Here is a 67,690-nt window from a genome sequence, read left to right on the forward strand (position 1 = left end):
AAAGAAACACTTTTTGTTGCTTATAACGAATAATAAATTACTAATCCTTAAAAATGTTGGGTACTACAACCCTCCATCAAACATTTTATTTAAACATATAGAATCAAATATAAAACATAATTAAGGGCACTTGTCTCTGCCCTTGGGGTTCTTCATGTCACGGTAGCATGGACACTGAGCCTTATCGGCGTAAGGACCTGCCGGCACACAGCCTTTGCATTTTCCGCAACATATCCCACAATACTTCAAGCACCTATTAACAAAATTAATAATAGAGAGAATTAAAATAATATTATTAAATAATATTTATGTGTATTAAATAACTTCTACTTAGTCTTGTAACTTGTGAGTACATAAATATAATAATACAATCACATCTAAAGAATATTCTTTAAAAATGCATAATATTTAAAGATAAAGTCAGAGTGTGTAAGTTGTCGTCCTTGAAAATAAAATACCTGTCTTTCCATCCGGATCTTGAACACCGATACGCGCACTTTCCATCGCATCCAAGTGCATCTACTCATTCATAACATCCACATCAAATCATAATGTAACAAAATAAAATGACAAAGAATATTCATGAATATCGGTTACCGGTGGATGCGGGTGCTGGGGACAGAGCCGGGGATTGAGCGGCGGAGGAGCCAGCTAACGAAAGGAAGAGGACTCCTGCGATCAGCAGTGCTACAAGGCTAAGGTGGTTCATGATGTAGGAATATTATTATATGATGTTTGTGACATTAGGAAAGTGTTTATTTATATAGTGGTGGTGGGTTGCATGTTAAATTAAGATCTGGGTGTCACATGGATGTATTAAAGTAGTTGACGAGGTACGATGCAAACGTCATTTTCCGCGTCAAATGTAGTTCTGGTTTCAAAGACAATTAATTCAAAGACATAAATCACTTTGAATTAGATTTTTCTTAAATTAATTAAGTTATATTTCATTAATTCAAACAAAGTTATCGACAAAATGCATGTTTTTGACGCCCATTTTTTTAGTACCCGTTGATCACTAAATACAAGAAGGCCTATACGAGTAACCTCATACTAGCTGCATGAGCTATACGAGATCATTTGAATTAATTTTCACTTGATTTTCGCTTGTAACAAATGTATGATCCTCATTTTTGCTTAAAATTATCTATGTTTGCAACAACAGGCCAAGGGACTTAATTTTCGAGGGGCACACAAATTTTATATATATATTAATTTTTTTTATAAAACAAGAATAAATCTTAATCTCATTACATATTAGGCCCAATATTTTTTTACCTATGATATAAAACAAGAATAAATCTTAATCTCATTATATATTAGGCCCAATATTTTTTTTACCTATAATCTATTTAAAGTATTGGGCCCAAGAAAAACTTAATGCATTCAGCCATTCAGAATAGAGGTGCACATTTCAGTTAACCGGATAACTGAAAACCGGTTTTTTTCGTAACCGATTTTTTTGTTTTAATATCCTAACCGGTTAGACCGGTTAATCAGTTAGGTTAGTAACCGGTTTTTGACCATCTGCAGAAGCGGTTTTGGCCGGTTAGGCCGGACCGGTTAATAACCGGTTTTTTATTAAATAATAGTTAAAAATATCGGTAACCGGTTTATAACCGGTTTTGAAATCAAATATATAAACCGGTTACTAACCGGCGGTTAGAATCGGTTAGTAACCGGTTAGAGTTGGACCGGTTACTAACCGGTTAGAGAATCGGTTAGAAACCGGTTAACCGGTTAGGATGTGCACCTCTAATTCAGGATAATAGCTATCGAGAAAGAAATCTTATATAATATAATTTGTGAAGATGTGATCAAACAATTTGCTGTAAAAAATGCTAAGAGAGCTTTATGAATAATTAGGTTAGCCGTTAGCTGTTATAATATTTTTTATTACTATATATTTGCTATGTTTATTGTTATAACGTTAATGTCATTTAAAATATAGCTTATATATTTCGTTACTTGTCAGGGCCTACAAGCCCTTTTATTTTGGCTCGGTCGAGGCATACAAATTTTCACAGACGACCCTAAATGATATTGCATTTGATAAAGTTATTGATAAAAACTATTTCACATAGACTATTAGCCTTTATTTTTGTTATAAAAACAATCTCACTCGTATAGTTATCGTAGATTTATAACTAATTTTCACTCGATTATGTATGCAACAAATGTATATGTTTATGTTTTCACATTTTTGTTCATAATTATTTATGTTAGCGAAATCGGAGTATTAGTTATAAATCTATGTTGATTATATGAATAATATTGATTTTGACAAGAAAAGTGAAAACAATGGTAAAAGTGGTTAAATTGTCAGTATAAATTATTATTCGAGAACGAACAATAATTTAAATAACTAAAATCCAATTTATATTTCTTTCTATTTCTAGTAAATATATAGCCTTGAAATTGTTTTTAGGATCTTTTAACATATTTATTGGGACTATTTCTGTGTCCGTCCATCCCTAACACTCCCTTACTCCAGATTGGCACAACTTAAAATTTCTCATTATATCTTTGGAACAGTTTCTAATCATAAAATAATCATATTCTTTGTAACACGTGTGGTCATAACTTTCCATTATTAGGCATTTTGTGATACGTGATATCTCAGTCAATAATAAGACATTTTACAAAATAATGGTATAGTGGTAAAATGTCACATAACTCCATTTCAATGTTACATAATTATTATTTTAATTTTTTAATAAATGTGAAGTCATAAAACCTTGATTGGCCAAACTCACCCCACCTGGCGTTTTATAGGAAACCTACAAGCCAAAACTCGATCAGCCAAAACGCCCCCTTGGGGTGATGTTTCCTGCATCACCAGACATTTTATAGGGTTTTCGGTGATGGACAACACCCACTACGTATGTATGATCTTTTTCCTCTCATTCCTTAACTTTTTAGGAAAAATCTCTAAATGACTCATTTAAAGAGAGAAAATTTAAATAACCCATTAATAATCAATATTACCAAAATGGACTAACAAATTTGGACTGTAGCGACGGGATTTAAAAAGATTTGATGTCACACCCTCAATCTAGGCCTAGGAGTGTGAAACATAGTTGGTACCATATTTGTAAATAAATCAGAGTTACGGGTTTAAGCGGAAGACTTTATAAAAACAAAGGATCGATAATATTAATATTTACATTACAAAATACGAGACGAAAGTCTCGATTTGTTTTACTTGTTTATAAGATTACAAAAACCACCATATTTTAATATTTTACATAAAAGTTATCCGAGCCATCGGATACTTGAGATTCTTCGTTCTTCAAGCTCTACTCATGATTACCTGCAAAATGTAAATAAATACGTCAGCAACGAATGCTGGTGAATATGCTGACGCTTAAAATATTTTCTTTGCTTAATTACCCATCGAGACCACGTAAGTCTCGGCCCATCTTGGCTTAGGAATAATTAAAATAAACAATCATCATAAACTCGAGTGTCTGCACTAGATCACCTCAGCGAAACACTGCAGCGTTTATGACAAAACTTAGGTACTACAATATACACATGGCCATTCCCCACTCGGACGTAACTTAGGTCCGGCCCATCGTGGCTGGAGGTCGTGACCAAGCGTGGTGCGATGGTGCCCACCGCGTTCCACATATGAAAGGATCCAGACAAACGTATACCATAGCCTGAGGGCTGGCTTATAGTCTTATTTATAATGTTTTTAGAGACACATAGCCTCATGTAAAGTTTTGCATAAAATCAAGTAGACTTTGTTTGAAAACAAGTTTGTAAAAGTGGGGCGTATTCACCTTTTCAATGGGATCGGCTTCCAACACCGTCCGTTAATCTTCCTTCGCTATCTCGCACCTATAGTACGAGTATAACATTCATTAGTCGGATACACGATCCGGCTTAAGACCTTTAGTCTTATTTATCTCAATGAACTTTTAGTTCATTATTTTATTTTACTTTAAAACCTTTAGTTAAAAAGTAATCTTTATAAACCTTTAGTTTATTTATAAAGCCCGACGTTTTTTCTTCATTAAGAAATGTATTCTTTTCTTTTATTATTTAAGTATACTCATAATGCTTAAATAATATATTTCATAACAAAGAATAATCTATATATGTATATATATATATATATATATATATTTATATATATTTTTTATCTTTTCTTTTCTTTATTTTCTTTGTTATATCTTTCTTTGATTATCGAGAATAACTTCGACTTAGGGTATTAAGCCCTTTCAATATTTTATTATTATTTTGGTTGGGCATTATGCCTACCTTTGTCGGCTTGATAAACCCTAGTCACTTGGGCAGCACTTCGCCGCCGCTCAATCCACACTCTTTCCTTGCAAAAATCTTTTCACCTTATTTGGCACGCTTTTCGAGACACCAACACTCTTGGCACGCACTTCGAGGAAATCACCGGGTCGTCGGGGCAACACTTCCTTCTTGTTCGAGATGTCGGGGAGTGGCACGGAAATTGAGGTAATGGATACGGAAAACGAATTTTCGGGGCACGTTTATCGAAAGGGATTATTGGCACGTATTTCGAGGTAGTGAGAGAGTCTAGAGAGAGAGTAATGTGTGTGTTTTGGAGTGAGATAGACTGAATTCGCAGCCCTCCTATTTATAGTGATTTTTGGACCCCATCGCGGTACGCGATGGGTTCCCTTCTCCTCTATCGCGTACCGCGATATAGGGTTGGTGAGTCAGGGTATAGACTTGCCACGTGTCAACACGTGGCAAGCACCCGCCACACGTGTCAACACGTGGTGACACGTGGCAGCGGGCGTTGCCACCGTGTGCCACGTGGCACACGTGTCATGCGGTGTCAGACACCCCATCGCGGTATGCGATGGGTGTCTTTCTTAACCCTGTCGCGTAGCGCGATACGTTCAGAAAACATATTTTTCATTTTTAGTCCCTGCAGTTTGGAAATTGGCAGAATTGATCCTTTGACTTTGAAAACTTGACATTTTTGGCCTGAATTTTACGTGATGTTACATCCTCCCCACCTTGAAATAAATCTCGTCCTCGAGATTGCTTACGTGAATAAGTGGGGGTATTTCTTTCTCATTTCGGACTCGAGTTCCCAAGTATACTCGAGTCCTCGTCGGGAGTCCCATTTCACTTTCACGATTTTCAATGTTCGTCTTTTAAGTTTCTTTAGTTTTGAATCTTCAATTTGGATGGGACGTTCTACAAATTTTAAATTCTCATTGATTTCTACGTCTTTTAAGGGCATTGAAAAAGATTCATCGGCTAGACATTTTCGTAGGTTTGAAACATGGAATACGTCGCGTATCCCTTGCATTTCCTCAGGTAGTCGCAATCGGTATGCGACGGTACCAATTCGTTCGAGTACCTCGAAGGGTCCAACGAATCGAGGACTTAGTTTGCCTTTCTTGCCGAATCGGACTACGCCTTTCCACGGCGAGACTTTCAAAAGAACTTTGTCACCGACATTAAACTCTAACGGCTTACGACGGACATCGGTGTAACTCTTTTGACGATCACGTGCCGTCTTAAGTCGTTCATGAATTTGAAGAACCTTGTCGGTAGTTTCTTGGACTATCTCGGGTCCAGATAATTGATTATCTCCTGTTTCAGACCAGCACACGGGCGTCCTACATTTTCGACCATATAATGCCTCGAACGGTGCGGTTTGAATGCTCGTGTGATAACTATTATTATATGAGAATTCCATTAGGGGTAAGTGATCGTCCCAGCTTCCACCTAAGTCTATCACACATGCGCGGAGCATATATTCCAACGTTTGAATCGTCCTTTCGCTTTGCCCGTCAGTTTGCGGATGATAGGCGGTGCTAAGGTTTAATTTCGTACCAAGAGCTTGTTGGAAGCTTTTCCAGAAATGAGACGTAAAACGACTGTCTCGATCAGATATTATAGACAGCGGTACTCCATGCAAAGCAACGATGGTGTTTACATAGATACGCGCTAATCTATCCATGGAGTACGACTCGTTGATGGGTATGAAGTGTGCGCATTTTGGTAAGCGATCCACAATTACCCAAATTGCATTATGTTGACGAGTCGTTTTCGGAAGTTTTGTAATGAAATCCATAGTTATTAACTCCCACTTCCATACGGGAAGTTCGGGTTGTTGTAGCAGTCCCGAAGGCTTTTGGTGTTCAGCCTTGACTTTTAAACAAGTGAGACATTTCGCAACATGCGAAGCAACATCCTTCTTCATTCCGTTCCACCAATAATTTGCTTTAAGATTTTTGTACATTTTGTCGCTTCCGGGATGCATTGTATATTTGGACTTATGGGCTTCGTTTAAGATCTTCTCACGCAATCCTCCAACGATTGGTACCCAAATCCTATTGCCAAGTCTAAGGATACCATCGTCACCTTTGACTAGCGAGTCAATGGTGTCGTTTCGTTTTTCGTCAGAAATTTGATTTTCGTTAATCGCTTGAGTTTGCGCGGATTTGATTTGGTCGATTAGATCAATTTGAAGTTCTAGCCTTAACGCTCGGACTCTTTTTGGCTTTTCATGCTCTTTACGACTTAAGGCGTCGGCCACCACGTTGGCTTTATCTTCATGATAGACAATTTCGTAGTCATAATCGTTTAGAGTTTCCATCCAGCGTCGTTGGCGCATATTAAGTTCTTTTTGATCAAATATGTGTTTTAAACTCTTGTGATCGGTGTACACGACAAATCTTACTCCATAGAGATAGTGCCTCCATATCTTAAGTGCAAAGATTATGGCGCCTAACTCTAGATCATGAGTTGTGTAGTTCTTTTCGTGCACTTTAAGTTGTCGAGAGGCGTAAGCTATAACTTTCTTGCGTTGCATCAACACACATCCCAAGCCAGAATGTGATGCATCACAAAAGACAACGAAGTCTTCGATACCTTCTGGCAAAGCCAATATAGGAGCTTGGGTAAGTTTTTGTTTAAGTATATCAAACGCCTCTTGTTGCTTTGTTCCCCATTCATATTTAATGTTTTTACGAGTTAGAGAGGTTAAGGGAACAACGATTCGGGGAAAATTTTCGATGAACCTTTGATAATAGCCGGCCAATCCCAAGAAACTTCGGATCTCGGTTGGCGACCTTGGAACCTCCCACTTTGAAATGGCTTCAATCTTAGCGGGATCTACTTGAATTCCGTTAACGTTTATTATGTGACCAAGAAATTGCACTTCGTGCAACCAGAACTCGCATTTTGAGAACTTGGCGTACAACTTATCGGTCCTAAGGATTTCAAGTAAGGTTCGAAGGTGAACTTCATGATCATCCTTTGATTTAGAGTAAATAAGTATGTCGTCGATGAAGACGATAACGAATTTATCCAAGTAAGGCTTGCAGATACGGTTCATCATATCCATAAATGCGGCTGGCGCATTAGTGAGTCCGAATGGCATAACGGTGAACTCATAATGGTCATACCTTGTTCGGAAGGCGGTTTTAGGAATGTCTTCGGATTGAACCTTAAGTTGTGATAGTCGGAACGAATATCGATCTTGGAAAAGTAGCTAGCACCTTGCAATTGGTCGAATAGGTCATCGATACGCGGAAGTGGATAACAATTCTTGATTGTAACTTTGTTGAGAGCTTGGTAGTCGATGCACGTCCGCATGGATCCATCTTTCTTCTTGACAAATAATATCGGCGCTCCCAATGGCGATGAACTTGGACTTATGAAACCTTTCTCGAGAAGTTCGTCCAATTGACTTTAAAAACTTGACATTTTGGCCCGAATTTTACGTGATGTTACATTTGAATCTCGTCTGCTCCGTCCAAATTTAAAGTGAATCCGTCTTTCCCGTCCAAATTAATGTGAATTCGTCTTTTCCGTCCAAATTTTAAATATTTTTTTCTTTTCGGTCTAAATTTGTAGAAATTTTTTTTGTCCTTATCCTTAACACTTTTTTCTCTCTCTTTCAACCTCTCCTTTTTTTTTCTTCTTCATCTTCATCATCTTCTTTTTATTCATCATCTCCGGGGATTTTCTAGTTTTCGACTTGTCCGAGGAGAAAGATTTCAATAAACACGGAGTGGCTTCATCATCAATTTCGTCATCTTCATCATTGTTACAGAAATCATAGAAATAATTATCGTGAAACGACGAGAAATCTTGGAACTTGACCGCTTTCCGGTAATTGGTTTTCTTTTTATTGTCGGTGATGAAGAAGAAATGATGATGATGATGATGATGATGATGATGATGATGATGAAGATGAAGAAGAAAAAAAAGAAGAGAGAGGTTGAAGGAGAGAGAAAAAAAGTGTTAGAGAAAAGAACAAAAAAAAATTCAAAAAATTTGGACGGGAAACACGAAATTATTTAAAATTTGGACGTAAAATATGAGATTTACTTTGAATTTGCACGAAGCAGACAGGATTCAAATCTTTTTGAATCTTGTCGCTACAGTTTGTTGGTCCATTTTAAATATATGTATTATTGATGGATCATTTAAATTTTCTTTATTTTTAAATGGGTCATTTAAAAAATTTTCCATAACTTTTTTGGGTTGTACATTAAGTTGGTTTTAACGTACATGGTACATCACACATGGTTCACATAGTATGATTGGCACACTCATCCAGCTCATCCCTCACCATAATTGGTGTTGTATAGGGTAGGATGATGTTCCCTAGCGGTAATAGCTACCCACCTCATCAACCTCATCCCATACCGAGATGACTCCCGGTCTTAAAGCATTCTCAACTCATTCTCTAAAATTGTTAAACTCATATAATTTAGAGTAAATATTAAGAAAACCATCAAAATCACCTTTCCAATCCATTCCCTATTATATGGATGAGTTATATGACAACTAAAGTAAAACCCTAAATATAGGGACTCAATTTTGATCCATACCATATAATATATCACATATCCTTCAATCACCATTTACTATATAACAAGACAAAAGAGAAAAAAATAATAAAGAATTAATTTATGGATATGAATAGGGAATAGAATGTGGAAGAATTTTGAAACATGATAGATAAATTTATGGAATTGTGTTTTTTAGCTAAATTATAGGGAAAAATATATGGAATGGGTTGTAAATGCTCTTACACCGCCCTTAAATTTTCATCCTGTTAAAAATAAACTAGTCAAACTAACCCATTTAACTTTGAGCTTGACCATGAGCCAAAGTTTGCTCGGCTTGCTTGTTAGACAGCCAAACTACATGTTTCCAGTACCAATTATAGACACATGCATGTATGATTAAAAACATTTAACTAAAAAAAAGGTAATAAAAACTGTGAGTTATGCTATATTTAAGGGATATTGGTTTTTAATATCCGTAACTTTTACCCGTTGGTTGATAACACTTCCAACTTTCGATTTGTTACCTACCACTCCCAACTTTCACTTTATTTGTTTTTGTCAATTCACTAACGGACAACTAACGCTGTTAGTGATATCCCGATTTACCGGCGAATCCCCATTTTCGGTAAAGCAGGTGACCGGAAACAGAGAAGTGGGGGGCGGAACGGCTAGGGTTCCATCGTATCCGACGGTGGCCTCCGATTCAGGGTGGTTCGGACATCTACCGAAGGCGGCTGAAACAAGTCCAAGGTCCGATTGATGCAAAGAGAAGACCAATCGATAAGATGCAAGGGCATTTCGATAGTTGTGAAGTGCATTCAGCAATATGGTATGATTTTCGACGGGATTCCACTAACAACGTTAGTCACCCGTTTATGAGAAAATGACAAAAACAAATAGGATGAAGATGAAAGTTAAAAATGATGAATAACAAATTATAATTTAAAAGTATTAACGGCTAACGGGTGAAAGTTACGATTATTAAAAAACCAATATTCCTATATTTAATCGAGCAGGTACATTATTTGAGTTGTGTGAGGTAAAAATAGTTGGATGGCACCTTCCATTGTTTTTCTCACTAATTTAACTTTTATAATTTATGCCCCAACATTACAGCCTGGCTATATCTTCAAACTTGCATATTTAGTATTTACAACCTGTAACGTCGTTATTGCATATTTACAACCTGTAACGCACCTTTTATATGGTACAAATATAAATAACCAACCAATCAAAACTTGTACTATTTCTATGATTAAAAACAATAAATGCTTTGCTAAAAAAGTATTATTTTATTATGTTAAATTTGATTCAGTGCTTGGTATATTTTTATTCTTTTTTGGAAATTTATAACACAACACGTTATAACGACATGAGTAGATGTAAATTCAAACAGCTTGCAATGAACCTGTTTGTTATATTGACGAGTTGACACGTTAATGACATTGTTGAGAACGCGCCTAGATGGGTTCAACACACTTACCCATTTAAGTAATTGTGTTAATCGGGTTAACAATAAGACATTTTAACACAAGTTGATCAAAACGATGTGAATTCGTAGTTTTATAATCAATTAAATAAGCTATTACAAATTTCTAGTCCCATTAGTGTTTACCTACAATTAACATTTGTGTCAATAATAATCATCTTAAACGTGTCATGTCGTGTTGTATAAGTGATATTTATCTGTTAAATTGCGTGTCGTGTCATTAGTATTATTGAACTAGTAAATCCATTCATTTTCTACAAAAGAGAACTCGGTTTGTGGGCTCGTGGGCTAATTTTGGGTAAGCAGTATTTGGGTCAATAATGCCAACTCTTAACATTTCATGGGTTGGACTTTGGAGTTACATTTGGAAGTTTTACATCATACTTAGGTGAAGGCCCACTTGTTACTTGTTAGGTTTGTGTGGGCCAAGCTTCATAGCTGGACCCTTTTACTTATTTAATATTGGAATTTCTTATTTTAGCCTCCGTATGACTTATAACTTCTTCAAAAAGTCATAAAATGTTTGGATGAGTTCAATGTTGTGAGTGCAGTAAGTCATAAGTAACACTTTTGTAACTTATGACTTATAACAATAAGTTATAAGGAGGCTAACATAAGGAATCCCAAACACACCCTTAGAACATCATCAGAGGGCAACACACATGTTCTTGTGTCAAACAACCAACTCAGCATGTCAAATAAGATATTAAACCAACCTATAAAAACTTGTATTTCTCCTCTAGTTGTTATTACCCGTTCTTGTTTCAAATCGCCTTACCCGTCATTGAAACACAAGCTGAAGACGTACCGTCAACTCCAACTGTCTTTATAGGCGAAAGCCACCTCCTTGACAGATTACGGAGCCTCAATGAAGCATGACAATTTGTTGGGTTTTAATGTTTTTATAAGGGAGTTTGTTTGGTTTCTTGTCATGCGTTTCAAAATGGGTCTAATTAGGTGTTTATAAATGTTTGAAGCTATAAACCTAACTCTTGAAATCGAAGCAAGTCGGCTGATTTAACGGTTTACCAGTATATTAGAACTTAGAACCGATCATATAACTTTTCTTTTTTTTTTTCCGGTTTAGATAGAAGATTTTACGGAGGCAAACTCTTATTTGAAGATCGAAGAGTGGATGGAAATAAGGCCGATATGTTAAGTGACTGTTAACGCCCACCCAAACGACTATATATCCGGTCTCATCTCTACTTTTTTTATATTTACTTAAATGCTAAAGAAATTATGAAAATAAACTATTTACCTCCTGCACTGATGACACAGAGCCTCCATGCAAACTGCTTCAATATTACAAGTATGGCTATATTTCATATTTCTCTTTCAAACAACAAATAAACATACAACATTACAATTCTCGACCGTTGAAGTCAAAACATATCCGGCAGAGAATCTACACAAAAAAAGACACGACTAGGGATTAGGGAACCTGACCACGAACCCATCTATAATAAATACACCCCAATAGAAACTATTATATAATAAATACACCCTATCTACTCATTTTGAGACCATGGTGTATGTGAAGTTTATTATATGAACAAAACATGGTGTATGCGATCACGGAGAAAACTCAGCATTATCTGCATTGAAAGTGAAGATATCAACCGGGGTGGTAGTAATATCCTCCTGGAATCTACCGCCCCCGTTTGACCATCTTTGACTCTGATCAAGGTAAACAACCACCACGGTTATATCATCATGAAAATGCCGCCTCACCCCCTTTTCAATTTTCTTTATATCATCATATCTCATCACCCTTTTCCTTGCTGCCTCCTCTATTGCAGCCCGTATTAGTCTCTTTGCTATTCCCTAAAATAAAGTGGTTACCATTAGGCCTATAAATGAGCCGAACGTTCACTGAACTGCCCGTTTATGTTTGTTTATTTAACAAACAAAGAAACATGAACAAAAGATTTTATTCATCTAGTTACACAAATGAGCATGAACACATGCTTCGTTCACTCAATTATGTTCGTAAGCATTCTTTCATTTAAATTCGTTTATGTTTGTCCATTTGCATTCATTTTTGTTCTTTACTTTACGTTTGTTTTTCGTATGTTTATGTTCATTAATATATTCTTGTAAATCTTTTAGGCCCATTACAGTTTAGTCAAGTTTTAACAGCTTTTTAGGCCCAACAAATTGTAGTTCACATTTACTTTTTATTCGTTTTAGCTCACTTATCTTCTTTATCAATATTTAGTTATGTTCGTTTGTTCATACTATTAACGAACGAACATAAAGGAACACAAACACGTTTCTTTCTTAACAAACAAACAAGAACAAAAAGTTCCTGTTCATTTAGTTGTTCGTGTTCAAACATTTGTTCGGTTAAAGTTAAACGAACAAACACGAACATATTATGTTCGCGTTCGTTTGGTTAAAGTTGAGCGAATGAACACGAACATGTGCCGTCTGCATTCGTTCAGTTTGTCTACAAGCATATTTACCAAAATATTATATTAACTTTTGACACACTTAACTGTTTACCAAAATATTAAAATTTTGGACAAAAGTGTTCTCGCACAACCCAATCAGCCCGTTTCAAGTTTCATCCCAAACTAAAAGCTACTAATTTTGAGTCTGACCCATGTCTGTAATGACCTGTTTCTCGACCCGTCCATTTTCCCACCTCTACTTGATACTATCCAAGTCCTTACAAACGAAAAAAAACTTACATTTCTTGGATTTTTATGAACAATTTCAACAATCGCCTCGTCACTGAGTTGTTCCCACAAGCCATCTGAAGCAAAAATTAAAAACAGGTCTTGTGGCCTCAACTCGCGGATTAGTATTGACGGTTCTGCTGACATCACACCTCTTTTTAAAGGTATAGGAGCTGCATATTGTTGGAATAAAGGATTCCTGTTAAACTCGGGTTTCTTCAAGTAAACATCACCAATTGATCTTGAAACCTAATCACAAACACATCATAACAGTTAAAATTAAATGATATAACAGTTGAATTGAATTATATATCTAACTAACATGATAGGAAACCAAGAATTCAAGAAATTAGTGCCTGAATGATGCCTTTTAATCTCCATACACCACGAGTATACACAACAATATGTGGATCATCAGGATGAAGGGCTTTGACTTCTTTTCTGACTTCCTCTTCACCAACATTGTGGTCATTTGTTAACCGTTCTGCCACAACAGTTGAAGAACTTGTTAACCTGCCACCTGATACTTGGCGACCAAGAACCGCCCTCGAGTCACCAACATTTGCCACATAAAGAGTGCCATTTGAGATCACACCAACAAGACAACATGAACCTACTGATACAATTTGGGGTCTATCCAGCCATGATTCTTTCACTAAGTTCAAGAAGTCTGTTTCAGTTGCATCAAATGCCTTTTCTATCACCTCTTTGGACAATCCTCCATGTTCATCAGCAAATTCTGAGATATTAATATGGATAGTCAATAAAACTTCATGTCACAATCAAAACAACTCAAAAATCTTCCAACTGAATCATAAAGATCAAAATCAGAGTGCTGGTCCAAATATTTTTATCATTTAGACCCCATCTTGTTTTCACACAGTGAATTAACTGTTAGTAACCTGTTGAGATATGCTTAATGTTTTAATGACTGTAATTTATGACTCTAGTTTGCTAAACATGACCTTGTATTTCAACCTATGTTGCGGAAGTCACTACTCACTAGGCTATCCCAGGTTGGTCGACTGGGGAAGTGGGGAGTTGCGAGTACTCGGCCTAGGGGGGGGGGGGGGCGGGGAGTACTCAGACATGGTAAATTATAAAGAAATTATTTCTTGGTAAATTACATACATGTCAAATATTTATAACAAAATACGTGAATATCAGTAATTCAGTATAAATCAAAAGGATACGTGTTCAAATACTAAATTATTTCACAAATTGATATTAATTCTTTAATATTATAGACACAGTAATCATTTAATTCTCATCTTCCAAGGTATCTCCATGAAAATCCGAGTTATCCAGGTTATATAGACTAGCTCCGAGTTTGACCGATTCCACATAATGTTGGCACCATACCGAGTACTCGGCCGCCTAGACCGATTTTTACAACACTGATTTCAACTGATATATATCAGGCGTCTAGGTCAAATTCGATCGAAGTTTGCCCTCATTTCATTAGTCAACTTTCCTCTAAAACAACCTAGGTACTCTCCTAGCAATAATTTTAGTACTCCTACTTAAGTCAATCTAGTGGTTACATATAATTTGAAGCAATTAGTTTATTAATCTAGTAAATTAACTGTTACTACTTATTGAAAAATAATAAGGTGTTTGGGATTGCTTATATTGTGAGAGGAAAAGCTCCATAAGTTACACTTAGGCAAAATAAGGAATCCCAAACACCCCATTAGTCAACTTTCCACTAAAACAAATCTAGGTACTCTTCATTTTAGTACTCCTATTTAAGTTATCCTAGTGGTTACAAATAAATTAAATCAATTAGTTTATTAATATAGTAAATTAACTGTTACTAACCTGTAGAGATATGCTTAATGTTTCATTAGTCAACTTTCCACTAAAACAAATCTAGGTACTCTTCTAGCAATAATTAGAACTCCTAATTAGATTAACCTAGTGATTACATATAATTCAAATCCATCAACTTATTAATCTTCAACTGTAGATCCTCTAGAGATTATTCAATCAGATCACAACAAATTGATTACTGTTTCCTACAGCCCAACACTAACAACTGGAGCAAATTAGGTCAAAATTACACAATCAAACTACATATAAGCAAAAATCAGCAAAAGAACATAATAATCATCGTTCAATTAACCAAAACCGGAACAAATTAGGTCAAAATTTCTAACAATCAGACTACATGTATAAGCAGAATTAAGCAAAAACATAACAATCATCAATTCATCATTCAATTAATCAAAACCGGAACAAAATTAGGTCAAAACTTCTAACAATCAGACTACATATAAGCATAATCAAGCAAAAACATACTAATCATCAACTCATCGTTCAATTAACCAAAACCGGAGCAAAATTAGGTCATAATTTCCAACAATCAGACTACATATAAGCAGAATTAACCAAAAACATACTAATCATCAATTCATCACTCAATTAATCAAAACCGGAACAAACTTACTCTGTATATGACCGAATAGATGATTCGTGATGAATCGAGAGGCATCAGGACCGCCATGACCGTCGTAAACACCGACGTACGTAGCGGACGATGACGTAAGCACCTGAGCTTGATCTTCGAGTAAAGAGTTCGCCTGAACGACGGAAATGGAGTACTCGCCGGTGGCGTGTGGCTTCAGGTCTACGGTCCATAGAAGTCCATCGTTAACGCCGCCGGTGAAGCACTTGTAACACGACTCCAGCATGTTGATGGATGATAGTTAGTTACTCTCTCTCTCTCACATACACGGTGGTGTTTTAGAGAGAGAAAGAGAGAAGGTTGTTGAGGTTGTTGGATTTTGATTTGATTTTTGATTATTTTGTTGCAGAGTTATAAGACTGGAAAGAAAAGAATCTGAAAGAAAGTGTGAACTTCTTGGAGACAAAGTGGTTTGTAATTTTACACCCGACAGTCGTGCCACCATAATAACATAACTCTCGGTCATAATACATGGTGGAGCGAAAACCCAGGTGGACTCGTGATCGGGATCCGACAACCTTGCACAAAGCCTAGTTCAAACTCTTTATAGTCATAATCCACCAAAAGTGACACAAAAAAGATCGAACTTGAGTCTCCACTGGAGTCTGGAGAACTCAAACCTCCTGACCAATATGTCACAAGTGATGGATCAGTTGAGTTTGTTATGATTCTGGTGTTGAATGTGTAAATAAAAAAACTTTAAATGTTCAAAACAATATTGGCTCATGTATTTTTATCTTTTGCTTTTTTAAGTTTAGTTGATTAAAGTGACATGAATTTTGTCGGTATTGAATAGGTTCGTTTGCATATGGACACTGAGTCCAAATACTAAGTTGGTAAACGTCCAGAATAGTTGTAGTGCTTATGTAGTTTATGATTAAAAAGTTACTTATTTAAAACGACGTTTATTCGGTCGGTATAATGCAGACATTTGTAAAACCCGAGTGTTGCGATAATTTGGTCGATGAGATTTTTTTTTTTGTATCGGATAGTTTGTGACGCACGGGAACTAAACCCAAATAATAAATTTGTCAATTTAACATTTTTGAAACAAAAAAAATAAGCATATTTAAAATAAATAAAATAATAAAAAATATTGTAGCACCAACTTTCACTAGTAAACTTAAGTATAATAAGTTTATAGATCTTTTAAAGAGAGGAAGTAAAGAAAGAATTATAAAATGTTTAATTTTAACATTTAAAAAATTATAAATCCATTAATATTTATTATATCCTTGTTAGGTTGTTGGTCTTGGTAAATGTAATTTTTGTGTTCCTTGAATGATACACTTAATTTATTTGAAGTATCTTTGAGACTTTGACTACATGTAGAAAAATCTATTTATTCCTTAAAACTTACTATGTGGTTTCTTGTTTGTTTGGGTTTTAAAAATGTGATTGATGATTTGATAGAACAAGAAAATAGAATATAATCTTTTAAACGGAACCCTTTATTGGTATGAAATACCTAATTATGAAGTTATCAACTATTTAAACTCATACTTTTAAACCAAATGTTCTAAAATGACATTAAACTTATCCTCTCAGACCAAATGATTAAAGCAACGACCATGAAATTTATTACCATATCACTTTTCACCAAGTTATAACAAAAGAAAATTTTAGAAATTTATTTAATTGGATAATTTTTAATCAAACTAATATGATGTTAATGAGCAGTTTCACATTAACAAGCTATTATGAAACGAGTAACAAGAACGAAACAATTGTTGTACATGAATTAAAGGCGTGGTCGAGTTGAGCTCAAACTCAATCCATGAATAGTTTTAATTTCAAATTGAAGTTCGCCTCATTTATTATTTATTAAATACTTTATAAAATTATTATACAAATATTTTCTTTAATATGTTAACTAAAATTTATATAGATAATAGGCTTATTTAAACTCGCGAGCCTAAATCAAGCTCGATACATGTAGTCCATGTGCAAGCTTGTTTATTGTACAATCTTATTTTCAGGCTAAGACTCGTGCTAAGCTCGAGCTTGTTTAAGCATGTCTAGATTCGAGCTTTTAGCAAACCAATTTAAAATAGCTTACAAGTTGTTCCACTTGTTTACGCTTCTAACATGAATGATTGGCCATAAATACTTTTAGATTATCTTTAAAAGTAGTTAATTTTTCGTAATATATTAATTTTTTTAAGTAAAAGTCGTATAAGTTGTTAAAAGTAGTGGTGACAAAGTAAATTTTAATAAGAACGGAAAAAATAGTAGCTTTGGCTATTTACATTGAAAATATTTATCCTTATATATTAACCAGAAAATAAATATTTCTAAATTTGTAAGGATTTTTAAAATGCACCTCACATCTCTTTATGACTTATAAAACCTTTTAATGGTTATTTTTAAAAGACATGCTAAATGAGTAAATGATTTAGAAACAATCTCTTAATACCTTTTAACCAGTCACACATTTTATTGATTCAACACTAGAGTATCAAACAACCTGTTAAGAAAAATAACCAAACCTTATCGTTCCATTTAAAATTTAAGAAAATAAGAAACTATACCAATTCCAATGTGAGTGTTCTTATACAGTTATACAATCAGCTTATAAAACACAGTTAAAACAATGTTCACGTAATTTGAAACGTATAATTTATGTATGTCACTTGTATCATAATATATAGCATATAGTAATACATATCAATTTTAATTTGTTATAGTACACTCTAGTGATAAAATAAAAAGTTCTTTGTTCATTTATAGTAGTGAGAAAATTAAACAAAACTTTGAAGTCAAGAAACGAAAGGGAAAATAAAAGGTGGAGTGACAAGTGGGAGCCAAAGCGTGTTTTACGGGACACAAAGAAAGAATGAAGCATCCGTGAATTCAACGCAAGAAGCTGTTCACGAAATGTGGGGCCCTGTTTAGTTTGACATTGACCCAACCGTCCCTTTTGAATCTAACCTAAATATCATACATCATTATTATTATTATTATTATTATTATTATATTTGTGACTTAGTGGTATGACCGTAGTCCGTAGGAGGCTTTGGTTATTTGTGAAAAACAAAGGTCGGTTTTCACTGGTGATAATTCTGGTGGATTATGAATGACATATGATATGAGTTAGGTCTTGTGAGGTTGTCAGTTCAAATTTCAAGCACACTCGAGTTTTCGTCCCACCGTATGTTGTAACATTACGGGAATTTTGGGCCAAAAATGTCAAGTTTTCAAAGTTAAGGGATCAATTCTGCCAATTTCTAAACTCCAAGGGCTAAAATGAAAATTTTGTTTTCTTGTCCTATGGCGCTACGCGACGGGACAAAAGACAAGCCCATCGCGTACCGCGATGGGGCTTGGTCAAAGTTTACAGAAGAGGTCAACAGCGATACGCGATCGCTGTTGAGCCTACGTCATCGCGTACCGCGATGACGTGGCCTGACACGTCTGACACCTTTTCACCACGTGTCCACACGTGGCAGACCTACGGTGTGCGTCACCAAGGCTACGTTGCGGTACGCGACGGGTGCCTTGAAGGTGGTCGCGTACCGTGATGGGATCCCAGATTTTGCCTATAAATATTAAGTCCGGGATCTCCATTTGACACACCAAAATTCACACTCTACTCTCTCTCTCTAAACATCTCACTACACCTCGAAAATCGTACCCTCGATCCACCTCGAAAACCGTGCCCGATTCCTCGATTCCCGTGCCATACCTCGATATTCGTACCACTCCTCGACGACATCCCGAACAAGAAGGCGGTGCTGATTTTATATCCCGACAATCATCTCGAAGTGCGTGCCGTGAAGTGTTGGTGCCTCGAGAAGTTTGCCAAAGAGATGTGGCGATCAAAGCGAGTGTTGAAAAGACTAAGCGGCGTAGAAGTGCTACTCGAGTATCTAGAGAATTATAAGCCGAGTTAAGGTAAATGTAATGCCCAACTAAAATAATAATAAAATATTATAAAGGCTTAATACCCTAAGTCGGAATTATACTCGATGCTTATAAAAAGAAAATATATAACAATGAAAAGAAAAGAAAGAAATATAAAAGTGTATATATATGTGTGTGATTATATATATAATTCTTTGTTATGAATATTATTTAAGTAATAAAAGTATTCTTAAATAATAAAAGAAAAAGAATGCGTTTCTTAGAAAAGAAGAAACGTCGGGTTTTTATAATAAACTAAAGGTTTATAAATATTGCTTTTAAAACTAAAGGTTTTAAAGTAAAAGATTATTGAACTAAAGGTTCATCGAGATAAATAAGACTAAAGGTCTTAAGCCGGATTGTATATCCGACTAATAAAAGTAATACTCGTACTATAGGTGTGAGATAACAAGAAAGAGAACGCAAGGACGGTGTATAATAAAAAAAGAAAACTTGAAAATAGTGCGAACATGAAAATAAGACAAGTTGGATGACTAAATGGGTCAAGTTCCAAAAGTGAAATTGGTGTGGTTATGATTCTTGAAAAATAAAATAAAAATAGAAAGTCATAGATTTGGTCTTAATATCCCATGTTTGGACTGGTCCTAAAGAGGTAAAGGAAGCTAACATTGATATATTTGAGGTGTTCTTTCTAGGTTGTTCATAAGTATTATACACTTTAGAATTATGAAAATGGTTTAATATGTGCTTATTTGGTAACCTAAGTTAATAATAAATGTATTTGGTGAAACATGCATGTAGTTAGGATCAAATGAAGTTTGTAAGGCCACCCGTAGTGGGCGACCTTCTCCGGCATGTTTTGTTGACGTATTTTCTAAACATTTTGCAGGTAATCAAGATTAGGAGCTTGGAATGCTCGATGTGCTTTGATATTCGATGGCTCGGATATTTTGTTTAAACATTAAAATTAAATGGTGGTTTTGTACAAACAAGTAATCATACGTAAACACTAAACGGGAAACTTTTAAAATTCCGTCTTTTGTTAATGTAAATATTATATTTTAACACACGCTAATATTTCCGCATTAAACCCGTAACTCTGATTTATTTACAAATGCGGTACCAACATATGTGTCATACGCCTAGGCCGCGGTTTGGGGTGTGACAAGATGTTTGCGAGTTCGTTCCCGTTCATTTACATGTTGGCATTCATTTCGACGTCGTCGCGCCCTCCGCAATACTGGGGTTAAAATACTAGTTATATATAATACTAAATGGCAAGTTTCGGTTATCACACAAAGGGGCACTATTCACACGAACACCAATTGGTTTCTCACACGTGTTAATAAATTTGTAAAAAACGGTTACACTCGTTGTTGCCTCCTTCATTACTTTACGACTGTACGACGTCGACAAAGCCACCGCCGCTCTCGCCTTTAACGTCGGCGATTTCAAACTCCTTTCCTCTATGACCGATGTCGCTATAATTGACGGCTATAGCTTTGCCGGCTTAGGTTAGCCGTAGAGAAACTTGGATCGTTCACCATTGTCCCAAGAAGGTACGTGTTCGTTTCACGAAATTCGTGGGAATTCAAAGAAATTGAAACTTGGATCGAGTTTTTTTCTTTTTTTTTAACGAAGACAACGAACAAAACATTTAAGTTTTTTTAGATTTTTTGTTTTTAATTTATATTTTGAGTTATGATTTTTTTATTATTATTTTAAATATTTTATGAAGAGTTTATAATCTTAATAGAAAACTCATAAAAAACTCAAAATAAAAATTATAAAAAAATCATAACGAAAAATATAAATAAAAAACAAAAAATCTAAAAAAGCTAAAATATTTTCGCCGTTGTCATTGTTAAATAAAAAAAACTTGATTTTTTTTCATTTGTCAAACGAACACATTAAGAATGTATTTGGATTTCAATTACTCCCAATTTCAATTTCTATTGAAATGTTCATATTCCAAATCCAATTCCTTCAAATTTCAAATCATATGCAAATTCCAATTCCATTCCGTGAAACGAACGCACCCTAAGGGTTTTCGTTAGGTGAATTGCAAGCTGAGAGCTTCCACGCTTTGTGTTAGGTAAATTTAGGGTTTCCGTTCATGCATTGAGACACCAAAATCACTCTAGCAGAACTTCTCAACAAAGGTCGAAGAGACATGACAGTTCCAGGTTAAACAAAACACAAAACACTGATAATTGATTTCTAGACTACTGCAACAATTTTTTTAAAAACACTAACACATTTCAATTGTTGTATTTCGAATAAGTATTAGGATATCGAAACCCACTATCCGAATATATCAGATATCCGAAACTACGGTTATCCAACACTAAGGATATCCAGTTTTGAACATTAATAAATACTCCAATTTCTGACAGTAAAAGTTCCAGTCATGATTAATAACCTGCGACACAATGATCATTTGAGAAAATAATAATTTTGAAAATAAAACAAAGAAAACAATCACATAAAACAAAAGGCGGCATCATTAAAACAGATTTACAACATAGTTTGATTCAGACATATGCTTGTCATTGTGTAAGTTTTTTTTAATCATTTGCCAAAAACTAAATACAAAACAAAAACGAAAACAAAATAAATAATTTATGGGATTCAGTTTATGGGTGGTAATATAACAGAATGGTCCGCAAGGTGACTATTAATCACCATTACAACGAACGAGACCTTATCACATAGAGTCGTCATAATCCCGCTTTATTTAAAAAACAATAAACATAACTTGATATCAGAGTTAGAGGTGGACCAAATCAAACTTCAAATATTTATTTATTCGAATAAAATTAATCAATTTTTGAAATTTTAAAGCTAGATTCAAAATCAAAATTGATTCGACATATTCAATTCAAATTCGAATCATAATAGCAAATTCAAAATTCAAATTCACTTAAAAAATATATTTCTATTATAAATCCACTATAAATTTAAAGTTTTTTAACAACAAACAAGTCTATAAAATAAATATTTTATTTAAAGTTATCAATGTCCAGTTACATTAATTAAATATTAAAGGGGTGTTAGGGATTCTTTATTTTTGCTCCTTATACCTTATAAGTTATAAGATGTTTAGGAAAATTAGGTTTTGTGAGTGTATAAGGCATAAGTTACAACTTTGTAATTCATACCTTATAACTTAAATAATGTTAAATAACGTATAAGGAGGTAAAATAAGAAATCCCAAACACCCCCTAACCAAACTAATGAAATCTCTATACTCAAAAGATTTATTCTCCTCATGAGTATGTTTATATATATATATATACTAGACGGGTGCCAGCGCGATGCAACGGGTGTTTGAACTGGTTAATCACATACAAATATAAGTGTTTATGGTTCGGTTAAAATCTTGAAATCGTTTAAATCGGTCATTAGTTTGACTTCTTTTTTCTTTTTCTTTTTTACTTTCGGTTTGTTGATCGGTTTCAAAATTTTCAAAACATAGTGAACGGTTGGTTCACGGCTTATATCGGCAACCGGCCATACGAAACCAGAAAAGACTATAAATTAACCTAATTGCAATATAATTCTTTTTGTAATCTTTGTTGTTATTATTTCACGTCCCAGATCTTCTATTAATATCTACCATTTATGTGACTAAAATTATCATTTTTTTTATTTATAATCATCTCAAGTATTATGTTGGTTTTTAGTTAAAATTGATGTTACATTTAACTTATTAATTATTTTAAACTAAATTTATTATTAAAGTTTAAACTGTGAGACCAAACTGGAACCAGGTCGTTAGTAACAATTCGGTTTCAACTTTCAATGGTTGAGTTTAGTTTTGGACAACAAAAAAACAGTATTAACGGTACTCACAATTTAACTTAAAAACCATCAAAACCGACTCTAAACACCCCTACGTAACATATTAATTTATTTAAAATGAAAAAAAAATTACAACAATATCATATCCAAATTAAAAAGAATAAAATGCTCGTTTTTATGGTGCAATTTGTTTATAAAAATATCAACGTACGAAACCAAACTTGTAAATTGAATGAATTATGTTTAAAAGACATGTTTACCGCTAACACATGTACCTTATGCATTAAGTGTTTTAAATTACTTAAAATGAGTGTCTTGGTTTGCCCTTGTTTGATATATTATATATTATATAGATAATAAATATAAAATGTATAATGTGAATTCAAATTTCGAAATGTAATTTGCATTCGATTCGATTACTAAAATCGAGTTAAAACCAAAACAAATTCAAATTCGAATGCAAGTCAAATCGAATTTGAGATTATTCATCAGATAAGAGCGAAAGACTAAAAGATTTCTAATCACAGAGATTCATTTGAACTATGCAATTTAATCATCATATGAACTTCTCAAAACTATAACTTAACAATATAAACAAAAAAACCTCAGAAGGAAGGCAGTAGAAATAATGTAATCATGAATAATCATACATTACGCAAATACATATCTAATCATCACTGGTTTGTATATGAAAAGAACAAAAAAACACAAGTGGCCTCATAGAGAAGATTAGAATTAACAACATGGTTAGATTCAGACATATGCTTGTCAATATTTATATTTAATCATCGGCCAAAGTTGAAATAATATAAAAGTTGAGAACATAAAAGGACTCAGTTTATGGGTGGTGATATAACAGGATGGTCGGCAAGGTGATTATTAATCACCGTTACGACGAACGAGACCTTATCACTTAAATCGTCATAGCCCTTTGTTTTAAAATCACAAATAATATAATATAATATAATAATAACTCAATGGAATATGAAGAATACAAAATTTAATCGAATTTAAGAACTCATCGATGGAGAGAAAGATCAAGCCCTGGGAGGATGATGTTTGATGCTGGATTGTGTTGTTTGTCTAATAGAGGGATCCTAGGGTTTACTATCGATTGGGCCCTTGTTACAAGTGGGCTTGGGAATCAATGAACCAGGCTGCTCTAACAACCAGTGTTTTAAAAGCCGGTTGAACCGGATTTCACACCGCATGCTGGTATTTTGAGTCCGGTATTTTTGATCGGTTTGCTAGAACATCGTACCGGTTGTTTTTGTCTAAAATACTGGTTTAGTACGAGAAATTTTTGATACTTACGGCCCATATTTTTTTCAAAATTACTTTGAACCCAGCAATTAACATTCAAACATGTAAGCTTTATGGCTATTTTTTTTTAAATTGAGGGGTTTTAGCATTATTTTTTTAATATGGATTAACTTGTGGATTATTTTTGTTATTGAATCATTTAGTTTTTGAGTTATTTTTGAATTGAAATTACATTTATAGAAAATTATAAGGTAAACTATTCTACCGGTTGAATCTTACGGTATAACCCGGTTCAACCGGTTGTACCATTTTTTAGTTCAATCCGGTACAAGTAAAATATTGGTTTTTAAAACATTGCTAACAACCACTTCTTGGCTTCTTGTAGGTAGAGGTGTACAAAACCAGTTTTAAACACAAACCGAACCAGTCCGAACCGGTTTGGTCAACGGCTGGTCAAAACCGGTTTGACTCAAACCGGTTTGGTTTATAAACCGATTTAGAAGCAAGATAGGCCGGCTTGGTCACGTCGGTTCGGTTTGGTTTATAAACTGGTTTAACCGGTTTTTCACAAACCGGTTCGGTTTTAAAACTGGTTTGGTATATCTTAAGGGGAACCTTTTAAAATTCTGTCTTTTGTTAATGTAAATATTATATTTTAACACACGCTAATATTTCCGCATTAAACCCGTAATTCTGATTTATTTACAAATGCGGTACCAACATATATGTCATACGCCTAGGCCGCGGTTTGGGGTGTGACAAGATGTTTGCGAGTTCATTCCCGTTCGTTTACGTGTTCGCATTCATTTCGACCACGTCGTGCCCTCCGCAACGCTGGGATTAGAAAAATAAGCTAACCTTTTACCTTCACGATGGCGCTCCAATCGCCCAATCACACCACCCTTTTTGGTGTTAAGCGTGTTTTGTGCTTAGGTGGAACCACTACATAGTGGTTGAACACCGAGTGTTAAGCGATTGATGAATGAGTTGCGTTAAGAAGAAAGCATCACAATTGGCGTCTCGAGCTGGTGCTAGTTTAATAGAAATAAGTGATTTATTAAAATTCATATTTAAGTGAAATTATAGTTGTACTGTTTTTAGATGTTAAGTGAAATTCTTAGTAATAATTTATTTTATTGTGTATAATAGAAAAAGAAAACTTGAAAATAGTGCGAACATGAAAATAAGACAAGTTGGATGACTAAATGGGTCAAGTTCCAAAAGTGAAATTGGTGTGGTTATGATTCTTGAAAAATAAAATAAAAATAGAAAGTCATAGATTTGGTCTTAATATCCCATGTTTGGACTGGTCCTAAAGAGGTTAAGGAAGCTAACAGTGATATATTTGAGGTGTTCTTTCTAGGTTGTTCATAAGTATTATACACTTTAGAATTATGAAAATGGTTTAATATGTGCTTATTTGGTAACCTAAGTTAATAATAAATGTATTTGGTGAAACATGCATGTAGTTAGGATCAAATGAAGTTTGTAAGGCCACCCGTAGTGGGCGACCTCCTCCGGCGAAATTTGGGTAATAGGGGTGAGCAACTCCCCCACCCCCCCCCCTGGCGAAATATGGGTCAATAGGGGGGCATCTATTTGTCGCCGGCAATGTAATGAAAACAATAATAATAATAATAATAATTATAAGACCGTTGGAACGGTCAAATTAAAAAAATATTAATTTAAATAATATATATACATATATCATTCTTCTCCAAACCCATATTCATTCCATACATACACATAACCAAATTCTTCAAAATACAATAAAAAAGGAATCCTAGAAACAACTCGAACCAACTGAAACACCGAAGCCGCATTATTGCAACGACGACGAGTTCAAAAAATGCACGAATATTATGGATATTAGTTTTTTTTATTATGTATTTTTTTAAATGTTTCTTTTTTAATTTAAATGTATTCTTATTTAATTATTTAATTTAATGGGTTTTTATTTGTTTAGTTTAATTATTTAAAGAATATAATAAAAAATGGTGACGTGACATCGGAGGTGGCTACAGCACCATTACACCCAAAAAATAAATTCTAACCCTTTGTTGACTGGGCGCCACGTGTCGTAATTCGCCAAATTTGTAGCTCATCCACTACACATAGCCTAAGAAACTTGTTTAAGGTTAAAGATTTGAACAAGTACCAGTTTAGATACTATATGGAGTAAGTTCAGAAAACAATCTTACTCTAGTAATAAACAAAAATAATTATAATGATGTGTCATGAACATATTAAATCATAATTTCTAATCTTTATTCTCTTTAATTTGTGTTAACCATGGGTCATTGGTTGATATCATTTTGGCATTAATTGGGTTATAAAATAGTCAATTTTTCATTCTAATATTTCATCTTATTCATACTAGCTAATAATGAGTCATGGACCAAAACCATTTTAGCAATTGAGTTATAAAATAGTTACGAAATTAAAAGTAAAATATTAAATGAAGATCAAACAAGTAGAAATATGGTAAACACGTAGAAAATAGTAAAGAAGAATCTTTTTATAAGGTTGTTTTGTTCCTTCGATGTCCAGTTTTTTTCTCATAAGCATTATATGTTGCATTGTGCATGGTAACTAGCAAACATGGTCTAAATATGTTTATATTGGATGCCGATTTGAATACTTGTGATAAAACAACAAATGTTGCATATAAAGAGACTTTATCAAATTTATAAATTTGATATTCCAGACTTCTTATTGTTTGTACAATATATTTCATTTCTTTTTTTACCTTTAATTTTGTTCATTTATTTCAAATAACAAATTTTATTTTTTATCACTTAACAAATATCGTATAATACACGGGTTTAAAAGCTAGTATGTGATCTATAAACTTATTATAGACTTAGACACGTCTACACCAAGTAAATGGGCTACCTATAATGCTAGAAAAATATTATAAATTATGTCATCCAACACATTTTAATAACTAGACAAAGTATAACATTAAGTTAAACATCAAAACATGTACCCTCAAACCAAATTCTTACCAACTTATACAATCCCATATATAATAACTATTTAGTCAAAACATATAAATAAATGATACATTAATCTACATGTAACAACCATCCCAAAAATCCAACACAATCAAATGTGGTCAAACCACACGGTCAAACTCAAACAACGGCTTTCGGTTGAGTTTGTTCAAAGTCAAAAACCTCAAACATGAGCCGTCTAACATCGGGCTTGCCATAAACCGTGTATGCAAGACCATGAATGGCTTGTTGGACCGAAGTGGTAGCCGGGTTCCTAAGCCTACGGTTATGCTCATATGAATCTTGAACCTCCTCGCTATAAATAATAAACCGATGAAGATGTTTTTCCCTTAAATACTTGCCGCAAAACTTGTTCATTAGGATTCTTCGGTGTTTTTCTTGTAACCATGTTCCCGGTGCATCTATATGCTTTATAAGCAGCCTCTCAGCCATTACTAGATCCTGCAAAAGTTGACTTTCAACAATAAGATTTTCGAAAGCAGCATGTGCTTATTAACAAAGTTAAAAACAATGTTTTTTGACACGTTTGTCTAACCGTGTCAAACGCTTTGACAGATGATAATCAACCTGTAAACGTGTTAAGCGGATTGGCGGGTTGTAAAAATGAGTCATAAATGGGTTAGCGGGCCGACCTGTTTACCTAAACGGGCTTATAGGTCAACCCGAACACGACCCATTTAACCCATTTATCTAAGCATGTAATGGGTTGGCGAATGGCGAGTAATGATCAAATTGTAAATATGTTACTATGGTTTGTGTGTTAAAAAAATCGGTCATTGACGGGTTAGCGGGTCGACCCGTTTAACTAAACGAGCTAAACATTTAGTTCATTTATCTAAACATGTCAAACGGGTTGACGGGTAATAATCAAGTGGAAAACGTGTTAACCGGGTTGATGGGTTGTAAAAACTGGGTCATACACGGGTTAACAGGTCCACCTGTTTTAACTAAACTGGCTAAACAGGTCAACCTAAACACGAGGTGTTTTTTAAAAATATTAGATATGCCAACCCAAAACCTAGGGGTGCAAACGAGCCGAGCCGAGCCCGAGCTTGACCAGGCTCGAGCTCGGCTCGTTTGACTTACACAGAGCTCGAGCTCGAGCTCGAGCTCGGCTCGTTTCGAGCTCTATTCTCAAAGCTCGAGCTCGGCTCGTGAGTAGATTTTCAAGCTCGAGCTCGGCTCGGGCTCGGCTCGTTTACCATTTATTTGTTATTTTTTAAATAATATAATTTTTTTTATATATTAGTTTCTATTATAAATTTCTATATAAAATAATATATATATATTATTTAGTTATTTTTATTTATTTTTTATAACAATATATATATATATATATATATATATTAATTAATAATTATTAAATATATTTTTTAAAAAATTATATAAATGGCAGGCTCGTTTAGGCTCGCGAGCCGGCTCGAGCTCGATAGGTGAAGCTCGGGCTCGGGCTCGTTTATTAAACGAGCTTACTTTTAGGCTTGAGCTCGGGCTCGGGCTCGGGCTCGATTAAGCTCGGCTCGTTCGAGCTTTTTAATGAGCCGATCCCGAGTAGTTCGCGAGCAGCTCGGCTCGTTTGCACCCCTACCAAAACCTGATTATTTTCATGTCGTGTCGGGGCCTAATATTAACAAGAATAAATATAGATGAAAATCTTACTTGAATCTTTTGGCCTACGTATTCTAGTCGTTCAAAGCAAAACCGAGGGTGCTCAAACTTGTACTTTGAAGGGTGCAAGAAAGCAAGCTGCAATTCAAATAAACATCCCAAATTTATATAAACAAATAAAAACTACACAAACTATTATTCATAAAAAAGTTACTTTACCTGTAATCCAAGGCCAAGTTCTATGTTTCTGGCATTAGTAATTTCTGGTATTCGATCTTTCATTTGTAACGGATATCCTAATGTATTCATAACTTGAGGTCTGGAGTCATAATCCCATATATTTCCTCTAAACCGATGCATTCCCGGTGGTACACAAGCCCTAAAAAGTCTCGGGTGGGCAAAAAGTGCGTCTTCAGGAGGCTGCAGGATGAAAATAAAGAAATGTGAAATGAAAAATACATATTATTTGACTTCTTAGATCAAGATCTCAAACCAAAGCATGCTTTGTTAAGAACGAGTGAAATGACTTCGGGCGTTAATTTTTAGTTAGGTGCATGTGAAATGACTAAATTAGCCTTAAGTATAAGTTCAGTAAAGCTTGCCTTATAAGCAGCAACTTCTTGCCATGTGAGTTTTCTTCCTTCAAATTCCGCAGACACATAGTCAACGTCTTCAAGTTGTCTTCTTAATTTAGGTTGGCACTCTTCATCTTCAAGATCCATTCCAAATACTTCAAAAAGTACACGATATACTTCGGGCATGCCAAAACACAAATATATTGCTCCGAACAAAGCCCAAAACACAGACCTGCAAATAAAAATGTAAACCTTTTAACTTAAAGACAATTTTAAAGCTATTTTGTCACTTAGCAAGACTAAAGCACAAATAATATCTTCAAAATATTCAAAAGTAGATTAAAATGGGTAAGCATGTAAACAAACCAAACGTTGAGTAAACCGTTCGGCGGGAAGATCGTTTATACATGTTCGTCCGTTTAATAATCGAATAAACATACATGAACAAATGTCCCGTTTGTTCATTTACGTTCGTGACCTTCTAAACAACTTCAAACATGAGCAACAAACTAAGAAAACTTACTTAACTTAAACGAAAACAAATAAAAATGCAATCTTTTTAACTTAAAGATAATTTCAGACCTAATTTGTCACTTACCAAGACTTGAATCACAAATAAAAATGTCATCTTTTTAACTTAATCCCAATTTCAAACCTAATTTTATCACTTAGCAAGACTAGAAAGGCTTTAAACTTAACCTTTTAAACAACATTTTCCTATTTAAACATTAAAAACCCAAATGTGATCATTTTAAAAGAACCAATTACTATTCAATCCAATAAAACAACTTCAAACATGAGCAGCAAGCTAAGAAAACTTACTTAACTCAAACAAAGAAAAATAAAAAAGTAATCTTTTTAACTTAAAGATAATTTCAGACCTAATTTGCCACTTATCAAGATTAAAGCACAAATAAAATGTAATCTTTTTAACTTAAACCCAATTTTAAACCTAACGTGCCAGTTAGCATGACTAAAAAGGATTAAAACTTAACCTTTTAAACTATATCGGTTATCGGTCCCCATGTGAAATATTGGTACTGATAATATCGGCGATATCACCGATATTCCCAATATCAGTTCCCAATATCAGTGTTTAATGTTAGTAATTTAAGTCTTAATCAGTTCCTACTTGCTACAATTGCTAGTGTTTTGCAAGTTGCAAAAGGTTAATTTGCTAATGATAGGAGAGTACACTGAATTGTTAGTGTTAGATTGCGATATATATAGTCTTCATGATATTAAAATTATCGATATCCCACCGCAATAACCAATATCTCAAATATCGGTGATATTTTCCGCATTAACTGCATAGCTTTTAAAAAACATTTTCCTATTTAAACACTAAACGCCTAAATGCAAAAACCACAAATACTTACTTAACGGGAGGTTCTCGTTCCTTCCTAACAAGTTTATCCATATCATCAAACTGAAAAACCAAGTTATGCAAGCTAGCCGCCTTAACCCATTTCGGCAAAAACCTCTTCCCAATCAACGCATACACCCGTTCCCTCATCGGTCCAGGCGACTCCCTCGGATACCTCTGCAACAAAAACTCCGCCAACGCCAATTCCAGCACATACTGCCCCAAAAACCCCAACCTCGAGTGCCCCGACCGCACATGCCTAGCCCGCGTCCGCTCACAATGCGGGTGCCCAAACGCCAAATACAACAATGCATCAAACTGTTTCGCGGGATTATCATCCGGGTAGTTTTCGGATGGCTCCAACGGGTACCCGAGGGCCTGTTTGGCCTCGAGAAGGTACTCGTCAATCCAGGTTTTGTCGGGTGTGGTGAATCTTGAAGAGGGTAAGCAAGAACTGAGTAAAGGGAACTGCTTTAGTGATAATTGTGGTGAGTTCAAGAATCTTTGGGCTAATTTGGCATCATCTAAAGGTGGTTTGAGGATGAACCTTTTAGGGGGTGTTTTTTTGTTAGGTGTGATGAGTTTTTGGCGTTTGGATAGTTCTTTAAGGAGTCTTTGTGGGCTGTTTTGTGGGAGTTGATCTTGATTGATGATTTGGGAAGTGGGTATTGAGAATTGAGGGATTTGGGAAGTGGGTTTTGAATATTTTTGGGTTTTGAAGATGGGTTTGAATGGAAATGGTGAGAGTGAGTATTGGAATGAGAGGTCATGAGTGGTGGTGGTGGATGAAGGTTTGAATAATAAAGAAGATGATGATGTTAACTCCATGGGATGGGGTTTGAATAAGGGTTTAAGATTGTTGAGTGATTGAATGGTGGAATTGATAATGGAGGTTTTGGTGAGGTTTTGGGGTGGATAAGGTTTCAAGTTTTAACCTGTGTGTGTGTTCTTGTGGAAGATGATGATGAAATGGCTGGGAAAAGTTACATGTATGGGCTAGGATGGGGTGGGCTGGGCTGGGCTGGGCTGGTTTTAAGTTACTGACTTCTTGGGCTTACTTCAACTATGAAGCCCACCAAATAGGGTGGGTGGGTTGGACTTGTGAGTAGACTATAGAGGTGCACAAATCATGTATTTTCAGAAATCGGAACTGAGTAGTAGGTCCGGCTCCGAAAAGACAGAAATTTTTTTGGCCAAAGGCGAACTTTTTTTTGGGCCTTAAGTAAAAGAAACATTTTGTTGGGTTTAAAAAAATAATTATAAATGAGTTTATTTGATTATGATTTAAGTTGTGTAAAAAGCTTTTGTATAAAAATAAACTTAAAATTGTCTCAAACAAGTCTAAAACTCACAACCTTTTGGTTAGATGTCATACCCCTTTACCATTAGACCAAGCTAGTGGTTATGTAATTGTGTTGAAACATTGATTATACACATTTTTTGATAAAAATACATATAATTTTTTTTGAAAAAAAAAAATTTCGGGCCTAGCGGGGTGTCGGGTCTGTGGCCGTCGACTACCCTGCCATGCCTCAAAGACGACTCTGCTGATTAGGAATAGGTTTCGGTATAGTAAAAAAAGTCAAAACTAGGCCAGGTAGAAATTGGTTCCGGGTGCAGTCGGGTATTTGACCGGGTTTCCCTTGTTTTTTCGGGTTTCGGGTACAGCCGGGTATTTGACCGGGTATTTCCGGTTTCAGTTCCTATGGTTATGGGTATGGTTCCGAATATTTTGTGCACCTCTAGACTCTATTTGTGTTTTGTGTTAGAGGTGTACAAAGTACAAACCAGGTTTTTTTTTTCAAACCGAACCGGTTTGGTCAAACCATGGTCCGAATCGGTGTGACTGAAACCAGTTTAGGAGCAACAAAGGTCAAACTAGTCCAACTCGATTCATGTTATAACCGGTTTAAACCGGTTCGATTTAAAACCGGTTTGGTAGTTCAGAAGGAGAACCGGTCCCAAAATTGACGCGTTTGGTCGGCTTGGGACCCAATTTGGTGAAACCAATTTTCTTGTCAAACCGGTTCGGGTCAATTGCAAACTAATTTAGGGCCGATAACATCCAACCCTATTCAATGAATAGGGTTGGATGTTTTAAAGATTTTATGAAAAACACAAACTAAACAAAAATAACTTAAGCTCCCTTTTATATAATATTTTAAAATTAAATAACACCATAAATTGTAATACATTGAGAAAAAATTTCAAACTTTTTAAAAATTTTCGTAGGAATGGTTTGAATCACCATCTCGATGGCCCGCTTGAAGAGGATTCACAACCCATGGAAGATTGCAAACTAGATGAAGTCATATGAGAAGTTTTTTTTTGAGCTTTTAGAAGAACGTCCATTCAAACACGTTTCGAGTCAAGTTTTTAACAAGTCAATCTCAAGTCATTCACGAATGAGTCTTTTAACGTTTTAGAATAATGTGGAGATGTCTTTTAAAAAATTTATTTAGATATAAAGATTTTTTTTAAATAGGATTTGATTCATCTGATACGTACACGTCATGAGCATTGTCTTGCGTTACCACAAATTACATATTGTATATTTGTATATATCAACAAAAAAAATAGTATGAATACATACAAAACAAATTTTCAAATGTGTTCATTTGTAATTTTGTCAATAAAGAATATTTGTGAATCATCATATATCATTTTGGTAATGTAAATATAATTATTAATTTGGAATAAAATCATGTAGAATTGCCATTACCACTACTACCCGGGACCAATATCCCCAATCACCTTTACACTACATTCCAATTCTCAACTCACCATTCTTGACTCATTAGTGTGGCCAAGAATCATCATCAATAACAATTATCACCCACATTTCTCCGTATGCGTGTTTTCTCGACGTTATTAGACCATGTATAGTAGTTTAACTAAAAAGTGAAAAAAATGAGTATCACGTCACTGACACAGTGGCACGTTGTCAAACGACTCTCTCACTGACTTTTAGGTGTAATAGTTTAACTTTAATTGGTAAATTAAATAAAATATAAGACAGAATTACAAATATTGTCTTTTAAATATATGCGATTTATGGATCAGGTCATTTAAAAAGTTTATTTGCGGGTGGTGTCCTTTATATGACAAAATACATTCGCTTTTTGTCCTTTACACTAACTGTCATCCAAAAACTCAGTCAAATCCAAACATATCAAGACTTATCGGGGTTTTTGTTTAACATATTTTATTTAGTTTCTTTGTCTAATAATATATTTAATTTGTTTTTTAATTATAGATACTTAAATAGTATGCGTAAAAGACTTAAATGCCCTCACATGCCAAGACTTAACGAGGTTTTTGGATGCCAATTAGTCAAAATGATGGAAATCAAACAAACATGTCATGCAAAGGACACCGCCGGTCACCAACATAACGAAGAAGGCACCACCATACTACACAGGCATGTAAAAGACCAAACGTTCATGAATTGTTCAGTGAGAAGTTCGTTTAAATTTTAGTAAATGCATAAGTAGGTATATTTATATAAATATAAACATAAAAGAGGCTCGTTTAAATTATACATACATATACGTGTGTGTGTCTATTTACTTGGTTGTATTTTATATTTAAAAAATAAACACGCCCCTGTTTGTGTTCGTTCGTTCGTTCGTTTACAGGCCTAAGTCTAGACACGGTCGTAACCAATCAGGCTCACAATCCGTGATCGTGCGCGTGTTTAATTCACTGTATAAAAAGATGCCTGTTATGTGGTTGCTAGTTGATAAAATGGCTGAATGAAAACTGCCAAGTTGGCATGTTCCAATCTTTGTCAAACTGTCCAAAACCATTCACACCACCACCACACACACATACCATAATCCTAACCTTACAACTTCATGATAAGCTACATAATGCTTCATTTTTGGCCTATTATTAATCCCATTTATGGCTATTATATCATTTATGAAGTGCACACTACACATGTTTTCATTCAAAAACATCAATAACTTGCATTAATATTATGCATTCTATATGTGCATGAGCTTGTGTAAGGTGCCAAATAATAATAATATTCACCATGGTGGATGTTCATCAAGAAGGAGTTGGCCTACCAATAACACTTCACATGGCTGCCACAAAAAAAGAGCTTAATTCTGATGCCATGAAGAGAATTAGTGACTGGTTTGCTTTCAATTTTCTTCATTTTATTTATAGTTGTTTTCTATAGGGGTGTGAAGAAACCGAAAAAACCGACGGTTTGGTTTTAGGTTTTTGAAAAAACCGCACTAACGGTTTGGTTTTGGTTTTGCATGTAAAAAAACCGATACGAACCGAATTCCTAAAGTTTGTTCTCTTATATTTTATATTAAGTAATTTATAAGAATTTAATAAATATGTAACTCCAATATTTTTGATAAAATAATTCTATTATTTTACAATTAACAAAATTATTTATACCTAAATTCATTATTTTTTGTCAACTATTTTTTCGGCTTAAAATTTTCAAGCTCAAAAAGCAAAAACCGAAAACAAAACGAAAACCGAAAAACCAACACATAACGGTTTCAAAAACTCCAAAAACCGAAGTTTTGGTTTTCGGTTTGGTTTTAGCCAAAACCGCACTCAACCGCACCACGCACACCCCTGGTTTTATAATTAATATTTATCTACTTTTTAAATATAGTAAGAATCCAAGTATGGAGGACAAAGTAGAATATTTAGTGACTCTTAATTATAGATATTGTTAGTTTAATATTAGGTTTTATATGTATTTAGCCCAATAGGCCCAAAACAGGGCATATTGGTGTGTGTTCGTTTGTTTAACTTTAACTGAACCAATGATCGGACACGAACATGGTTTTCTTGTTCGTGTTTGTTCGTTAAGAAAATTAGCGCACTTGTGTTTGTTTATGTTCGTTTGCTAATAGTATAAAAGAGCAGTTCACGAAAGTAGACGAACATCAATTTGTTGAGCCTAAAAAATACTAAATTTTAATAGACCTAAATATTTTTAAAAAATATATAAATGAACGTATTAATCAAACATAAACAAACCAGCATAAATGAACAAACATAAAATCAGTTAAAATGTAGCCAGTTTTGCAAAACCTTTAACAGCTATTCCTATATTTGCAGGATTTCATCTCAGGACATCCCGAGTGATACTATTATATCTGTAGGAAGTGTTTCTTTTCCAATACACCGGGTACTCTTTTTTTGTATTCTCTTGTTGTAACCAGACGTGTAAACGAACCAAACGTGTTGTTCGTTTCACTTTAACAGAAAAACGATCAAACACGAACAATTTAATGAGCATAAATAAACGAATGAAACATGCGTTCATGCGTTTTTTTATTAAATAGACGAACACAAACAGACTTCCCACCGATCAGTTCGTTGAACGTTTAGCTCGTTTACAGGCCTAGTTATGCCTTATAACTCACACTTTTTAATATAATTTCACATATGCATTATTTCACTGCAGTTTGCTTTAGTCTCAAAGTGTGGTTATATAAAGAAACTCTTATCAGACACCAAAAATACTGATATTTCTATAATCAAAATCCCCGATATCCCAGGCGGGCCCGAAGGATTTGAACTTGCTGCAAAGTTCTGTTACGAATCACATTTAGAATTATCAACCGAAAACGTTGCAGCTGCACGATGTGTGGCAGAATATCTTGAAATGACAGAGGAATATGCAGCTGGAAATTTAGTTAAAATAACCGAAGCGTATTTAAATGAAACCGGGCTTAATAGTTTGTCTGCTGCAGCTTCCATTTTACAGTCATCAGGTAATCTGTTACCGATATCTGAAAAGGTAAATTTGATTGATAGATGTGTAGACACGATCGCGTGTATGGTGACTGAAGAAAGTCAAGTTTCTGTTGTTGACTGGTGGGCTGAAGATTTGATCGGGCTTAGAATCGATATCTTTAAACGGGTTCTTATTGCTTTAGTTTCAAGGGGATTTAAACAGTTTGCACTCGGCCCGATCCTAATGCTTTATGCCCAAAAATGCCTTAGAGGTTTGGTAAGATCCCTTGCTTGTATGTAGATTGGTTTCAATGGATTTGAGACTTTTGACCCGTTTACTAAAAGTGACATGTTTCAGCCTAAACATGTTTTGACCCGTTTTTCAACCTAAGGCTATAAACGAGTTAAGACAAGCCAAGTTGAGCCAGGTTGGACTTGGGCTCAGCTCATTTACAAACCGAGCTGAGCCTGATTGGCTTGTTTCTTTTTAATGAGCTGAAAACTGTGATGCTCAAGCCAGATCGCTTATTTTACAAAAAAAAAAACAATAATAATTTTGTTTTTTACATATATTGATATATATATATATATATGAAGAAAAAAAGTAATATTTTTAACATATGATAATGCAACTACAAAATTTATATTTTTATATATATAAATTCCACTTACAATTTATATATTAACATTTGAGCTTTAATTTATACGAGCTAGCTTACCTCGGCTTGGACTAGGTTTACCTGGCTCGGCTCAGGTCGTTTGCTAACAAGCTGAGCTCGAGGTAGCCACAAACTTTTTGAACAACCCTTTTTAATCTTGTGTAGTTACCGCCAAATCTTGAACAAACTTCCATTAATCAAACAGGAAATCCATGGAAAGTCAAAGAAAAATCTTGACCCGAAACAAGAACACGAGAAGAGAATTGTTCTAGAGACAATAGTCGGCTTGTTACCGCGGGAAAAGAATGCAATATCAATAAGCTTTCTTTCAATGCTGCTTCGGGCCGCCAAATATCTAAACACAACGGTTGTATGCAGACTAGATTTAGAGAAAAGAATGGGCTTGCAGCTCGGGCAGGCGGTTTTAGAAGATATATTAATTCCTACATATTGCTTTGATGGTGACACATTGTTTGATGTTGATACAGTTCAACAAATCATGATGAATTATTTTGAATATTATTCTAAGGATTCGGGTGATAACGAGAATGTTGGGATATTACTGGAGGACTTTCTTGAGAAAATAGCTTCGGATCGGAACTTGTTGGTTTCAAAGTTTATAACTTTTGCAGAATGTATACCGGTGGAGGTTCGGGTGACAGAGGATGGAATGTATAGAGCTATTGATATTTACTTGAAGGTATGATTTCTATATTTATAATGTGTGTGATATTTTACAGAAATTGTATTATTTCAGTGATGATATTATTATTCAGGAGGTCCTATGCATTAAAAGTACAGTGTGTGTCTTACTGTCTTTCAGCCCGTTCGACCCGTTTGACTTGTTTTCTATTTAGCAAACTTTTAATTTGACCCGTTAGAGGTAAAACATGAATCAACCATAATATATAAATGGGAAAAATTATTGGGCCGTATTTAGGCCCTGTTTGTTTTTGCCTCTTTTCTCTGAATAGAGAAAAACGTCTGATTCGGTCAGACGTAATCAGACGTGGGGTTGTTTGTTTTTTTTCTGGCATTAAGAGGTTCAGCGTCTTAATAGCATCTGAACCAGTATGAGCTTTTAGTGGTTCTGAAAACCTCTTAACCCAGAAAAAACATACGTTTGTCTCCGGCCTCCATTAACTTCTAACCCGGAGACTAGGCTCCATCTCCGACGACTAGAGGTTCGTCTCTAGCCTCCACCTCTTAATGATTCAGATTTCAGACATTTGAACCACCTCTTAACATTCAGATGTGGTATTCAGATTCAGACTTAAATCTCTAAAAAAAACAAACGGGGCCTATGGCTTTAAACAAGCCGAGCTGAGCCCATCTCAAAAGCTCTTTTATGTTAACGAGATGAAATGTTTCGGTTAAGCCCGTTTATGTTAACGAGATGAAATGATGAGCTAGGGCTCAGGCTTGACAAAAGCTCGAGCCAGCCCATGGCTCATCGTAGCTCATTTATTTTCAAAATATAAAATTTTTAAATTTTTTTATTTTTTTTACACATACTGATATATACAAAGTCTAAAAAATATTATTTGTAACATACATATAATATATTACATTTGTGGCTTTACTTCTAAAGAAGCCAAACAAGAATATAAGAAAAGTAGAGAATTTCAATACTTTTTTTCTCATTAAAAATGCCATACGGTTTTAACTTATAGGCTTGACACAGGCTAACAAGCGAGCCACAAACCGAGCTGACCTTGGCTCGGGCTCGGTCTGTTTACAAAAAAGCCGATTTAAGGCGAGCTGTGAGCTTTTTGACCAACCCGTGATAATAAGAAAAGAATGTATATTAATGGTCCGGTTAATATTCAAATCTTTCAGGCTCATCCGGCTATAACCGACATGGACCGAAAGAAAGTTTGCAGTATGATGGACTGTCAAAAGCTATCCCGTGAAGCCCGGGCCCACGCATCCCAAAACGAAAGGCTCCCAGTTCAAACCGTGGTTCAAGTCCTTTACTATGAACAACAACGGCTACGTGAACTAGACAACAACCCGATATCTAATCATGTAACCACACAACCAACCCTCGACACTCAAAAGTCAATATCCGATGAAATCTCGAGCTTAAGAAAAGAAAACCAAGAACTAAAGTTTGAACTTTTGAAGCTGAAAACACGATTACAAGAGATCGAAAAGTCAACCGCCAATAAACCGAAAGTCAACAGTCCAAAAGTGCCCACTTCCGGTAAGCCCCCATTGCCTAAGAAGTCAATAATAAGTTCGGTGACGAAAAAACTTGGAAAGATTACACCTTTTCTTCACGCTGACGGGTTTTTGCCTTCGAGTACGCGAGGCAAGAATAAACCGGATAAAGATCGAAGGCATTCGGTAGCTTGATAATTGATTTTTCGTTGTTTATACTATTTCTATGTGATAAAGATAAAGAAGTAAGGAGGTTTGTTAAAGACCCCAGTTGTTATTTGTATACATGGTTCATTGGTATGGTTCAAGTTGTATGTATGGTTGTTGATTATCAGTTGATAAATAAAATACAGAGTGGATGATTGTTATAAACATGGTCTTAGAAATAGTATCAAAGTATAAATGGTGATGAATAGTTATTTAACTTTTTAACAAAAAAAAGAAAAACGAAATAAAAAAACATATATAATTAATTAATCAAAAACTCTATACATTCAAAATCATCATTTTGACTATAGTCAATATACACACTATGTAGTAATATAAAACTGCAACCGGCCCTATAATTAATATGGTTTTAACCCTTATAGTGCAGGTTAAACACAACTCGGTTATTTAGCTAATATATTATCATAAGAGTACTTTTCGCGAGCTATCAAATAGCAATAAGCTAACAAATAGTTTTAATAAACAGCCCCTTAAAAGGGTCACTGATTATGGTTTAATCTGAAAAATACTAGATGCATTCTCTCTTCTGCTTCATAGGATCAATAAACATAATAAATATGGTTTATATGTCTAAACATGCAAAATCACAGGCTCATTTATGATCATTGTCAAAATTACCACCTAGAGCATAAAGATTTGTCCAACATGCCTGAAAAATTTGCAACCAGTGCTTTAAATAATACGCCATAACTACTTTCTTCCTCGGTTCAACCTCTGCAAGTGGTAATTAAGGGTTGCCCATGGTTTTCTTTTTTTGCCCGACTGCAAAACGATAATCACAAGAAAATCAAATACAAAATAAAAGAATGTTGCTTTTGTTGTTTAGAGTTTAAGGAATCAAAGCTTTATCTTGTAAGAAACCAAACAATAAAATGACCAAAAACGGCATTCCTGAGTCAAAAGAAAGGGTAAATAGGTAATTTGTACCTGAGTATCCATGCACGCAGCGAGTAGTTGGCGCTGACGGATGCATTTGTCATCACTGTTGTGATTAAGAGATAAACAGCCAAGATAACCCATCATATCCTTCATACAAGGTTTTGCTAGACCACCAAACTTCTTTGCATTTATATGCAACTCACCAGCTTTTTTGCCCATTTTATTTTAAGTATAATCTACAAAATGATCAAATAACAAGACTTTTATTTGAATATCAATAAAAAGGGTAAAAGACAATTAGAAATTGTGACAGATGAACATTTAAAGTTCAATAGGTTCTAAAAAAACAAACTGCATAGTTATATATGAATATTTCCAAACATGAATACATTATGGAACCCTATATTCTACAGTTAGTTCATCAAAACCTATGTTGTCAAAAGCCCTTTAAGCGTGCGCCTACGCCCTCGGGAAAGGCGCGGCGCAGGAAAAGCACCTCAATGCCATTTAGGCGATTCATCGACCTTTAGGCAAGAATCCGGCCAAATTTTGGTGAAATTATGTGAATTGCGGGCAAACTGGTCTGAAACATCCAAATATAACCTGACACCAGAATATACTAGCCTCTAAAACAATCATAAAACCCGTCACCCCCCCCTCTTTAAAAAAAAGGCATGTTTGTGCTACACGCCTTGCTTATCTCAGGCCCTCACTTAAAAATCGCCTTGCACCTTTGACAACGATGATCAAAACTACACAAACATTGCCAATTAAAAAAAGTAAAAAAAAAAACCTTAAAGCTTGTATATTTACAGTATATACATTTTAGCAACTCCAGTATCAAATGTTCATTAACCAAGGTTGGAGCTTTTCGAAAATCTAGAAATTATTGAGTTTATGTTGGATGAACTCGTCTGGTGATCAAAACTGAAACATTATTCTCATGATTATGATTTATGAATATATTAACTTAAAATATTCAACTATCTGAAGTCTCTTTCAACATTCAAGGTAATATAACTCAAAACACATCCGTGTATATTAGATCACCGAACCCCTATTTCCGTCAAAATAATATTAATCCACATGAACAGCGGATTACGCATAAATTCAATACACATATACTACAACGCACAATCGTAACAATAACATATGTGATTACATCTAAACTACACAAACATAAGTCACATTTATAACTAAAACCACGACACTTATACATTTCCAGTACAGACATTTTAGCCTTGAAAGCGTAACATCCCGTAATTTAGTAGACAGTAAACTTCAAAACTGAACATAATTCGCATGATTGATGAAAGTGTTTTAACTTAATAACAATATTTTCAACTGTCTGAAATCATTTTCAAGTTAATACAATTATTAAACCTTAATAATTATGTTTACAACTAAACTAATTTGAAAATGAATACAAGTAAGTAATAAAATCATAATGAAGTGCAAGTAAATCTCAAGCTAACATAATTCAAACACGTTCGTATCGATACCGAAACCCTAATTCAAAATCAGCATCAATTCAATAACGTATGTGATTACATCTAAACTAATTTGAATCAAAACATTTTAAACTGAATAATAATAATAATAATAAAGTAGTAAGTGCTTACGGAGGCGTGCGGTGGAGATCGGCGGCGGCGAATGGTGGATATGAGATGAGAAGAAGCCGAGGGGTATTTTTGGTAGAGAGAATTTATGAATCCAGAATGTTCATATTGGACCTTCAGTTTATCATTAACTACAATAATGGTATTTTCTTTCTCCTTCGGTTCTTTAGTGAAGATCCAAGTTTAATCTCAACTTGTGACACTTTCAGTAGATTAAGGCAATTAGGGCTGTCACTTTTTCCCGAAACCAGAAAAAACCTGTACCCAAACCGAAAAACCCGAACCCGAACCGAAAAACCCGAACCCGACCGAAGTAATTCGGGTTGGTTTTCGGGTTTGATTTATAAGTTTCATGTCAACCCGAATAAACTTTTTATTTTTGAAGTTAAATATATTTTTATGTATAATAGGCTTAGTGTTAGCCACTAAAGTTATCGGTTGCTGACCATAATCGATTGTTGTCATTCCAACTATTATGGATCGGTTGTTTATTGTTAATTTATGTTTTCCGTTTGTTACTAATAGAAATCGTAATCGAATAACCAAATCATGTCCGATTGAAGAAGATTATGGTTCGAGTTAGTTACTTAGTTTTATTCTTCTTTTGAATTGTTTTATCAAGTTATGTTGGTTTATTATTTGAGTATTTGCGTTACGAGCAAAGAAGAATATGATGTTTTAATTTTAGCATTGAAGTTTTTGTATTTTTTTTTGTTTTGTTTTCTAGGATACTCGAAATCTGATTAACCCAACCCGAAAAAACCCGAACCCGAATTACCCAAAGACGAAAAAGCCATGAGAAATTTGGGTTGGGTTTTGGGTTAAGATTTAAAACTTTAAGACCTGAAAAACCCGAAACCCGAAAAATGAACCCGAAGAACACCCCTAGGCCATGAAGAATTTGAGCTAGACTCCGTGCAAGGTTGTCAGTTCGAATCCCGAGCTAACCCGGGTTTTCGTCCTACTGTGTGTATATATTAGTCTAACTTTTACTTATGTTGTCAAAAGCAATTTCGGTAATATAATTATCATATATTGTATACTCAATTTACATTTGATTTATACTCAACTTCGCTAGTACGTTTCTTCATTTCCTAAACAATTATTTTGAAAGAATTCGAGTGAAGGTGAAGTATAACAATGCTATAAGATAATAACATGAATTTATATTTTATCCTCTTGTTTAGTTTTGTAATCTTTCACGATAATTGTTTAGCCCACACGCTATAACAAATGAGACCATTGTTCTGTCTCCTCCACATTTGAATTTTTGTGGACATCTATTTTTCGTCCAATTATAAAGGTAGTTTCCACCATCTTTATTCTTCGGTTCCTGTAAGTTGTTATGTCCTCACTCATCTCTCTTTCGTACCGATTCAAGAATTAACATTGGCATTCCTTCATATGAAATATATTACAAGTTGTATGTATGTTCATGCGTCCAAGTAAAGAACATGTTGCCCGCTCAATGTGGAGATTGCGAATATATAATTATTTTAGTTTTTTTTATATATAATTATTTTAATAGATGTAACATAATTAATATTATATATATATATATATATATATATATATTAAAAAGTAAAAGTTTCACACAGTAAATGAAATTAGCCATTTAGTTATTTCCACGTGTACATAAACATTTCACTTTTCATTTGACAGTTATAAACTTACAATATTTCATTTCTAACTTTTGATACTAATAATAATCATAAGTTTATACTTTACTTCATTTCAACATACAATTCAATTTCAAGTTTGATTTTAACTATTTCTTTTATTTCTATAATTATTCTTTTGACATGTATTTTCTTCTCTTACAAATTCTAGAATACTATAGTTTTTTGTTTTTATTTTGAACGTATCATCGTGACGCGCTTATATATATGTTTTGTTCATAAGCGATCTACGTCAAATATTATGTATTAACTTTTTTTTCCCAAAATGTAACGTTACTCTAAATTTAAATACAAACTACAATGTTTCTACATACGCCTCGATATAAATTTACTTCAATACCGAGTTCATACAATGCGCAACCAAAACACGTCTCAGTTATAATATATGTTATATCTTTGTTTTCTTCACGAAGACCTAAAGACAAATTTTTTTTTCTGCCTCGGTTTCGATATAAATTCAAATTTTATTAAAACAATGGCTCGTAACACACGAAAATTTTTTATTAACTTTATGTCTAATCAACGTCCCCACCGCGACACATGGGCTAATGTGTATCAACGTTACCGTCGCAACGCGTGATGACGTTTACTAGTTTGTATATAATATATTTGACTAAATATCATAGATATAACATAATATGCCTCTCAAACTAGACATTCGAAACAATATATTCGACTAAACCATCTTTTATAAAACGAACTATTTATAAATTATAACAAAGGCCAACCAGTTATAAAAATCTAAAAACTAAAACATAAATTCAACTTTTAGCCACAACCTACCGACATATCTACACGCCTAATATATGTTGGATTTAGTCCTCCACAACCCCATCATATCACATTATCACGTAACACATATACAAATAAATAAATAATTAAATAAATATTATTTATTATATTTAAATAACTTCAAATATTTCTTCTCAATGCTCAAGAAACTTAGTGCTAGCCCACAACTTTAATAATCAAATTTTAGTATAAAACACCCTAAAAAACAATTTAACAAATGCATATCCTTCACAAAAGTCAAAACACAATATATATATATATATATAACATAAAAAACTGGTTTGCCTTCTTTATATAATAAAGCTTCCTATACACCATCATCTTGCAAACACATACACTTTCAAAATGGGTCGGGTTACTATTATTCAAGTATTAGTTCTCTTTTCACTTCTCATTATTTTCCCAAACTTAGCTTTTGCTCAACTTAAACAAAACTACTATGCAAACATTTGCCCGAATGTGGAAACGATCGTTCGCAATGCGGTTAAAGCTAAGGTTCAACAAACATTTGTCACCATCCCGGGAACTCTTCGTTTATTCTTCCACGATTGCTTCGTGAAGGGGTGTGATGCTTCGGTTATGGTAGCATCTAGCGGGTCCAACACTGCAGAGAAAGACCATCCGGATAACTTGTCATTGGCTGGAGACGGGTTTGACACGGTTATCAAAGCTAAAGCTGCAGTTGATGCGGTCGCAAGCTGCAGAAACAAGGTTTCGTGTGCGGATATACTCGCATTGGCTACACGGGAAGTGGTGGTGATGGTACTAACTGATTTTGTTTCATGCGGGCTTGTTATGGGTGTAAACGAGTCAAGCCGCTCGTGAACTACTTGAATCAAGACGAGCTTAAATGAGCTCTAGGAGCTCGAGCCTAACAATAAGTTGTTTAATAAACGAGCCCGAGCCAGATGTTCACTTATCGAGCTGGAGCGGGCTCGAGATCTTAAATAGGACTATTATTTATATCAAATATATTTTTTAAAGTAAACTATTATAGATAAAATTATGCTAAAAGTAACTAAATAATATATATTATGCCACAAATAAAAATTTATGTGTGCGCAAAATAATTATAAATGTATATAAATAAACCGAGCTCAAGCTATAGAAATGGAGCTCAACACAAGCCGAGCTTGAGCTCTCGTAAGTAAATGAGCCGAACTTGAGCCTAGACAAGCTCGGGCTCAAGTCAGCCTACTCAGCTCGTTTACACCACGAGGGTTTACAAACATTAAGTAGTTTGGATACTGACCATATAGGATTCATGATGGTTGCAGGCAGGCGGACCGTCATATGCAGTAGAGCTGGGGAGACTAGACGGGTTGAGTTCCACAGCTGCTAGTGTTGGTGGGAAGCTGCCCAAACCAAGCATGAATTTGGATCAACTTAATACCATGTTTGCTGCTAACGGGTTGACCCAAGCCGACATGATTGCTCTCTCAGGTAACAAGTTAAAACCATAAGATGGGTCAAATGGGTTAAAATTTAACACAACAAATGATCGGACACGAAGAATTAGACGAATGAGGCTTTCTTGTTTGTGTTCGCTTGCTAAGAAAATGAACGTGCTCATTCATGCTCGTTCATTAATAGTGTAAACAAACGGTTCACGGTAGCAAGTGAACGTACATAACTAAACATAGATGGGCGTATATAACTAAGCTAAAGCCAATTACAAGTAAATGTGAACAACAATGTTTTGAGCCTAAAAAGTTATTAAAATTATACTAAATTGTAATCAGCCATAAAATATTAAATTGTTATCAACAAAAACATAAACTAACGAGACATGTTAGCGTTTGTTGGTTTAACTAAATGAACAAATATCATTGTTCATGTTCGTTCGTTTATTAAATAAAAGAAGTTCCTGCCAAACGGTTTAGCGAAAGTTCAGTTCGTTTACATGTCATAAAATTATATAATTTGCAATCGTAACTGACACGCTAACTATTTATTACAAAACCTTTTTTAAACAAAAATGTTTTCGGGTCAACTCAACCCGATCTAAACTATATTAATTACCATATCTAGGTGCGCACACGCTTGGATTCTCGCACTGCAACCAATTCTCAAACAGAATATACAACTTCAGCAAGCAAAGCCCCGTGGACCCGACTCTAAACTCAACTTATGCAGCCCAACTGCAGCAACAGTGTCCAAAGAACGTTGACCCAAGGATAGCAATAAACATGGATCCAAATACACCAAGAACATTTGACAACATGTACTTCAAGAATCTGCAGCAGGGAAAAGGACTGTTTACCTCTGACCAGGTCCTGTTTGTTGACTCGAGGTCAAAGCAGACGGTCAACTCATGGGCCTCAAGCTCACAAGCTTTCAATAATGCATTTATTGCAGCCATGACTAAACTAGGCCGGGTCGGTGTCAAAACAGGCCAGAATGGGAATATCAGGCGAGATTGTTCTGCATTTAATTGATATTAATACTCAAATATTATTGAGCTAATTACATAAGTAAACACTGTATTTACTTATTATATGGGAAATGGGAATACTTACATAATTATTATATATAACAATTTGCAAATTATGAATAGTAACTTGACAAATCATAAATTGTCACTTTTTTAGAGTTTTGGTTTCATCCCTTATACTGTAACCCATTAGGTTTTCTTTTCTTTTTTTTTTTTACTTTATTTAAGTTTCAGTTTCATCCCTGATAGGCTTATAATATAAATAATATTCATCTTTTACCCCTTAAAATATTTTAATAAGATTTCATTTATCACTTAATTTTATTGCTCTCTAATAACTTTTTAAAATCTCTAAGTAGTAAGTACACAACTACTTTTAATTTTTTTCCTCAACATTCCGATATAAATTTAATAAAAACGGAGTTATATTCAAAATAAAGTATTTTCTGGTATATAAGTCAGATTATAGATATACGTGTACAAAATTCCCGCAGCATAGCAAGGAGCAACTCCAACTAATTATAATTTAAAACACCATTTTAAGAGTCAATGGCATATAATAATCAAGCATACTCACATGTGAATTCGAAAAGCATGTTAGGAAACAAAGGTAACCAAAGAAATGGTTGACTAACAAAAGTCAAAACATATTAAATAATATGTAGTTATGCACCTATGCCAGGTTAACCATGTTGCAAAACTATGAAGAGCATTTATATCTTCATGTTGTTAATCTATGCAACAAATTAATGTGTAAACACATTTGTCAAAACAAGAATTGAAGATAAAAACACTTATAGTAATGTATATCAACTATGCAAAACAAAAACTAAAAGATAGTCCGATAAGGAAAAGATTTAAAGACTAGCAAATCTTGCCTGTTCATATGTTGTCCCTTGAATCTGTAAATCTTTGCAAGATTGAACATTTATCATTATTGTCTATAGCTAACTCAATAAAATCCATAATAATGTGAAGCGAGGAGAAAGATAGCGGTTGGTTTGAAATTAATATTCAGGATCTTTGTACCATAGTCCATATATGATTATATTCATAGCCTGTTCAACACAAGAATAAAAGATTTACCAACAGTTAGTATAGAAAGTTAAGTAAACTACAGATGATAATTAAAAACAACCAGAATATTTGAAGTGGTCAAGAATCTTACAAACTAGTTATAGCTTACGCTTCAATGGATATGTATATACAACCTAATTGTTATCATCCAAAATGTTTGCAGCTTCCTATTTTCCTCCGCGCATGATTTACACTTTTGCTTCTAGAATCTTCTCAAGCTGTATAGACCAATCGTCTCCGAGCATCTTGGGGTCGGTCAATGCTGTCATTTGGAAATCTAACAAAGAGGCAGTGAACTGTTTTTTGTGCTCGTGTAACGACCTCGAGCTAGCTAAATCCAAACTCGGTTTTATAACCCGTTTCAAATAAGAATCCAACCCACTATTCAATATGTTAACAGAATCCATAGAGATGTCCAAACCATCCAATTTCAACTTTTGCTTCAATCGGTTCTCAATTGAAGTTTTACTTAATAACCGGCCACTGTAATGACACGTCTCTGTGTAATAATCATAACCAGAACCAGAATCATTAAACAACATTTTCCGCGTTTCATTCGAGTGTTTATTAACTCCAAATGGAGCTATAATAGGGATTCTTCTATAATTAACTTCAACCATACGATTCTTGTCATCTTTAAACTTTCTTTCACAAACATCTGGATTTTGCCCTTTTCTAGGAGATTGAAGACCACTGTTCGTGTCTTTGAAAGTCAGTGGGTGGATATGTTTGACCTTTTTTGGCGGAGGTGTGTTGCAGACGGCCACGTTTACAATAATGGCCTTGATAAGTTCATTATGAAGGTGGATATTATCTCTACCTATCAAACGAATGCATAGTTTATCAAATTCCGATTTTCCAAGCTTTAAACTCAGATACCGCGTAAGAAGATTAAAGTACTTCTCAGATTTTTGTACACCGAGATTTCCTTCCATTTGAAGTTTAAGCTCAAACGTATCAATTCTAGAACAATGCCTAACTGCTGGCATTTGTAGTTTATTCAATGTCTCACAATCATCAAAACATCTTCTCTTATGAAAGAAAATAGATATCTCTATCTCTGTGACACATGGCACAATTCCAAGCCTCCTCAATGGTGTTTTCCGCCCTCTCTCTCACCTATAAAATGATGATATTAAATAACAATGAAATTAAAACAATATATTTTCTAATATTTAATGTAAATCTAATTATGGATACTTATTAAACCATGCAACCACATTACATAATTCTTCTTTATGATTTAATGTGGTTGGATGGTTGGATGGTAAAAAATACAATACATCAAGTAATATAGAAACAAAAACAAAAAAAGGTGCTATTACAAAAGTCTAAGTTTTAATTCTTAATATTTTATATTTACGTGTGCATTTATATATTTATAATTGCAGTTTAAGTTAACTGTGATACTTAAACGACTAACTACACTTTAGATGAGTTAAGATTTATCAATTACTTAATAAAATTTATACTTTTAACATAATTTATAACTGACACGTCAAAGTGCATTTTTTTCAACCGGTGCAGTACGGGTTTTTTAACGGCATCACTCTTTAGCACTACATTAACTCAACCCGTATAATATACATAATTCTAACCTAGTATAGATATATAGTTATATACTTATATACCTACTGAGTTCTGACTGTTGTTTGACTACAGTAAGCAAAAGTCAACTGTACTCGCTGATTTAAACCACACCTACAAAATTTATACATAAACAAAGCTTACTAACACTTCATTAGATTAAATTCACCATCAATTTCATTAACTGAGCCCTAATTGAGCTAAAACTCAATTCATACAAATTCAGTAAGCTAGATTCAATTAAGTTAAAATTAACAACAATACAAGCAAACAATTTACGATTCAAAGTGAAATACATACACCTAGTGATCAAATTACGTCACGGAAACTCGAATTAATAAGAATTGAATGGAATTGAAGTTGATGAAAACGAAATTGGATGAAACAGTGGATTAACCTGATTGATTGAATGCTGAATTTGAGTTTTGGAGTATGAATTGAATGAATTTGTGAGTGAATTGAAGTTAGGGTTCGAAAGTGAATTTGGGATTTTTTGGAAGCTTGTTTTGGAAGAGAAGACACGTGTTTCGTCAACTACATAAACAGTGTTTTTTACTTTTTAGCTGTGTTTCGGTTATAGATTTATAGTCGTGTTTGAATTGACATGTTTGATAAAATAAGTACGGACTAGTTGAAGAAATACTAGTTCAATCTAGAATGTGTTAACTTAAGATCTCCGTCTAGAGTTATATGTAATATAATCTTACGAGAATGAGAAATAGAGGGTTTTCTCATAACCACCATCATACGAGTATATATATATATATATATATATATATATATATATATATATATATAGAGAGAGAGAGAGAGAGAGAGAGAGAGAGAGATCTAAACTGTTGGTTTAAGTATGATATTTATAGTTGAAGAGAAAGAGAAGAATTGGTCGAACTGTTATTATCAGTGGAATATTCAATTTTCGTGGAAAAGCATATTTAAGGTTTTTTTATTGGACGTGAGAGCTGGCGAGGAGTTAACTGTCATCTGGAGGTACTATGTTGGCGTCTGCTGATAGGCTCGAAATGCACTTGTGGTCCTTTACATACTAGTTGCCGCATAAAAGAGTCTTGCACTATGAGTCTGTGATTGGCTTAAGGACTAGCCATTATGTACTGTTTGTCTCCTTCACAGAAAACGCATGTGGGCTTCCCGTGATGTGTTGGTTTTGCAAACGGTAGGGAAAGGTCCACGGGTGACTGAGGTTGTCTTGCGGACCTTATCCATAGTTATGTCGTACTTCCCTTAATGGTGCGGACAGGCCTAGGACCCTACACTAATTTATTGTTAGGAATTAAGTGATAGTCTATGTAAGTAAACTATACACATAAATATATATCATACGTAACCAAACATAAATGAACACAGTAAGATAACGTGGTTATAGTAACTTGAGACGGTCAAATAGGTCGTTGGTATCAACCTCAAAGTTTTCAGATTACGTATTTCTTCACATCAAAATTTCCAAAAGAAAACATGTTTATAATTTTATATCATTATTAACATAGAATGAAAAGTCACTAGTGTGAGTGTGTGACTGTGGTCAATTGGTAATGCCGTAATGGTATTTGGTCATCAATAAATTTCCCAAGGCAGCCCATTTGAAAAATCAATGGGCCAGACAATTTAGCTCTAATTTCAATGGTACGATATTGGCCCAAATCACAATTTAGCTCTAAACTTATAATATGTAATTTATGTGTGTTAATTTAGAAGCCATATTTCAAAATGATACTCGATTAAAAAAATTTAATATAATAACTAACAATATACATCTCGACTACTTAGAGTATTTAATTATTTAATAATACGTGAATTATGAAACATTGTATGATAAATAGTCTTACCAATTAATGTAAAGCGAGGTTATCAGTAAGTATTACTTTTCTTTTTTGTCGTACAAATATTGCTTTCTAAAATAGGACTAGTTTTGAGGCCCGTGTATTATACGGGTAATTGTTGAAAGTTTTAAACTTTGACCATTAAGTGAAATACAGTCAACATATTAATCATATATTGTTAATACAATTACAATTAAATTAAAAATACATAAATTACATAACTAAGCTTATACAAATATGTTACAAATAGGTAAAAACTTCCTTATTTGTGACTGTATTAGCAGGTATACATTGTTTATCAAAAATCAAAATCTTTAGTCTATGTCTGCTTGTAACTCTTAATAAAGTAACATATAGGCTTGCTTATAACTCTTGATATAGCCATATATAGTTGTCCGTGTGACAACGAAGGTTCTTTAAGTACATACCAACTCTAGATAAATGATAATATATATCCATGATACTAAAAAATATATTAATACACATAAAACATCATAGCTTTTAATAAATTAATATGATGTCATTTGAGAATATCTGCTCATGTTTATCCAAAAAACACATGATTATCCCAAAAACCATATACCTGAACTTTGATGCTATAATCTTTACAATTTGAAATTGATTGATTATGATAAATTTGTTGTCATTAATATTCTGAGTATGATAAATTTTTAATTAACTTTATATTTTACAATTGAAAATTGTATAATCAAGCAACATAAAAACTGAAACTTTAAATATAACAAAATGATTTGTTTATTTCATATGAATGTAATTGCCAATAAAATGAAAAATATATACCAAAATTAAAACCATGTTCAAATAATAGTGATTATTCTGAATTAGAAGAATATTAGAAGATTTAAAGTTGCATAAAGTGAACGTAGTGATTCTTATTTAATCGTTGAAAGTAGGGCTGTCACTTTTACCCATAACATGAAACCCAAACCAAGAATACCTGTACCTAAACCCAAACTAACCCGACCTGAGAAACTCGAACCCAAGAAAATACTAACCCGAACCTGAACTGAAGTAATTCGGGTTGGTTCTTGGGTCCGAATTCTAGGTTTTGGGTCAACCCGAAAACTTTTAGTGTTAAAATCATATGTATTTTTAGGTATTAAAGGCTAAGCCTTTGCCACTGATGTTATCTGGATTTTGTCTAAGTCGTTTGTTCTCATTCCGTATATTATGAATCGAATGTTTATTGTTTATTATTTTGAATATAAACCATAATAAACACTTTAATTAACACTTCAAAATTCACTAATTGTCTCTTGTCAATCCATATGGAGAATACTTATTATATGTAGTAATGGATTTAGTTGGAATAAATATATAATTTTAATATCATATATTAAAATGACATAAAAGATAAGGACCTTATATGAAAATTTGTTGAAAAAAAAGATGAGGAGGGCTATAGTATTGACAAGTGGCAAAAATGATAGGCTTTTATTAGAATAGATAGATAGATTATGTATGTAGATACAGCCTATAGGTAGGTGTGATATCAGTAAGAAAATATTATGTGCTACATCTATATGACATTCAAGTGACATTATATATTTTCGGATAATAACACAATACACTAAGCCCAGAATAGAGTTGGGAAATTTTGAAGTTGCTTTAGACTTTTACTATGCATTTTTTTAAAACATGAATAGTAATTGACATTGTGAGATTAAGTCATTGTCACGTTATTCGCTATTCTCGTCTTTATCGTATATTACGGGCATTAGCATTACAACATTTATACTTCAATTCTAATCATTTTTCCTAACCTAGGCGTTTGTCTTAAGGTTTAATTCCTGTTACATCATGATTATATTTGTAACTCAACGACGCCGAAGAACAATAACTTTATTTTCAGTAGAATCGGTTTTGTTATTCTAAAGGGGGTGACAGCACAGCTTGTTGCCCGCTTACCTGTCTCTCTATTTTAATTGAGTTCCTTTATTTGAAATATTAATAAAATGCATATATTTTAATATAAATAATTTTAAAAAATAGATGCACCAAGAAGCTTGGAAGCTGTCGTAATTGGCTTTATCTAAATAAAGATTAAATAATGTTTAAATAAAAAAATAAAAATGAATGGTGGTGTATTACACTATTCCTCGTCACTCCTTTAGCTTTATTCCTCTATTATTATCATCATCATTGAATATTTTTATTTTTTTATTAAAATTAATAAGTGTGTGGGTCACTGCAGAGATTAGCCTTAAGAGTCCACATCATACCCATGTGTCCATGTATTTTTATCCATTGAAAAATATTCTGTCGTTATGTTAGGATGTGTTTGATATAGGGTAATAGAATAAATGAGTTGATGAAATAGAGGGGAAAATGAAATAGATAAAGGAATAAAATAGATTATTACTATTCTATTGTTGTATTTGGTTACCATATACAATAACTAAGAATAGAATGAATTATTACTTTATGTTATTAGATAGGTAAGAAAGACGAAGAACCAAAATAAAATTGGTGGTGGGCGGCGATGGTGGTGGTGGCCTGATGAGTGGGGCTAATGATGGTGGTGGTAGGAGGTGGTTGGAGGCGATCGGTGGTGGTGTGCCTTAGCCCTCCCTTTGGGACGCCCCTTTGGTGGTTGATGATAGTTGGCGGTGGTGGGTGGTGGTGGGTGATAGTCGGGGGAAGCCCGTTAGATAGCGTGTTTCACACTACTATCTAAATATAAGCACATGCTCGTGCCATTTCAAAACTACACTTCAATCGGATGGCATTTTCAAGTCGTACAACTGTGCGAGAGTATTACATGGATGTGTCCTTGAAATCGGAAGTCTCAAAATTGTTGAACATTACACAACTATGCAATAGAAATCATACATTCGTGAGGTTTCAACCAGTCCAGAATTTCACAAAAAGTTCACATAATTCGATTTAGCCGTTAGGGCTAAACCGTCTATGCATTCATTTAGATTTGATAACATGTTGTGATGTTTTTCTTTCAAGTAAAGAAACAAATTAAAAGGAGCAATCACTCTCTCTTCATGATAAATCAAACAATTTTGACACTAATTAATTATTGTATAGTTACATCATCTTTTTCCTTTTTTTTAACAACTTGTAATCCACTATGGCTTGGTTGTAAACTAACATCCTCAATTCTTTAAAAGGTCTTAGGCTTAAGCTATGTATTGTTTTGAAAACCATAAAACTATATGTAGGAAATTATTTAATTAACTTTTTCACCATTTTATTTTTTATAATATATACTAGTCTATATGCCCGTGTGATACACTGGTTGAAATGTGGATTATTATCGGCAAATACACAAAAGGTTGGAACGTTGTCATGCATTTCTAAAGGTACGACTATTATCAGTCAATACACAAAAGGTTGGAACGTTGTCATGGATTTCTAAATGTTTGATTATTTCTAAAGGTATGATTATTATCAGCCAATACACAAATGATTATTATCGACCAATACTAACGGTGGGATTATTTATTCCAATTTGCCTCAAAATGAAAGAAGACCAAAAATTTGGGGCCGAAGTGGTCAAAATAACTATTGATAAGTAGTTATAAAAATACAACCTATTGATAAATGTTACAAGCTATTACTAATTAAAAGGTATTAAAAATTATAAATGTACACACATATGAGTTTAAATACAATTCTTAAACTTTGCCAATCTAACAAATTCAACCATACCAAAGTAACCAAACTGATAGAACTAAAAAGAGTGTCAATCTAACAAATTTAAGCAATTAACAGTAAGAAAACCTCAAAAGTTTAATACATTATTTAAAACACATACTTCTGGGTTGTCTAGGCCAAGGCTGGCCAGTGTGGAAGAAGAAGCTTTAAAAAACCATGTTTGATTCAGCTTCAATTAAATATGTTCAAACACAGATAAGACAAACTTATTAGTGACCTTTCACACACACATATATATTTGTTCAAAAGAAGCCAAAACTTCTTATAAAATCTTAGTGCAAAAGAGAAAATAACCGGCAAATACGAATGTCATGTTCGGTACATGTGTATGATATCCAAGTGACACAAATCGTTTTTAATAAGGTTTCGGGTAAAATTTTTGGGTTCGTGTTAGCTGGACCTACCAACCCACGGACACGAGTACACAAACCGTTAAACAACATTTTTTATAAAGTAGAAAAAAAAAAAAGAAATCCATGTGATACCTTGGTGCCGGCTGTGCTTTAGGAACCGTAATACCTCTTACGCAGCTATTGAACACCTCGAATCGCCTGAAATAAATTGGTCCTGAAACTGGGCCTGTGGTGAAAGTAATACTCTTTTAACACTTATCAAACTTGAATATATATTATACAAACAAAGCAGCTTGTCAAAGTATACACATATGTTAACATGTCTGCCAGAAAAATGTGTAATTTGACTTTTGGGGTCAAACAATATATTTTCCATCTTCAAAATTGACATGAAGATATAAAAAATTCTAAGAAAAAATGTCACATTCATAAAAAAATGTCAAATTCTAAGTTTTTGGTATGAAACTTTTAAAACGATAAAAAAGTTTCATTAATATTGACCGTGCGCGAATACATTTTCTAAAAGAAATAAAGGGTTAAACAATAAAGATGTTTATCCGGTCCGTTTCAAGTTTAAAAATATTGACCGGATTGTTAAACTGTCAAGAATGCAAAACTAGAGTGTTGACTGAACCTTTAAAGTTTAAACATTCAAACTTACTAAACTGCCCAAATTTACATTTGTTATATGGTTCTATTGTTTTACTTTTAACGATTTACAAACACAAATAATAAGTAGTCAAGGATGTAGTTACCAAATTGAAACACTCCTTGATAGGGAAACGTATTATCTGTGTGAGAAAAGCTAAGTGCACTGTTTATAAACCTTCATTAGAGTATGGTGATATTTGATATAAAAATAGCGAGACCCACAAAGGAATCTATTATTATTTTAATATTAAACTTAGTTTTAAAAAAATGAAAAGGCGAGATAAAGCTCACGTCAGGGAGTTCTGCTCTTGTTGCGACACAACGACTGTCAAGTATCAGTTGGTGGTATGGTTTTCCGAGGGAATGCCCAAGTCAAACTCTGAAGCTAGCTTAGGCCCGGTTAAGACAACATAGTATAACTAGAGTGAGACAACGCCGCAACGAGGCTCTCCAGCTTTGAGAAATACGATAGCTTAAATACAAGAAGTCATTGTTCTTAGAAAATATTTAGAAATCTAATGCTTTCATGATATAACAATTATTTTGATCAAATATGTAAATCTTTAAATAATAAAAAGAAAAAAAATGGCTAGTAAGCAACCAATAACTTATTTGGGGTCTTTTTGAGTGCTAAATATAATAATTTGTAATTTTGTATTAACATGGCTCTTCCAACCTACCAATAGCCGTCTTCTACATGTCCCTGTACCCTTAAATATATGTACAAAGTTTGGCCCCTAACCTTCTTAACCTACCTTAGGAAATTAAGCCTTGAATATTAACAACATATTCTTTGTTTATAATATAAAAAAATTATACCATGCATACTCACATAATTACTTATATATTTCAAGATAAGCTACAATCACATCATCTTTATCTAGATTATTGTAAATATTTGACATGACAAATGATATTTATATGATAATGATAAAGATAATTTACAATCACATCATCTTTATCTAACTTATGCATATGGTTGAGTGTTTTGAAAACTGTAAAGCTAAGGTTATTTGATTTAGTTTTGAATTAAGACCATTACTAATAACATTTTAAATGTATGCTTGGACCATAATGGAATAGGAAGTGTTTGGATACTTAAACGCATAAAGTAGACCAATTGAACATAAAAACTCGTATGATCAAGAGGCCTTTGATCAAGCGGTATCAAGACATTGGATAATGTTATGTCTTCTAAATGATTAGTGTTCAAGTCTTGTGGCAATCACAAAGTGGGTAATTTAGGAAATAGACTTAAAGAGTGTGAGTTGTCGTTCAAAAAGTATAATATAAAAACTCGTATGATAACTGGTGCGGCTACTAATAAGCTTGCTACTCAAACCGAGGTCATCAATCATCATCCAACAAATACCGTAAGTTAAATAGTAGATTTAAGACAGGTGGATCTTTAACATCTAACGAAAAATATATTTAGTTTGATCTCACAACACATTTAATTGAGATAAATGCTTTATGTTATTGGCATTGTAATTACTAATTAGTCATCTTGTCCAATGATATGAGGGTGATGGTTAAAGCTTGAGATCTTATAGTTTTAGATTTAAAACCTGACTCAAGTGAGGTTTTACCACAATATTGGGTTTCTTTAAGGTATTCTTGGGTGAGTCATGTCTGAAACGTCAAAATCAATAAACGATTGACATCTTAAAAATCTTTTCACGAGAATAAAAAAATTGTTATTTGCATTATTATTTATTAATATGTATTGTTACACTGTTATTTTCACATGTTTGTAAGAAACATGAAACTTTATTCTCGGTGTGTGCCTCACTAGTTGCCAAGAATTAAGCCAAGTGAAATGCAAGGATATAAATCACTCATTTTTTGTGAGGTTGGATTATTTTGGATACGTGGTGGTTGCAACTTGCAAGTACACATTTGATGTGCGTTCTTAGGCTAGGTGTAGTGAGCGATAGGGGTGAGAACACCGCCCCCTAGGCGACAAAATGGGCGACAAGGGTGTGGGCGACGGGGTAATTTCCTAAAGAGTTGGTTATTTACCCAAGTAGATCAAACATGGCTTCACAAAGTTAAATTAACCTTTTAAAAAATATATATTTTTGGGAACAAGATCTCATTGACGTGAGGAATCAGTTTGAATTGCTCAAACATGATACGGTCTGAGCCATCCATTGAATATGGTTCTTCTACCTTAGACGCAACACATTCGCGTTCACATCATGCATCAACCATAAATATTATATTTTTGAATTCTAAACCTTTTGTATAAGTTCACTTTTACAGTTGAGTGTGCTTTAACCATGATACCAACAATCCTGGCTGCATTTACCTTGTATGGTATTTTTGAATATTGAGTGACGGTTCAAGAAAACATAACACGGTATATCACATATTGATATTTGTATTTAACATTGTGTCTGCTACGGACAACTTTTTATATTAATAGTAACACCATTAGTCTTACAAAATTATTCTGTAACATAATGATCATTCTTACATATGCATATGGGAATTTTATGTAGTCAACAAAAGATCTTAATTCAACATAAAAAATGGCATTTCAAACATAATAATTATCAAAAGCTAATTCTCCGGCCGGAGGGAAATCCTGAGCCGGCGATCTACAAAACTCACCGGAATCTAAACTTCGGCCGAAAAACATCATTTAAACAGATTCAACAGATGCAATTCTCTTCCTTCTTCACCATAATAATTATTATAATTATAATTATACTCCCCAAAGCACGTCGTAGTAGTCACCGACGACTCATCCGAATTCATCGACGGACTTCCCTGCCGCCGTTTCACTTCCGGAAAACTCCGATTCAGATTCAGCTCGAGATCATGACACTCCGTTACATTTCGCTTCTGCATTTTTGATCAAGGCTGTGTGACCGGATCAATTTCCGACGAGTCGTCGAGTTTCGACATCATCAGAAACCCGTCGATTAAGTCTGCGATTGGTCGTAACGTGCCACCGCGAAGCACTGTTTCCACTGCTGCTTGACAGAGGTGCCAGTTTCCAGTCCATAACAGTCCGACGGCTCCAGTCACCGGATTCACTGTCCGGCCGGCTGCTTCGAATAACAGTGATTGGAAAAGAGCTGCATATGCAAAACAGTCTAAATAATTTTAAACTGAAAAGTAGTGGTAACATCGAAACAGTAGGCAAGCAGGCAACAAGCTGATAACAAGTTTAATTAAAAGTAGATTAATTGAAATCGCATCCATTACAAACCTAGCTAAATCAATTTAGTAATAAATTTATGAATTAGGTTAAAATATTCAAATCAAACAAAAGTAGCTAAATCTAACAATCTCATCAATCATAAACAGTAGCTAACTCAATTTAGTTATAACTTATAAATTCATGAATTAGTAGCTAAATCTAAACATCATATTAATCACAAACCCTAGCTAACTCGAGTTAATCATAATATGATGATTAAATTCAAAATTCGAATAAAAAACTAACTGAATCTAACTATCTGTATAATCACAAACCCTAGATATATCTATTAACTCGATTTAGTCATGAAATAGTCAAAAAAATCAAATCAAAACTAGCTAAATCTAGATATATGCATGAACAACAAACCCTAGCTAACTCGATTTAGTCATAAATTCATGAATTAGTCAACAATTAAGTCATAATTTCAATATTAGGTTAAAACTCGAATCAAAACTAGCTAAATCACGATCTAATTCAACTGAACGTCTTATTAAACCTAGCGTTCAAGTGACGGTAGTTTACATGGACGTTGAGTTTCCGGCACGGCGGAGATGAACGACATGAGTCCGGCACGTCCAAAGAACTTGGCAACAAAGACAGTAGCATAGCCTTGAGATTCAGGCGCATCAATCCACTGCAAACACGGACGGAGAATACATGACTCACTGCATCCTTTACGAAGCACTCGACATCCGTTGCAACTCATTATTAGTTGCCGGAGATGGGGAGAAAAAACCTAGGGAGTGGTGGGATTTGTTTAACTGTGGTTGGGTTAGTGGGTGGGTGTGGTGGATTCCAAAGTATTGGGTGAGAGCGGCTCCGTGTTTTCGCGGACTTATCTATTCTTCTTTCTCTCTTATTATTATTATTATTATTATTATTATTTTATTGGTTAATCACTTAATTGTTTGATGCTGTTTCCTTTTCAGATCGATGTGATGGAATCCAAAGAAAATATATACGTCACCATTAAAGGTAAATATATTTTTTTTAAGTTATGTTTAAAGTCGATTCCTTAACGCCAGTTATCAGGTTTGAACCCATAATTAAAGCCATGATTTGTTTCTTCACCTAGATATTCATGAAAATGGCCCAAGTGAGAACCGGGTATAGCGACCAAATTCGCACTGAGTGTTATCTTTTATTCATATGTCTACAATATATATAAACGAAGACATAAAAATCCTACTTGTCGCGATGTGGTCGCCCCCTCTTTTGTTGGAGTCACCAAATTTGCTTGATTTTTAAATGGAGGCTTCTCATGCATTTGACCCGAATTCATGGGTATTGGTCTTACCAAACCCATATATTCCTTAAACGGGTTATAACATCTCATTAAATTAAAAATTATTCTCCCCAAATTATTTATTTAAAAATCCTATAAAATAGGATATTATAAAAAATAATATCTTATTTATTTAAAAAAGATATATATATTATTTAAATTAAAAAACTAATTTGATAGTAAAAAAAATAAACGGGTCTTGGGTCTCATCAAATCATAAGTATATTATTAACTTTCATAAATATTATTTATAATTAAAAAACCAATTTCATAGTAAAAAAAATAAACGGGTCTTGGGTCTCATCAAAACCATATAGCTTTTAAACCGGGTTATAACATCTCATTTATTTGTAAAACAATTTATCATCAAACCATAAGTATATTATTAACTTTCATACAATAAAAAAATATAAATTAAAAAAATAAATAAGTATTAGAACAAATAATATAAAACAACCCCATAATACGGGGGATAAAAACTAGTTAAATATATATATATATACACACACACACATTAAATTGTATTAAAAAAATCAAAAATCTAAATAGTAGCGATTAATTCGAAACATAAGGCAAGCAAGCAATAAATTGCTCTGATGCGCCTTTGAATTGCAAAACATAATATTTTAAAAACTACATTGACTGATCTTGAGTCATAATGTTACAATGCATGATCAGTTGAACATGGCTAAGTAGCTCCACAACATCATCTGCGAGGAAACCAAAAGTGTCAAAATCAAAAGATATATATTGGTTGTCAAACTCGCATTTTCATGTTTAATCTTACATGAAGCAAGGTACATTATTAATGAACACAAAAGGTCATGTGAGATGTATTGGTGCAAATTTTTCTCATCATTTTCATTTTGACAGGCAACAGCAAGATAAATCAACTCTTAATTTATATGTTTTCTTTAATTATTTTTATATATTTTGAGCAGGGCCGTCTCCAAGAATTTAAATAGCTCGGCCGAGCCAAAATAAAAAGACCCGTAGGCTTTAACGAAATTTTTTATTCGCTAATGTACATGGATAAAACTTTTATTGACCGATTTATTATAAGTAGAAACCATTCTAAGCATGTAATTATCTTGTAAAACCATTGCAAATAACCTTATTTTTAACACCAAAAAACATATATATGTAATGTGTGTAAAAAAGTTTGTGCCCCCAAAAATTATGTGCCCCGGCCGATGGTGCGGCCCGCACACCCTCCGAGCCTCCCTTGATTTTGAGAAAAAACTTAAACGAGCCTAAGTTGTATTGTGTCGTGTAAAATTTATTCATAGGAGTCTACGAGAGGTCAAACTTAAAAAATACACAATGCTCAAGTTCGGGTTCGATAACTAAACGAGCTTTATTTGAGGTTTGGACTTGGAAAAAGGAAAAAAGAAAAACCTTGCTCATTTCGAGCTTTTTATCAATCTGGGCTCAAATAGCTAGTGAACAGCTCAACTGTGTTGTTTAAAATTCATTCCCAAACATGCCACTTTGTAAGTTTTAATATTACTTAAAAGTTTTAATATGACTTTTAAGTGTGTTATCGTGTTTATTGGGAATTACTTCAGGTTATCAAGGTTAATATGTACATTTTCTAGAACTTTGCTTTTCTAATTTTTAAAGTTCTTTCAAATCAAATTGAATTATATTTCCTTTATTATAATGACTTTATCCTTTCGTTCACAATGATCTCGTGTTTGTACACTACCGGGATATAATCAAATTCAGTCGACTTGTTCACTTGTTGTCTCAAACGTAAAATACTAAATATGCAAAACCATGTTTTTTGAACTTTAATTAGATATATATTTGAATTTTACGATCTTAATTCTTCTATGCCTTACTTTTTGACATGATGACGGATATGTAATTATATATGTTAATACATAAAAGTTGTATGATGACCCTTTAATCGTTATAGTGGTGGGAACCTTGGTTTGGTATGGATAACAATTCTTATAGTGGTGGGAGCCTTAATTTTGGCATGGATAACAATTCTTATAAGGAGTGTTTGGTTCACAAAAGTTTAAATAAAACCTATAAATATAATGTAGGATTTGGATCAAATACAAATGAAATTAACATGTTAATTGTGAAAATCTAGTAGTCTTTATATATACAAGTAGAGTAATTATGTAATTACTATAATGTAATTACATAATCACTCTACTTGTATATATATAATTACTGTACTTGATTCTCACGATTAACATATTAATTTTATTTGTACGTTAAATCTCCCATATATATATATATAGGGGAAGGATCAAGAGAGAACTCATACTTTAAGAGAGAACTAGAGAACTCCTAAATGGAGGGTTATTTTTGTAAAAGTCCCAATTAAACTCTAACACATCGTGAGAACCTCTGTGCCCCTGTTTTTCCCATCTCCCCTGAGACAACTATTGAAGATCAATTTTGATGCACAACCATCGATCTGAGCCCTAATCGACAATAGATATTGAAGATCGATTCTCTATGCATCGCTATGCGTATATATCGACGAAGATCGACTCTCTAGTCATGAATTCAATTGTTGCATATGAAAATTGAAGGTGTTTCACTCGTTTTTCAGGTAAATTGATCAGATCTGAAAGTTATGCAAACAAAATTGGCACTGTAATTCCATAATTAGGCGATTCTAGGTCAGAACATGTACGTACTAGTTGATGAATAAAAACCCTAATTTGTTGTACTAGAGTGCTTAGCCAAGTCATCTGTTGCTTTTGATTCAAATTCGAGCAAACATAATTGTATACTATTACAATATGCTAGTGTTGACCAACAAGATAGCATATTTATATATATACTACATATATGTAATATAATGTTACGTATTGCATATATGTAATATAAACGACATGTAATTTATTTGATCATAATGACTAATTGGGTTCCTATGTTGATATTGCTTTAAGTTCTATCAATTCTACTTGTAATCTCATACAAGTTTATGGTGTTGAACAACAAGATAACAACTTATTTATTTACATTACATATATGCAATATAATGTTACATGTGATTTGTAAACATGAAATTAATATATATGCAACACAATCATTTCTGGAATATTGGATTTATAATCGTAAATGCTATAGGCCCATCTGCATATTCTCCGGTAACTCATTGATTTTATAGGAATCACTTCAACAAAAGAGGTAAGTAAATTTTTTATTTAGCAAACAACAAGCCTAGTTGTTGACTATATGATTAAATAAATGGCATGTGCAGATGAACTTTTTTTAGTTATATGATCACATAGTTGATGAGCACGCGCATCCTAATTATGAAGGAGTTGTGTTATGGTTGGCGGATAACAATTTGTTAGAGATGGTTGTGGATAAGGTTTGTGTGATATCATATGTCGGATTCACTAGTTAATTACTACTATAATTTCACGCCGTTGATGGTTTTTTACTAAGATATTGTTTCATTTTGTGGATTTGTTGGGTGGTGATATGACCACTTAGCAGTGTTTTGTTGGGTGGCGAGAACCTAGAAGTTGTTTTAGTTTTTTGTTAGTTGTTCTTTGGCTTGTATTTATTGTCCAAATTGACCTGAAAGTCTTATACATTTTTTTACCGAATGTAAAAGTCTTATATGTTGATGTACTCGTTTTTATTAATGTATTGCAATTCATATTTGATGCAATAAGTTGAAGTAATTTTTCTTATTTATTGGAATAAGTTGCTGCCAAAATGCAAACTAAAAAAGTTGAAAAATTGATGCAAAAAGTGCATATCAGGTTGTATGAAAATGAACGCAAATGTGCAGTTTAAATGCTACCAAAATACAGCAAAAATACACATCTAAAGGTTGCTAAATTGCACATTTCATTGCAGGAAAATGAATGAAAAACTTCACACTAGAATATGAGTTTTAACTGTAACAGTTGGTTATAAATTTCATACATCAATTAACACCACCATGTAAATATACTATAATATTCATATTCAAATTCCATCTCATGTTCTAATAACCAATGCACAAATTTAATCATACACAGCAATATAAAACTACTAAAAATACATCCTTTAACTAGTCCCATTGTTGATTTTTTTTCCTGTTTTCTTACATCTTCTGTCACCCGTTGCTTGCACACGTTGACATCTTAAAACGAAATACTCACAACATAAAATATTCTAAGAAGATTTAATTGCTCAATAATTCAAAATGCGAGTTATGCAAGCCATGTAACTCATCCAAAGAATCTTGACATGCTCAGCATTTCTAACATCGCACGTGCTGAAATAACAAATGACATAGTCTCCCCCTTTATATATGTCGCATCGCGAATATCTCACAATACGTGACATAATATGTTGCTGCCCATGGTAACTGCAATCTTCTTGGCCTTGCTAATATTATATCTTCACTGGGTGTCCAATCGATATTAGGTAATTGCTATCTATGCCAACATGTCTAATAAAAAGGACAGCCATTATAACAAACACGTACGATGAAACTATGTATTACTAATCTATTTCATATAAGCACTGTCAATATAAAACACATATGTAACACTAACAACTTACATGTATGTATTACTACCGTATTGAAGTTATGCTCGACTTACTACTTTGTATGGCGTGCTTTTATGCGTGTAAATATGTGTAATACATGTAATACACCAGGCTCGCATAAACGTATAATACACCATTATAGCATATGTGCAATACACCATGTCCGCATAACATGTAATACATCGGTTATGCATATGTGCAGTGCATCCTATAATGCATATACGTATCACATCAATAATGAAAATAATACACATGCGTTGCATATATGTAATACACCAAACTGTTTAACGTTTAACACAACAGATCTGCATAAACATTTAATAAACCATTAATCACCAAATTTGCATAAACATGTAATACAATGGTATTGCATATGCGCAAATGCGCAATACATGCTACAATGCATATATGTATTGCATCAATAATGCAAATAATACATATGTATTACACCAGATCCACGCAAACATTTAATACAACAGATATGTGTAAGCGTGTAATACACTATTATGCGCCAAATTTGCATAAACGTATAATACATGGCAATGTATCATGTAATGCATATATGTATCGTATATATAATGCATATACCAAAACAATAATTATCATTATTTATAAGGGTCATACCATCACCATTTATTGTGGTGTCCTCTTCGCCTTCCACCCTGTCATTCATGTCTTTTATATCTCTGTCATTCTTAGTACACTTGAATCGTGTACTAAGAACGTGCGATGTTTAAGAAGTCATTTTTAAAATATGATCTGATGTCAATATACTATTCTTCAGTTGAAAACAAACACTAAATACGTGCAATAAACACAAAGACATGTTGTTGCATCAAGATAACTATATTATAATGTAATACACCTATGTATTATATATGAATATACTTGTATAAGATAACATTATCGTGTTTTGACAAACATATATGAAAAACATTCAATCGAACACATGAATCATGTACTAAGTATTTGCAATCAAACAAATATGAACTTATATCAACATATTATTGTTCGATTTAAAACAAACACACACAAAAACAGAGTATATTGCATATGTGAACTGACATAAACACAATAATATTCGATTTACAAACAAAACACACAATCACAACGTATATTGAGCCGATTCATGTGATACACCTATGATTCGTGTACTGGATATGTGCAATCAAACAGATACAAGTTGGTATTGACATATTGTTACTAGATTTACAAAAACAAAACACAAAAAAACAGAGAATCAACTACTATTTTCGCAGATTCACTGTAATACGAACGATATTAACATTAAATGCGTAATAATAACTTTTACGAACGATTACCTGATGGTGTTCTTCGATGTAATTGACTAATATCAAGATGAATCATATATTTTTGCAGGAAAATAGAATCAACCCCTAGGTTGGGGCGATGGTGTACGAGCGAGAGAGACAGATCGATATGGTAAGGTAGAATGTGCACAGATACTTTGCATACCCAATTTACCTTTTTCTATAAAACATGAGTTTTTATTTTCTTTTTTATCCCTTCCTTTATTTTACCCTCTAATTAAGTAAAATCAAGAGATATGATGGAGTTCTCTAGTTCTCTCATTTGTAAGAGTTCTCTCTAGATCTCCCCCCGTATGTAATAATATAGTATTAATACATGTATGAAGAATAAGTATATTAAGTGTTAAATAATGATTTTGCAACTATAAGCTTTTAAGCATGTAATTACCAAAACGAGTCCATTCAGACATTTCATCAAACAGTTGGAGGGCATACATAATCAAACCATAAATTAAGTCTATATTAATTAGTTAAAACGAGCTCCTTTACATATATGCATCATAATTAGAAATACGTGCAGCACACCCCTAGCAGGACACATTGATAACTAAAATGAGTTCCTTTACAGTACTAACATTCTCATCTCAAATTTTAGATGCATTACATGATGTTCAGTAGTACATATGTGCAGTATAACTAAAAGAGTATGTCGTAAGATATATCATTCATGTATCTGAGTCTAATTGCCCATATATGGTAGTATACACACCTACTTCCCTTATATCATCACAACTAGACATAATATCCTTAATATGTATTGCATATGTGTATTATAAATACATAAATGGTCTAACACTCTCATCATAGTTTTTAGATGCATTACATGATATTCAATAGTACATATGTGTTGTATAGCTAATAAATTATGCAATAAGATACATCATTTATGTATTACAATTATGTAATATTCCGCTAATCATGTAATATACATGGACTTCTATCGATTTATGACACTAAATATACAAATCTCCCATAACTTATGTTGATGGTACAAGTATTGTTCAACTGTGCTATGTATTTCTTCC

General features: G+C 33.7%; 7 protein-coding genes, 4 non-coding genes and 1 pseudogene across 14 annotated transcripts; 2 read left to right on the forward strand and 10 right to left on the reverse strand.

Moving 5' to 3' along the window:
* On the reverse strand, positions 1-898 carry LOC143580259 (peamaclein-like). Its single transcript, XM_077063347.1, has 3 exons — positions 598-898; positions 459-519; positions 1-253 (listed from the first exon to the last, which is right to left on the reverse strand). Exons 1-3 carry the CDS (start codon positions 707-709, stop codon positions 121-123), a joined length of 306 nt encoding a protein of 101 aa, XP_076919462.1. The 5' UTR covers positions 710-898; the 3' UTR covers positions 1-120.
* Positions 899-11,562: 10,664 nt separating this feature from the next.
* LOC143580250 (putative protein phosphatase 2C 63) lies at positions 11,563-15,710 on the reverse strand. Its single transcript, XM_077063336.1, has 4 exons — positions 15,430-15,710; positions 13,337-13,719; positions 12,993-13,229; positions 11,563-12,123 (listed from the first exon to the last, which is right to left on the reverse strand). The coding sequence occupies exons 1-4, from the start codon at positions 15,671-15,673 to the stop codon at positions 11,872-11,874; spliced, it is 1,116 nt and encodes a 371-aa protein (XP_076919451.1). The 5' UTR covers positions 15,674-15,710; the 3' UTR covers positions 11,563-11,871.
* Positions 15,711-21,938: 6,228 nt separating this feature from the next.
* LOC143580273 (small nucleolar RNA Z43) lies at positions 21,939-22,040 on the reverse strand. The gene has a single exon (XR_013143613.1). It is a non-coding gene; the product is annotated as a small nucleolar RNA Z43 (small nucleolar RNA).
* A 1,555-nt stretch (positions 22,041-23,595) lies between these two features.
* Positions 23,596-23,684, reverse strand: LOC143580271 (small nucleolar RNA snR60/Z15/Z230/Z193/J17). Its single transcript, XR_013143611.1, has one exon. It is a non-coding gene; the product is annotated as a small nucleolar RNA snR60/Z15/Z230/Z193/J17 (small nucleolar RNA).
* Positions 23,685-23,716: 32 nt separating this feature from the next.
* Positions 23,717-23,798, reverse strand: LOC143580274 (small nucleolar RNA U83). Its single transcript, XR_013143614.1, has one exon. It is a non-coding gene; the product is annotated as a small nucleolar RNA U83 (small nucleolar RNA).
* Positions 23,799-23,944: 146 nt separating this feature from the next.
* On the reverse strand, positions 23,945-24,045 carry LOC143580272 (small nucleolar RNA Z43). Its single transcript, XR_013143612.1, has one exon. It is a non-coding gene; the product is annotated as a small nucleolar RNA Z43 (small nucleolar RNA).
* A 3,371-nt stretch (positions 24,046-27,416) lies between these two features.
* Positions 27,417-31,803, reverse strand: LOC143580251 (ribonuclease III domain-containing protein RNC1, chloroplastic-like). Its single transcript, XM_077063337.1, has 5 exons — positions 30,958-31,803; positions 29,606-29,810; positions 29,223-29,423; positions 29,055-29,141; positions 27,417-27,836 (listed from the first exon to the last, which is right to left on the reverse strand). The coding sequence occupies exons 1-5, from the start codon at positions 31,770-31,772 to the stop codon at positions 27,516-27,518; spliced, it is 1,629 nt and encodes a 542-aa protein (XP_076919452.1). The 5' UTR covers positions 31,773-31,803; the 3' UTR covers positions 27,417-27,515.
* Positions 31,804-34,950: 3,147 nt separating this feature from the next.
* On the forward strand, positions 34,951-39,792 carry LOC143580252 (BTB/POZ domain-containing protein SR1IP1-like). Its single transcript, XM_077063338.1, has 5 exons — positions 34,951-35,087; positions 36,042-36,111; positions 36,391-36,939; positions 37,527-38,021; positions 39,161-39,792. Exons 1-5 carry the CDS (start codon positions 34,984-34,986, stop codon positions 39,677-39,679), a joined length of 1,737 nt encoding a protein of 578 aa, XP_076919453.1. The 5' UTR covers positions 34,951-34,983; the 3' UTR covers positions 39,680-39,792.
* Positions 39,793-40,034: 242 nt separating this feature from the next.
* Positions 40,035-42,309, reverse strand: LOC143580260 (uncharacterized). Its single transcript, XM_077063348.1, has 3 exons — positions 42,214-42,309; positions 40,640-40,827; positions 40,035-40,474 (listed from the first exon to the last, which is right to left on the reverse strand). Exons 2-3 carry the CDS (start codon positions 40,808-40,810, stop codon positions 40,403-40,405), a joined length of 243 nt encoding a protein of 80 aa, XP_076919463.1. The 5' UTR covers positions 40,811-40,827; positions 42,214-42,309; the 3' UTR covers positions 40,035-40,402.
* A 2,695-nt stretch (positions 42,310-45,004) lies between these two features.
* LOC143580254 (peroxidase 51-like) lies at positions 45,005-47,242 on the forward strand. Its single transcript, XM_077063343.1, has 3 exons — positions 45,005-45,443; positions 45,959-46,124; positions 46,713-47,242. The coding sequence occupies exons 1-3, from the start codon at positions 45,027-45,029 to the stop codon at positions 47,117-47,119; spliced, it is 990 nt and encodes a 329-aa protein (XP_076919458.1). The 5' UTR covers positions 45,005-45,026; the 3' UTR covers positions 47,120-47,242.
* LOC143580253 (uncharacterized) lies at positions 46,934-50,300 on the reverse strand. Of its 3 annotated transcripts, XM_077063341.1 has the most exons (4): positions 50,177-50,300; positions 48,327-49,311; positions 47,994-48,173; positions 46,934-47,105 (listed from the first exon to the last, which is right to left on the reverse strand). In XM_077063341.1, exon 2 carries the CDS (start codon positions 49,179-49,181, stop codon positions 48,381-48,383), a length of 801 nt encoding a protein of 266 aa, XP_076919456.1. In that variant the 5' UTR covers positions 49,182-49,311; positions 50,177-50,300; the 3' UTR covers positions 46,934-47,105; positions 47,994-48,173; positions 48,327-48,380. The 3 variants fall into 3 exon arrangements, with proteins under 3 accessions (XP_076919456.1, XP_076919455.1, XP_076919457.1); XM_077063340.1 differs by having other exon boundaries at positions 47,994-49,311; XM_077063342.1 differs by lacking the exon at positions 50,177-50,300 and having other exon boundaries at positions 47,994-49,397.
* Positions 50,301-58,913: 8,613 nt separating this feature from the next.
* LOC143580261 (LOB domain-containing protein 39-like) lies at positions 58,914-60,239 on the reverse strand (annotated as a pseudogene). The gene is made up of 2 exons (XR_013143608.1): positions 60,048-60,239; positions 58,914-59,397 (listed from the first exon to the last, which is right to left on the reverse strand). The product of XR_013143608.1 is annotated as an LOB domain-containing protein 39-like (transcript).
* Between the last annotated feature and the right edge of the window lie 7,451 nt (positions 60,240-67,690).

This window comes from Bidens hawaiensis, unplaced genomic scaffold (assembly GCF_021521415.1).
Source record: "Bidens hawaiensis isolate Kalapana, Puna unplaced genomic scaffold, B.hawaiensis_p1.1 tig00030294_1, whole genome shotgun sequence".
Lineage (NCBI taxonomy): Eukaryota > Viridiplantae > Streptophyta > Magnoliopsida > Asterales > Asteraceae > Bidens > Bidens hawaiensis.

Coding starts and splice junctions, on each gene's coding strand:
- LOC143580254 (XM_077063343.1), top strand. CDS start 45,027: ATGGGTCGGGTTACTATTATTCAAGTATTAGTTCTCTTTTCACTTCTC. Junction 45,444..45,958: donor CACGGGAAGTGGTGGTGATG/GTACTAACTGAT, acceptor TGATGGTTGCAG/GCAGGCGGACCGTCATATGC. Junction 46,125..46,712: donor CGACATGATTGCTCTCTCAG/GTAACAAGTTAA, acceptor TACCATATCTAG/GTGCGCACACGCTTGGATTC.
- LOC143580251 (XM_077063337.1), bottom strand. CDS start 31,772: ATGGAGTTAACATCATCATCTTCTTTATTATTCAAACCTTCATCCACC. Junction 29,424..29,605: donor AAGAAGTTGCTGCTTATAAG/GCAAGCTTTACT, acceptor TTCATCCTGCAG/CCTCCTGAAGACGCACTTTT. Junction 27,837..29,054: donor ACGTAGGCCAAAAGATTCAA/GTAAGATTTTCA, acceptor CAACTTTTGCAG/GATCTAGTAATGGCTGAGAG.
- LOC143580259 (XM_077063347.1), bottom strand. CDS start 709: ATGAACCACCTTAGCCTTGTAGCACTGCTGATCGCAGGAGTCCTCTTC. Junction 520..597: donor CCCAGCACCCGCATCCACCG/GTAACCGATATT, acceptor ATGAATGAGTAG/ATGCACTTGGATGCGATGGA. Junction 254..458: donor AGATCCGGATGGAAAGACAG/GTATTTTATTTT, acceptor TTTTGTTAATAG/GTGCTTGAAGTATTGTGGGA.
- LOC143580250 (XM_077063336.1), bottom strand. CDS start 15,673: ATGCTGGAGTCGTGTTACAAGTGCTTCACCGGCGGCGTTAACGATGGA. Junction 13,230..13,336: donor GATTAAAAGGCATCATTCAG/GCACTAATTTCT, acceptor GTTTGTGATTAG/GTTTCAAGATCAATTGGTGA. Junction 12,124..12,992: donor TTCATAAAAATCCAAGAAAT/GTAAGTTTTTTT, acceptor ACTTTATTTTAG/GGAATAGCAAAGAGACTAAT.
- LOC143580260 (XM_077063348.1), bottom strand. CDS start 40,810: ATGGGCAAAAAAGCTGGTGAGTTGCATATAAATGCAAAGAAGTTTGGT. Junction 40,475..40,639: donor CTGCGTGCATGGATACTCAG/GTACAAATTACC, acceptor ATCGTTTTGCAG/TCGGGCAAAAAAAGAAAACC.
- LOC143580252 (XM_077063338.1), top strand. CDS start 34,984: ATGGTGGATGTTCATCAAGAAGGAGTTGGCCTACCAATAACACTTCAC. Junction 36,940..37,526: donor AAAAATGCCTTAGAGGTTTG/GTAAGATCCCTT, acceptor TTAATCAAACAG/GAAATCCATGGAAAGTCAAA. Junction 38,022..39,160: donor CTATTGATATTTACTTGAAG/GTATGATTTCTA, acceptor CAAATCTTTCAG/GCTCATCCGGCTATAACCGA.
- LOC143580253 (XM_077063341.1), bottom strand. CDS start 49,181: ATGCCAGCAGTTAGGCATTGTTCTAGAATTGATACGTTTGAGCTTAAA.